This window comes from Lissotriton helveticus, chromosome 3_1 (genome assembly GCF_964261635.1).
Source record: "Lissotriton helveticus chromosome 3_1, aLisHel1.1, whole genome shotgun sequence".
Classification (NCBI taxonomy): domain Eukaryota; kingdom Metazoa; phylum Chordata; class Amphibia; order Caudata; family Salamandridae; genus Lissotriton; species Lissotriton helveticus.
This window is the reverse complement of record NC_136061.1, coordinates 583,955,990-584,028,078: the sequence shown is the minus strand read 5'-3', so window position 1 is coordinate 584,028,078 and position 72,089 is coordinate 583,955,990. Positions and strand designations below refer to the sequence as shown.

Here is a 72,089-nt window from a genome sequence, read left to right as displayed (position 1 = left end):
CTATCTGCGTCACTCGCAATTTTCTTAGGGCAGTTTCACTAGGGTGATCAGAAGGATTTACTGCCCCCTGGGCAAGACAAGTCATCCAGAGTAGGTAGCAATTCAACACCTCCATCCACCAATCTCTACTCTTCAATCCCAAATTCTAGGTCCAGGTTAAATCTATTGCAGGTCAATACCCCCACTTCATCCTCACTCTTCTATGAGGACCCATCGATTACATTTCCTCTTTCCCTTCCAATGGATCTTTTTCTCAACCTACCACCTTACCTACCCCAAACACGATAAACCCTCCAATCAGTGAGGATAGACTGTCTGACATCAAGAATGATCTCAAACTAGTTAAAGAAAGCATACAGATCTTATTGCACAACCTCTTAAAAATAGAGAATATGGGAGATCTCAACTTGACCTCAGGGACCAACCGTCAGAACCTCTCCTCTACACTCAATACTTCAGAAAGAAAATCTTAGCAAGGGATAACCTAGGGAATCTCGGCCCAATGCTGATAACCATTCCAGGCCCAATAGGGTCACCGATCACCTGACTGATACTGGCATTCCATCTCTGCTTCACTCCTACAATTCAACTCACTCTATTTCTGCTCCCTCTACCTTCAGTATACAAAGTATTACTTCCAATCCTTCTAGAGAACCCAGTGTCAACCTCAGATTTAAGAACATGGATTACCTACTTCCGGTCAAAACCTCACACCTTGAAAGCGTTGTCACTAAATCGCACATCAAATCAATGCTATCTAATTGCAGATCTGCAACAAGACACACAGCTGATATTGCAGACAGGATCCTCTCACATTATCTAGACCTCCTGATCCTAACAGAAACTTGGTTCAAGGAAACTTCTACACCAATCCTGGACATTCCAGTCCCGCCAGGCTACAACATTATTAGATTGGACAGACCAGTTAAAACTGGTGGTGGAGTTGTTTGCACACATCAATCTAGCCTCTACATGAGGCATATTTACCTGGCTCCGATGTCCTCATTCCAACACCTAGACCTGGAAATCTGGAAAAATAACAAAATAATTTGTACACTCCACTCTATCTACCACCCCCCTGGAGATATCCAAGTGTTCACCGAACAAATGATGAGGTCGATTTCTATGAAAACCGACCAATCTCACAACCATATCTTCCTTGGGGACTCCAACTTGCAATGGAACAATGAAAATGAACAATCAGTAAACACCTTCAAGACCTTCCTATTCGACTCGAATCTTACCCAATTCTGCAACAAGCCCACACATATCAAAGGTTCCACCCTAGACCTTATTGTAGCCAAAGATAACATCATTCAACTTGACGATTTAGCACCTTGCGACTGGTTAGACCACCTCCTAATGTCATTTTGCATCCTGGAAAAAATATTGATCAGACAAGGTCAGCCTCTAAAAAACAAACAATGGTCTAGAGATCTAAATAACATCAATGCAATTGATCTTACCACTATGAGCCATATTCTTCTTCAACTGCCACACAACGTGACAAACCTGGATGAGCTCATTGACCACTACACTCACTCCATGACGGATATCTTTAATGCACTTGTGCCTCTACAGCTCAAAAGAATCCCTAACAGGCATTCTCAACCTTGGTTAAACAGCTCCCTTAACAAAGAACGACGTAATCTTAGGCTCGCTGAAAGATCTTAGAACATCTTCTCTTGCTAACCTCAAACGACTAAGGAAGACTCAAAATGTGTATAACAAACAAATCAGCCGCTCCAAACCTGACCACTTTAAATCGCAAGTTGACATGGCCAAAAAAACATTTCGAAATCATCAAACAACAATCGAACAAACCCTCTTTTCAACTCTTGTCACTTACAGACTCAATCCCAAGGAGTGAGGAATTCTCAACCAACTTCACTGAAAAAACAAAAAGATCGAATTAGATCTGCAACTCTCCTTACCAAACTTACCGAATCAAGCTCTCCACTCCCCGTTCTCTGGTTCACCATGATTGAGTTCTCCTATGATCGCTCCAGCAGCCTTAAAAAAATGATGCTTTGTGGAATACCTTCAGACTTCCGGACAATCTTGAGCTGTTTAACATATTAACTACTTTAAAAGCATGAAATCACCACAACGATCCTCTGTCCCCAAACTCCTTAAAGAGCTTACCTAGGGCTTATTTATCTGAACGTAACAACTACAGACCTATTTCTACTATCATGACTCTATCCAAACTTCTTGAGAAATATGTTCATACTCAACTATGTAATCACATTGATCATTTTCAACTCCTGAACCAATTCCAATCTGGCTTCAGATCAGGGCACAGTACAGAAACCGCCTTGACTCAAATTGAAGACGATGCACTTCTAGACTTCTAGACCAGAATGAACCATGCCTTCTTATAGTATTGGATCTCTCCTCAGCATTAGATACGGTCAAACACGACAAACTAATTGACCTACTTAAAACAAGGATGGGGTTATCAGGTACCATGCTAGATTGGAGTATCTCTTTCCTTCAAGGAAGAACCCAAAGATTCAAAGTAAACAATGACCTCTCCAACAGTACTCCTGTCTCAATTTGAGTACCACAAGGTTCCTCTCTATATCCCACTCTTTTCAACCTATATTTGGAGCCCCTCACCGAAATTCTGAAAAGATCTAATATTACCATATGTATGCGGATGATGCCCAACTGTATATGAAAATTTCTTCTGTGGAAGAGATTGCTACTCTCAACAATGCTCTCTTGTAAACCCAACAATGGTTATCGCTCAATCACCTCCTACTAAATTCACTCAAAACAGAATTTCTCTTGCTCGCCCCTCACAATCATACGACGCCCATTCAGGACTGGCTCAAACAGATTACAGCTCTTAACTGCACCCCTCGTGTAGTTAGCTCTACTGGATCTCTAGGCCTAATTCTGGACAAATGCCTAAATATGCAGGATCACATCAGTGCTACAAAAAGAGGAGCCAATTACCAACTCCTCACATTTAGGAAAATCAAAACGTTCATGCCACTCTGACCTGCAACAAGCTGTCCAGACACTGGTGATCTCCCACTTAGAATACAGAATCGCAACCTTGGCTGGTCTCCCCAAATCCAACCTGGCACCTTTAAGAGCCTCTCTGAACTCCGCTGCCAGACTCATCACTGGCTCAAGAAAGTATGACCACATCACACCTGATTTATGCCAACTGAATTGCCTATCCATTGATGCAAGAATCAAATATAAGATAGCTTGTCTAACCCCCAAAGCTCTGCACCATAACACTCCCTCTTACCTAGCAGACGAACTAGAACTATCTGGTGGTTATCCGGTTTTAAGAAGTACAAACACGCTACTTCTGAAACCCCCAAAGTTCAAAAAGAAAAGAACTTACAACCGCGTTTTCTCCGATCTTGCACCGAGAATATGGAACGCTCTCCCGCCAGACATCAGAACAATCTCTTCGCCCTCCTTCAAAAAAGAAGTCAAATGCCTGCTCACGTACAGCCAACTGTGACAATAGTTCTGTAACTTCTTAAATCTTTGAAATGACCTTTCATTGTCCTCCCCTACCGCGTTGCTATCTGCTTACTGCTCATTATGCAGATTTTCCTAGCTATTTGCCTTTTATGTTTGTTTTGTTTTTGTACAGTTTTCTAGGGTTTTTTCTACTTGCTAAAGTTCAAACAGCAGACGTCGTTGTACATTGCCCTGGTACCGACCGGGTCAGTAACTTTAGGCTCGGTCATGAATAGAATTGTCTGTCAATAGCTTGTAACATCACTTACATTTTGAAATGCTGCTCACATCTTATGTGCACCTGTCCTTCATTGCAAGCTACCTTGTGCACAACACAATGATGTCGAGCTACCTATGTCTGTAATCTGCTTTTACTGTTGTTACGTTGATTTCAACTATATCTTCCTGGTCCAGCCTAACAAGCGGGCGACAATGTACAGCCCTCTGATACCCTGTCGAGTCATGTCGCGCTTTATACAACTTTTCAAATAAATACATTGCACAATGATGGACACCCACACCTGCTATAATACCAGCCCTCCTTTGGCATGAGAATTCTTAAATACTGTGACTAGTATGCATGGCATGACAGTGCCCATTCTAGCATAAGGCCAGTCGAGGCTTAATGGTGCTAATTTTCAGTATATTGTGCTCAGTTATGGTTAATGGTGTTGTGCCACAAATGTAAATAATGTTGTAATACATTAAAGTTCAAACAGACTCAGGAAGAGAGGAACCGATGTAAGTGCATGTAGGTAACGTGTACACTGCTGCACATGCTCCGTTAACCCTCTATCCAGATACTTTACTGCCAATTTCCAAGGTTTAAGGGAGGGGGTTGGGCAAGGCAAAACTTAATGCAGTTGTAAATGCTTGGTTTTTTTTTTACAGAGTTTTATATAGTGCAAACTTGACCCAAATCGAGTGTCACAGCACTTTACATTAATTACGGGGAGATTAAGAGATTTGCCCAGAATCACAGGATGTTCAGCGCCATTGCCGAGACTCGAACCCAGTTCCCCAAATTCGAGGTCGACCGCCTTAGCCGTTAGGTCAACTCCGCTCGTTATTGGCTATTCTTAAATAGAGAAGTTCCCGTGCAGCCAATGCATAAGAAGGGGAAGCAGAGTAAGGCAGATGGCTAAAAGTTGGTATATGATGTCTGTCTTGCTTTTGGTTTGCATTTCAGGCAAGTTTGCAAGCTGCACTTTTGGTAGGCTTTTTGGTCGGCCGATCACTGTCTCCTGCACTGCAGGTGTGAGTAACACAGCAGGCTGATTTATGCCTCAAGGCTGTGGAAAACCCCTTGGAGCATTTAAAGGTGACCTTTGAAGCTAAAGCAGCATCTCACTGCTCATCAAGTCAGGCACTCACATTCACGCCCTGTCACAGTGTGCTCTCCCCTTGGAGTTATGGGCCACGCATGCGCTGCTTGCATCCTCCTTTCCAGAACACCGTACTAAGACATTAGTTTGGATAAAATGGCTGTAGCGTTTTATTTATATAGTGCCATGATACAAACTTATTTCATTTAATAAGAAGAGCCACGACTAAGGTCTCAATAGGTTGCAAATATGTATCCACCATCTTAAAAGGGCAGTATAGGGTGGTGGAGTGATGGATTGCTTTCAGTCTGTGTCTGCCTGTCTCATTTGCATGTTCACAGCTCTCAACTTGACTAATCTTTCAGCTGTCAAAGAAGTGCTCACAGTAAAGCTAGATGGGTTGAAACTGGTGACTTTGGCTGCAAGGGAAGGAAGCAGATTGGCGCTGAAATCCTCCGCTCTGCTCCCTCCTGCAGACATGGCACAACCACCAAATGGTTGCTGTCCCATCCCTCGCAATCAATCAATCAATCAAAGACATTTATAGAGCGCACTACTTACCCGTAGGGTCTCAAGGCGCTTGGGGGGGGGGGGGGGGTGCCGTTACTGCTCGAACAGCCAGGTCTTGAGCTTCTTCCTGAAGGAGAGGTGGTCTTGGGTCAGGCGCAGGTCGGGAGGGAGGGAGTTCCAGGTCTTGGTGGCCAGGTAGGAGAAGGACCTTCCTCCTGTTGTCGCTCTTCGGATGCGGGGGACGGCGGCGAGGGCGTGGTTGGCTGATCGGAGGTGGCGTTTGGGAGCGTAGAAGTTGATTCGGTTGTTGAGGTAGCTCGGGCCTTGATCGTGTAGGGCTTTGTGTGCGTGGGTGAGGAGACGGAAGGTGATTCTTTTGTTGACGGGGAGCCAGTGCAGGTCTCTCAGATGTCCGGAGATGTGGCTGGTTCGTGGGATGTCGAGGAGGAGTCTGGCTGAGGCGTTCTGGATCCGCTGGAGTCTCTTCTGGAGCTTGGCGGTGGTGCCGGCGTAGAGAGCGTTGCCGTAGTCCAGTCGGCTGGTGACGAGGGCCTGGGTGACGGTTTTCCTGGTTTCGGTGGGGATCCACCAGAAGATCTTCCGTAGCATGCGAAGGATGTTGAAGCATGACGAGGAGACAGCGTTGACTTGCCTGGTCATGGAGAGGGAGGAGTCCAGGATGAAACCCAGGTTCCGTGCGTGGTCCGTTGGTTTGGGTGCGGTGCCCAGGGCGGGGGGCCACCAGGAGTTGTCCCAGGCGGAGGGCGAGGAGCCCAGGATGAGGACCTCCGTCTTGTCTGAGTTCAGTTTCAGGCGGCTGGTTGTCATCCACTCGGCTACATCCTTCATCCCTTCGTGCAGATTAGCTCTGGCGGCGGCGGGGTCGTTGGTCAGGGAGAGGATCAGCTGGGTGTCGTCGGCGTAGGAGATTATGTTGAGGTTGTGTTGGCGTGCGATGACCGCGAGGGGGCTCATGTAGACGTTGAAGAGGGTGGGGCTCAGCGAGGATCCTTGAGGGACGCCGCAGATGACTTCGGTGGCCTCTGACTTGAACGGTGGTAGGCGGACTCTCTGTGTTCTTCCGTCGAGGAAGGAGATGATCCATTCCAGTGCCTTCTCCTGGATTCCGACGTTGCTGAGGCGCTGCACTAGGGTGCGGTGGCAGACAGTGTTGAATGCCGCGGAGAGGTCTAGGAGGATGAGGGCCGCTGTATCTCCGTTGTCCATCAGGGCTCGGATGTCGTCGGTGGCGGCGATGAGGGCGGTCTCGGTGCTGTGGTTGGCTCGGAAACCAGACTGTGAGGGGTCGAGGGAACCATTCGTCTCGAGGAAGGCGGCCAGCTGTTTGTTGACGGTCTTCTCGATGACTTTGGCAGGAAACGGGAGGAGCGAGATGGGGCGGTAATTCTTGAGTTCGGTGGGGTCCGCTGTGGGTTTCTTGAGTAGAGCGCTGAGTTCGGCGTGCTTCCAGCTCTCAGGGAAGGTGGCGGTGTCGAAGGAGGTGTTGATAATGTCCCGTAGGTGGGGTGCGATGACAGCGTCGGCCTTGTTGAAGACGTGGTGAGGGTAGGGGTCGGTCGGAGATCCGGAGTGGACAGAGTTCATCATGCGGACGGTGTCTTCGGTGTTGACCGGAGTCCAGGCGCGGAGGGTGGTGGTGGGCGGCGTTGCTGTGGTCGTGGCGTGCGTCGGTTGAATGTTGAAGCTGTTGTGTATGTCCGCGATCTTGTTGTGGAAGTAGGAGGCGAGGGAGTTTCAGAGGTCTTGCGAAGGGGTGATGTCGTTGCTTCCTGCGTTGGGGTTGGAGAGCTCCTTCACGATGTTGAAGAGTTCCTTGCAGTTGTGTGCGTTGTTGTCCAGCCGGTCCTTGAATGCAGTTTTCTTGGCGGTGCGGATCAGTTGGTGGTGCTTCCGGGTGGCGAGCTTGAGGGTGGTCATGTTGTCCGGTGTAGGTACTTTTCTCCAGGCTTTCTCGAGGGCTCGGCAGTTCTTCTTGGAGCTCTTGAGTTCGTCGGTGAACCATGGGGCTTTCTTGCTGCCGGGTCTGCTGGGCGGGGTCCTCAGAGGGGCGAGTTCGTCCGCGCAGTTGCTGATCCACTTCGCGAGGTTGTCGGCGGCCTGGCTGGGGTTCGCTGAGCTGGCAGGAGGGTGCTGGCTCAGGGAGGCGGCGAGCTGGTCGGCCGTGATCTTGTTCCAGTTCCTTCGAGCAACCTGTTGCTGGTGGTGGTGGATCGTCGTTCTATCGAAGGTGAAGTGGACGCAGCTGTGGTCCGTCCAGTGGAGTTCTGTGGCGTGGCTGAAGGCGATGTCTTTGCTGGATGAGAAGACGGCGTCGAGTGTGTGTCCGGCGAGGTGGGTGGGGGTGCTCACCAGTTGCTTGAGTCCCAGGTTGGCGAAGTTGTCGAGCAGGGTGGTGGTGTTGCGGTCGTTGTTGTTCTCCAGGTGGAAGTTGAGGTCCCCCAGGAGGATGTAGTCAGCGGAGGGGAGGGCATGCGGGCTGACGAAGTCGGCGATGTCCTCGCTGAATTGTGTGCGTGGTCCCGGGGGTCGGTAGATCAGGGTGCCTCTGAGGGTGGTCTTGGGGTCGGTGTGGATCTGGAAGTGCAGGTGTTCGGCGGTGGTAAGGGTGTCGTCGGTGCTGGTCGTGATGCGGATGGTGTCCCTGTGGATGATGGCGATGCCTCCTCCCAACTGGTTGGCGGTGCGGTCCCTCCGGGTGATCTTGTAGCCCTCTGGGATGGCGATGGCGATGTCGGGAGCTGAAGAGGCGTTCATCCAGGTCTCCGTGAGGAAGGCAACGTCTGGGGCTGTGGTGTCGAGGAGGTTCCAGAGTTCGATGGCGTGTCTGTGGACGGAGCGGGTGTTGAGCAGGATGCACTTGAGGTGGTTGCTGCTGGTGTTCGACTTGGCGGGTGTTGGTGCGAGGCAGGTCCGGATGCAGGAGAACTTGCAGGCGTGGCAGCTGAAGGGTCCGTGGGTGCGTCGAGGGGTGGCTTGGTAGCATCCTGGGAATCGGCCGGTGTTGAGTGCGTTGAGGGTGGCGGCGGTGTACGTCAGGCGGGTGGGCAGGGGTCGTCGAGGGCCAGGGGTCCTGGCACTGGGCGCGGTCCAGGCGCGGACGGGCGCAGACGGGCTTACCTTTGGCGCGCCTTCGGCGCACCCGCTGCGAGTGACCGCTGCGCGTTCGCACGGTCGCCATATATGGCGAAGTGCGCGGGGGGCGGAGCAGCTGGGAGGCGGGAGCGGGGAGGGTACACAAAGAAAGGGGTGGGGCTAGCGGTGATGGCGGGAAGCGGGGAGGGATGAGACGGGGACGGCAAAGAACATCAATACAAATCGAATGACAACAACAGAGACAGGTACACAGGCCAGGAAGCTAGCACAGACCACGCCGCTCGGTGGCAGGGGGCGTGGTCACGCGGCGGAGCCGGGGCAGCGAGGCCCAAGGAGGGGAGGCACACGCAGCAGCTGGTGGCCGTGCGGCGCGGGGGTGTCCTAGAGCTAGGTCACACTCACCTGCGTCGCACGGTCGCCATATATGGCCAAGTGCGCGGGGGGGCGGAGCAGCTGGGAGGCGGGAGCGGGGAGGGTACACAAAGAAAGGGGCGGGGCTAGCGGTGATGGCGGGAAGCGGGGAGCGGGGAGGGATGAGACGGGGACAGCAAAGAACGAAGGCGAAACAGGCACAAATGGGGGGATAAAACAAATCAACAGAACAGTTTACAAGTCAATACAAATCAATACAAATCGAATGACAACAACAGAGACAGGTACATAGGCCAGGAAGCTAGCACAGACCACGCCGCTCGGTGGCAGGGGGCGTGGTCACGCGGCGGAGCCGGGGCAGCGAGGCACAAGGAGGGGAGGCACACGCAGCAGCTGGTGGCCGTGCGGCGCAGGGGTGTCCTAGAGCTAGGTCACACTCACCTGCGTCGCACGGTCGCCATATATGGCCAAGTGCGCGGGGGGGCGGAGCAGCTGGGAGGCGGGAGCGGGGAGGGTACACAAAGAAAGGGGCGGGGCTAGCGGTGATGGCGGGAAGCGGGGAGGGATGAGACGGGGACGGCAAAGAACGAAGGCGAAACAGGCACAAATGGGGGGATAAAACAAATCAACAGAACAGTTTACAAGTCAATACAAATCAATACAAATCGAATGACAACAACAGAGACAGGTACACAGGCCAGGAAGCTAGCACAGACCACGCCGCTCGGTGGCAGGGGGCGTGGTCACGCGGCGGAGCCGGGGCAGCGAGGCACAAGGAGGGGAGGCACACGCAGCAGCTGGTGGCCGTGCGGCGCGGGGGTGTCCTAGAGCACTGACATACCCACTGATACCTGGCACTCAGTTATTCATTCACTGTGCTAATGTGAAAAGGTCAGTGAAACAGAAACAGGTAGACTGCTTTAAACAAAAGGAATACAAATGTGGCAATTGAATTGTCAGTGGTCCTCCGCTTTCCAGGGCTGACTGTAAGAGCATCTCTGAGCCATTTACTGTTCGTTCGATCATAACATGTGCTGCCCAAATGGAAGAACCAGATAACCTGGGAAACTGTTACTGGTGCCAGATGCCTGTGTAACATCTCTACTGCCATGTGCTAGAAAACCCTGAATTCCTGCATCTTGAGTCAATTGGGTTATTTAACCCTCTATGGACACTTCTCACCCTGAGTGAGATATTGCCCTTGATGCAGAGCGGTACCAAATGATTTATAATATCATTTTACAATATCAAGTTCACTACTATCATGCTTACTAACTGGAAAACAGCACTTCTCGATTACATTGGTAGACTGAAACCCGCAATGTCACCACTATAAAGAATAATTTCCCAAAAATATCATCCCAAGACCAACATTTCTGTGGAAACTGTGTATGAGCCCAACTTGTCATTTGATCCTCATCAAAAACTTTCTCCTGCCCAAGTTTGTGGGTGGGTTGTCTAGACCAGAATTGAAGCAACTCTCAGGGCATTGGGGGCGAAAGCACAGGAATGAGTGTCATTATTTGTTGAGGTCAGTGTTAAGCTGTCAAGATGCCCTAACCTTGCAATTCATATCCAACAGGAATGATGGTAGCTTCCACACTTCACCGAAACTCGCAGCCACATTCATACTATTACTGTGTAGGCTACCGATAGACCCGGGCAACGGTGAATAAGACGAAACAGAAACAATGGATATTGTCACATTTCCTTACATCCTTGTTGTACATTTGAGCTTAACCTGCAGTGCAGAAGCTTGGCTTACTCAAAACAAGAAGATATACTTCTTTAGCTGTAGTGTTAATTTCTGATATTCTATATGTATTGGCGACCACTCTTTGTATTTACAACTCTCTATACTGAAAAGAAACTCACTATTTCTTCTGCCTGAAATGCAATTACAGTTGATATAGTAACCGAGAATGACATATTGAGTTTCAGTTTGCCTGTTTGCCAAAGAGAGCTACAGCCAATGTTCGGAAATTACTTTCTGTGGTTCTGCTCAAACTAAATGTAACAAGTAGATAACTATAATAATACAAGTATTAATTAATTAACTTTAACTTCTGGTAATCATACATTTTCAGTTATTGATATCTGCATTCCATACTTGTCTAATCACAATCATTCCGTGCCAACATGATTCCACGGACTCCTCATAGAAGCTCTGCAACAAATATCACTTAACCAAAGTGGGCAACTCCTTGTGGAAATAGCACAGTGCAAGGTAGAGTTTGCAGTCCCATTGGATCACTCTTTGGAAAAATGAAAAAGTCCGGCCAAGCTCATAATCCTAAGGGACGATTCCTTGCGAAAAGGAACAAGTGTGAAAGAGTTTGGAATAATAATGAATGATTCCTGGTGAAAAGGAACAAGCGTGAAAGAGTTTGGAATAATAATGAATGATTCCTGGTGAAAAGGAACAAGTGTGAAAGAGTTTGGAATAATAATGAAGGATTCCTGGTGAAAAGGATCAAGCGTGAAAGAGTTTGGAATAATAATGAATGATTCCTGGTGAAAAGGATCAAGCGTGAAAGAGTTTGGAATAATAATGAATGATTCCTGGTGAAAAGGATCAAGCGTGAAAGAGTTTGGAATAATAATGAATGATTCCTGGTGAAAAGGATCAAGCGTGAAAGAGTTTGGAATAATAATGAATGTTTCCTGGTGAAAAGGATCAAGCGTGAAAGAGTTTGGAATAATAATGAATGATTCCTGGTGAAAAGGAACAAGTGTGAAAGAGTTTGGAATAATAATGAAGGATTCCTGGTGAAAAGGATCAAGCGTGAAAGAGTTTGGAATAATAATGAATGATTCCTGGTGAAAAGGATCAAGCGTGAAAGAGTTTGGAATAATAATGAATGATTCCTGGTGAAAAGGATCAAGCGTGAAAGAGTTTGGAATAATAATGAATGATTCCTGGTGAAAAGGATCAAGCGTGAAAGAGTTTGGAATAATAATGAATGTTTCCTGGTGAAAAGGATCAAGCGTGAAAGAGTTTGGAATAATAATGAATGTTTCCTGGTGAAAAGGATCAAGCGTGAAAGAGTTTGTAAAAATAATTAATGATTCCTGGTGAAAAGGAACAAGTGTGGAAGAGTTCGTAATAGGTGTAAGTCTACATTCTTTGGAAGTGAGATGCAAGATGTTTCTCTGATTTCATCAATTTCCCAGAATTTAGGTTTCAAGGGTTATAGCATCTGTTTGTCATGATTGCCTTGTAAAGAGGCTTTGGAACAGGAACAGCTTATACTTTAAGAGGCCTATTCAAAAAGGCATTTTGAAATGCATACCCCTGTAGTATTCTGTTATGTATTCTTACGATTGTTCGTGAATCAGCCAGAAATTTCCTATTTCCTATTAGTAAAAGTGCAAAGAGGACAAAATACTTGAATATTAAAAATGTAAATATTCTGAGGCATGTAACAGTGCATAACAGAGTACAACAGGAGTAAGCTTTTACATACCCACACATGCTCTTGGGAATAGAGCTCTAGGCATTAAAATCGTCTGTAAGTATGAGGCAGACTCACAGTGTGCAGTGCAGATGCGAGGTGGGGGCGACGAGGCAGTCTTTGCTGTGAGTGGCCTGGTTGCACACTCAGTGGTTCAAGAGTTGGGAGTGGAGGGCCCAGCCAGTGCCAGGGGTTGCTCAAGTACTTAGCTGAAGCTGCAGAAGTAGTATGTGTAGTCTGATAATGAGGATAGGTTGAGTGGGGGGTCAGCACTGACGTACCTAACCCTGAGGGCGCCCATGGCGGTCTCTGTGTTTGCCGCCCGCAGCGGCCACAGTGAAGAGCGGGGGTGGGTGGGGTTGCTGTTGCTGCCCTGAGACGGCAGGTGATAGCGGGGGAGGCTGCCACCCCCAAAACTCGTGCCACCCAGGGCAGACTGCACCCCCGCCTCCACCAGCTATGCCCCTGGGGGCAGTGTACTGGAGGTGGTGATGGGGTGACAAAAAAGCTACTGATGACTGTGGAGAAGCAATGTCCAGTGCAGCCTGTGGGCACCCACTATACACCTATGTAGATGGAAGGGAGACCGGCAGGAGACCAGGCAAGAGACCAGGCAAGGGTAAGGAAAGGTAGCATCCAGGATGGTTAGTATGGTTAAGGAGCTGCAGGTAATCTCGAGTCAGGGTGCAGCCCAAAGAAAAGGACTGCAATTATGGCCTATCTGACACCAGTTACAAGAAATCGAATTGTTGACTTATTGATGCAGGTGTAGGGAATGGTGACTAGCCAAGGGACAAGTGCAATGGGTACAGGATTGACAGATGTAATAACAGGAGAAGACATTTAGTGTGACAGTCAGGAAGAAGTACTGGATTCCTGGGAGGAGACAATGGAAAAGAGATAGGTGAGGAAGCAGAGGTCATGGAGGAAGAGGAGATCAGCTAACAAGATTGTCAATAGGTCCAGGAGGGCAGATGTAGAAGGATTGAGGAGCATGACAGGTGGAGATGGTGAACGACAGAGACGGCGTGCGTAAGGTGCTGGGCAGCATCTGGGGATTCTCTAGTAGCACTGAGGAGATTGTTTTTTTGTAGCATACAAAGGAAAGTTGGAGACAGCACAGGGCTAAGAGAGAGGTTATAACTTTAAGCTTTGAAAGATGCTAATGGTGATGGAGGGAAAAGCTACCAGAAGGGAGAAACGCTTCCTTTCGACCGTGTAACAGGAGATGGTGGGGTACATGGGCAGATTCAGACAGTTGTATGGGTAAGAAACAGGTGCAATCACAGGGAGTGGAAGTTGACGGTGGAGACAGGTGGATATAATGGGGACCACAGAGTTGAAAAAGAAGCATGCATTGGCAAAATTAATAGGCCGCACCTATGCAAGAGCTATAGCTTCTCCAATATGTTTTAGCCGTGTTGTACAAAAGCGTGGCTGCTGTTCAGCATGGCTAAAAGTTAGTGGCAAGAGTGGCATGGAGTGAAGTGGAGTGCCATAAAATAGAGTGGTGTGAAGTTGAGTGGAGTGTTATGGAGTGGCATCATAGACAGTAGTAGAGTGGTGCTAAGTAAAATGGATTAGAGTCGAGTTGAGTGGAGTGAAGTGGAGTGTCATAGAGGGAAGTTGAGTGACATAGGGTGTTGTGTAGTGCATGGAGGGAGTAAATTGTCATAAAGTGGAAGAGCATAGACTGGAGTAGAGTGTCGTAGAGTTAAGTTTTGTACAATGGAGTAGAGTGTCAGTGTGGAGTAGAGTGGAGTGGCATAGTGTATCGCTGAACTGTATAGAGCTGACTGCAGTGATATAGAGTGTGTTGTGTAGAGTGGAGTAGATAGGCATACAGTAGAGTAGAGTAGATTTGCATAGAGTGGAGTAGTGTAGTACAGTGGAATGTCATAGGGGGAGTAGAGTGTTGTAGAGTTGTGTAGAGTGGAGTGGCATAGTTTGTTATAAAGTAGAGTGGCACAGAGTGACATGGAGTGGAGTGGCTTAGCGCCTTGACCATTAGCGCACCACACGCAGCGCTTCTATTCTCTGCGCGAACCTGATTGCTGCTCTCTTGAGCTTTTAAAAACCCGTTTTGGTATTTGTGTTCATTTGATTTTAAATTGTTCCCCTGTTTTTATCTTAGCTGGCCTATGCCTACTTGTAATTAGACCCTCTCACACGCACTGTAATCGGTGAACTCACCGCTCTTTGCGGGTCCCTCGCCCTCGTTTTTGCTGGCGGCCATCTTTTGTTGGGGAAGAGGTTGCTCGCGCTAGTCCTCTCTCTAGGAGGCGACTAGGGCTTAAATTCAGGCAATTTAGGTCAGTTCGCCCTTGACCATTAGCGCACCACACGCAGCGCTTCTATTCTCTGCGCGAACCTGATTGCTGCTCTCTTGAGCTTTTAAAAACCCGTTTTGGTATTTGTGTTCATTTGATTTTAAATTGTTCCCCTGTTTTTATCTTAGCTGGCCTATGCCTACTTGTAATTAGACCCTCTCACACGCACTGTAATCGGTGAACTCACCGCTCTTTGCGGGTCCCTCGCCCTCGTTTTTGCTGGCGGCCATCTTTTGTTGGGGAAGAGGTTGCTCGCGCTAGTCCTCTCTCTAGGAGGCGACTAGGGCTTAAATTTCAGCCATGTCCACGCGCAGCGGAGACGCGCAGCGGGGATGCCGGAATATCGCCGGAGTTTCGCCAGAGTCAAGCCCGTCTGTGCCCGTCCGGGCCCGGACGGGCACAGGGCATGTTACTCTGCTCAATCCATCTAGACCGCTGGCTTCCTCCTACAGGTATTCACGGGATTCCCTGCTTTCGCTTCGCGCGCCTAAACATCCTAGCTGCCGGGACTACTGGGTTGAGGGCACTACCTTCAAACACTGTGTCGGGTGTCGTCCGTCGATTAGCTGTGTGAACCCTAATGCACTCACTATGGCTCTGCTTAATTGCAGATCACTGCCTTGTCACGCTGTGGAAATACACTCCCTCCTTTTGGACCACTGTCTGGATGTGTTATTCCTGACAGAAACTTGGCTGACTGCGTGTTCTGGTCCTGACATTGTCAATGCTCTCCCGCCGGGATATCTCATTTTCCATCTTGATAGGCCGGAAGGGAGAGGGGGTGGAGTGGCCATTGTGTATAGAGACACATTTGTTTGCAAGGCTGTAGACTGCGGTATTCGTAACACTGAAAGCTGTCATTTTTCCCTCGGTATATCTTCTTCCGTCTCCATCTCTGGCCTCCTTGTGTATCGGCCTCCTGCTACGCTGGGGAATTTTGTTGACTCTCTTATTGAGGCCATTATTCCATTAGCTGCTGCCTCGAGTAATTTTGTACTTCTTGGGGATTTTAATCTTCATTTTGATGACCCCAATGATGCAGTAGCAAGAGATTTACTGAGCTCGCTTGGTGCACTTGATCTTCATCTCGCTCATTCGGGAGCTACTCATAACAGAGGTCATCAGCTTGATGCTGTTCTTGCTAATACTATCAACCTGCAAGCCCTCCAGATGTTGGCCCTTCCCTGGACGGATCACCATCTTATGCCGTTCAGCTGGTTGTTGAGGAACCAGAGATATCCCGTACCTGGACAATATACTGTGGAACGACTCTGGTCGAAGCTGCCGGTGGACAGCTGGGTGGAAGAGCTAGTTATAACTTGCCCCGATTTTGTAGATGACTCTAACATTGCTGATCAACACCTGGGAGAATGGCTCACGAACTCTCTTGACTTACTGATTCCTAAAAAAAGGAGGCTTATCAGGGAGAGAAGAATTGGCTCTGCCCCTTGGTACACCCCGGAACTTAGGAGTTGCAGAACTTCTTGCAAAAGGCTTGAACGTGCCTGGAGGAGAGAGCAGACGGAAGAAAGCCGGGCTAACTATAAAAGAGAGATGAGGAAATACAAAAGTGCATTGAAGGATGCGAAAAAGAACTTCTTTAGTGATAGGATTGAGAGGGCAAGTAATTCTCCTAGAGAATCGTTTAAAATTTTTAAAGAACTTTTGAAAGCCCCGGTCCCGCCAGTCGTGCATATTAATCCTAAAGACAAATGTGAGGAACTGGCTAGTTTCTTTCACTCTAAAATAGATAAAATACTTTCCTCTCTGCCAGCTATGCCTCAAATCTCTGAGCCGGCTGCTAGCCCAACAAGTTGTTTGACCGAACTTGTTTCTTTTGGCCCCTTCTCGGAAGAGGAGGTTACAAAGGTCTTGTTGGAGATGAAGAGTGGATCGCCGAGTGATCCAGTGCCTATGAAACATCTTAAACTTGTGGCTAACACTCTGGCAACTCCGCTGACCGACCTCATCAATCTCTCTCTCTCTCATGGCATAGTGCCACAGAGATGGAAAAGGGCAGTGGTAAAAGCCTTATTGAAAAAACCAGGCTTGGACCCCTCCAACTTGACCAACTTCAGGCCAATTTCGCTTTTGCCGGGGTTCTCGAAAATCGCCGAGAAGCTGGTTAACCGCCAGCTTTCCTACCATCTAGAGTCCAACCGCCTGTTGGGAGACTCCCAGACTGGATTCCGTCCCGGCCAGGGAACAGACACAGCCCTGCTGGCGGTAGTGGAGGAAGCAAGGAGCACTCTTGATACAGGAGGATCAGTGGCAGTGATCCTCCTGGACTTGAGTGCTGCCTTTGACACCGTGAGTCATCAGGTGCTCCTCCAACGCCTGTCAGAGGTAGGTGTCTCAGGGACGGCCCTGAAATGGTTGGGATCTTTTCTTTCTAACCGTTTCTACCAAGTCTGGGAAGGGGCAGAGCAGTCTTCCCTATTCCCTCTTCAATGTGGAGTCCCGCAGGGCTCATCGTTGAGCCCTACTTTATTTAATACATACATGACTCCACTTGAAAGAGTGGTAGCCCCTTCGGGGTTGAAGATCATCAGCTATGCTGATGATACTCAGCTGGTGGTGGGCCTCACTCAGCTGGCGGAACAACCCAATGTGCTACATGACTGTCTGGCCAACGTTTATCGTTGGATGTCCAACTCTGCTTTAAAGCTTAATGGAGGAAAGACCGAGCTGATGCTCCTGGGTAACTCCAGTCCCTCCATTATTGCTAGCTGTTGGCCCCGGTCTCTTGGCGATCCACCATCCCCCAAGAAGGAGATCAAGTCCTTGGGAGTATGGTTGGAGGAAGATCTGTCCTTTAGGACCCACGCAAGGAAGACAGCGGGGGTCTGCTTCGGTCTACTGAAGTCAGCCCGAAAGGTGCTACCACTGCTTCCGGATCCAGCTAAGAAGCTTTTGATACGTGGTTTAATCCTATCGAGGCTCGACTACGGGAATGCCCTGTTTCTCGGCGCCCCCGAAGCGACCTTTAAAACCCTCCAACAGGTGCAAAACGCAGCTGCCAGAGTCTTGATGGATATCCCCAGAAGGCAGTCCGCCACCCCGGCCCTCAAAGCGCTTCACTGGCTCCCTGTGAAGGAGCGGGTGAAATTTAAGGCGCTGTGCACGGCCCATAAAATTCTACACGGCAAAGGCCCCCCCATTCTTTTTAATATGGTCCGTCCTTATAAACCCCCACGCCTTTTGCGTTCGGACCAAAAACATCTGCTGCAATCAGCGAGAGTTAGGAGAGCTCGTACTGGGGGCAGGCGTTTCTCGGTGCAGGTGGCAAATTTGTGGAACTCTTTGCCCCTTGAGATTCGCTCAGAGCCCAAGATCCTACTTTTTAGGAAACTTCTTAAAACCTATTTGTTTCCACAGTAGTGTTTTCTTGAGTCCCCCCTTCGTTGGTCTGTCGCGCCGGGATGCCCCCGGGTAAGCTGAGCGCGTTACAAGTTTCATATTATTATTATTATTAGAGTGGAGTAGGGGAGTAGAGTAGTGTGTTGTAGAATACAGTGGAGTAAAGTGGCATATAGCTGCATAGAGGGAGTTGAGTAGAGCGTTGTACAGTGGAGTAGTGTCTTAGAGTGGCATAGAGAGAAGTAGAGTTTTGTAGAGTCGAACGGCCTACAGTGGAGTAGAGTGGAGTAGTGTTTAAAGGAGTGGAGAGTCATAAAGTGGGGTATCGTGGTGTGGAGTGTCGTAGATTGGAAAACAGTGACCTAGAGTGAAGTGGCATAAAGTAAACTGGTGCAGAGTAGATTGGCATAGAGTGCAGTGGCGTAGAGTACATTGGTTTTGAGTAAAGTAGTGCAGAGTGCATTGGCGTAGAATGTAGTGATGTAGAGTAGAGTGGTGCAGAGGCGTGTGGAGTTGCGCAGCGTAGATTGTAGTGGCTTACCCCCAGATGCATCAACAACCCATTTTGCGATTCCTTAATAGCGAAAAATATCGATTCGCTATTAAGGAATAGCAAAATGGAATGCATCAAGAAATCACTGATAAAATAGCGATTTCTTAGAATTCCTTAATTGCGACTCGCAAATTGCGACTCGCAATTAAGGAAAACCTCCCCATTCATTCCTATGGGCCTAGAGTCCCATAGGAATGAATGGGAAGACAATTTCAATTTGCGAATCGCAATGAGCGATTCGCAAATTGAGATTACGATTTCAAGGGTGCAGGGGTGTCCAAAGGACACCCTGTTACACCCCCTGAAATTGATCTGTGCATATATGTTGCGCACACACATGCCCTTAGGGCATGTGTGTGCGCAACATGAAACTTTGAAAAATGCACTTGAGTGCATTTTTCAAAGTTTTTGCAAATTACCATGAAGTTGAACTTCATGGTAATTTGCGTGCCCTATTAGCGAATTTGCTATTTTTAAAACTTTCATGCATTGCATTTAAGGAATCTCAATTTGAGATTCCTTAAATGTAAATAATCGCAATTTAGCGATTTCTCAATTTGCGAATTTTGCATTTGGGATGATGCATCCCAAATGCAAAAAAAACGGTTGCAAAGGGGCAGATTCTGAGAATCTGCCCCTTTGCGAGCGGATTTTTGTTTGATGCATCTAGCGGTTAGAGTGCAATGGCATAGAGTAGCATGGCGCAGGGTGGAGTGGCATAGAGAGTAGTAGAGTGGCATAGAGTGCAGTGGTGTAGAGTAGATTATTTCTTAGTAGAGTGAAGTGGTGCAGGGTAAAGTAGAGTGGTGGAGAATAGATTGCAGAGGTGTAGAGTAGAGTGGCATAGAGTGCAGTGGTGAGGCGTACAGTGGAATGGAGTGCAGTGGTGTAGTGTATAAATCAAATCAAATCAAAAAGACTTTATTCGGTTATATTTCATAGATAACCATAAAAGTACATCAAATCACATACAAGGAAAAAACAGTACATCATCATAACTAGGAGAACATTATACACATTATCAACATAGACCAGGAGTTTAAAATAACAAAGATTCAGATGATCATTTTCTTACGTAAATAAAAAGTACTTTTTAAAAATGCCGCAACAGAGGCCACTGAAAAGATGTCCTCCAAAAGTTGTATAGCAAGAAAAGCAGGACGACACTGTCTTGTATTCATATATTTTAAAATAGGCATGATCCATCTCTTCCTAGATTTGACGTAAAATTTACAAAAAAAGAGAATATGTATATCCGATTGCGTGGAAGTGTTATCACACGGACATTTACAAATTTCCCTGGACCAATCATTTGTAGCAGGAAAGCTCAACAGTCTATACAAGATACCAAACCTAAATCTGGTCAACAGGAACCTTTCTTGTTCTTTCATTTGAAGGTTTAAATAAGGCTGGATAATCCTTGGTTTAATTATCATTTGATGGGCAATAACAGTCTTTTTTGATAATTCAATTCTTTCTCTTTGGTTCTCAAGGAAATTTAAGCTTAGATGTTTCAATCCATTCCTGGGGATATCTAACATAGATAAGGGGTCAGTAAAAAATTCCGGGTGCTTAATATTATCACAAAACGCCTTTATATAGCACAGACATTTTATCTTTTTTCCCCCCATCTAGTTTCAGAACATCCCCCAGGATGAGACGATTTAGATGACATTTCTCATTTGTCCATACACGATGCCATAGAAGAATCGGTTGTAACTTAATTAAATTTTCCAAATAGGGGATGCCCAATTCTAAATGGCAGGTGTAACTGGATGTACTCTTTGGAAGAGCTAAAAGGTATCGCAGAAAAACATTTTCAGTGAGTTGTAAACTGCTAACATTTGAATCGCCCCATATTCCTGCCCCATATAATGCCACCGAAACACAACTAGCTCTATATATGTGTAAAAGCTCTTTAACTGGCTTTTTGCCCCTCTTCTTACTAAAAGACCTAAGGGCCATTATAGATTTAGAGAATAATAAATTCCTGGCTTGGATCGCACAACTCCATTTACCAGTTCGATCAAACAGGATCCCAAGATAAGCGAAGGTTGGTGTATGTTGTAAAGAGGTTGATCCTATGAACATCGTTTTTTTCTTATAGTTCGTATTACCGCAACAATTCATGGCAAAAGTCTTAGTGCAGTTTATTTGTAAATCAAGTTTAGCCATGAAGGAACTAAAAGAAGAAATCATGGTCTGCATGGCTATGGGGGTTCTTGCCATAAGAACGGCATCATCTGCGTAAATGAGAGCAGGTATACGGCGGGCTGAGGCAGTAGGCATATCATTGCAGTCCTGTAATAATGTGGCCTCCAAGTTATTTATGTAAATAGAAAATAAAAATGGGGCAAGGACGCACCCTTGCCTCACACCCCTTGCAACACTGAACTCTCTTGTGCACTCCCCGTTTTTACCATATCTGACCATTGCACTGGCCCCATTATACAACTCCCTCAGAAATTTAATAATATTTACATCCACTCTTAATTTGATTAAAATATTCCATAATTTCCCATGGTTTACAAAATCAAAAGCAGATGTCAAATCTAAAAAAGTTAAAAAGAGTCTTCCTCCCTTTGCCGTGGTATACTTCTCGGTTAATATTGATAGATTAAGAGCCTGCTCGATGGTACCAACTCCTTCGCGAAAACCATATTGAAGATCACTGATAATATGGTGTTCCTCTGCCCATAAGTGTAATCTGTCTAGTATGACTCTGCCAATTATTTTTATGGTGGAGTCAAGCAAAGATATGGGCCGATAGCAAGCACAATTCGCTCTGTCTCCCTTTTTAAAAATCGGGACAATGATCGACGTGTACCAAGTACTAAGCAAACCTATTGAACATGCGGCATTAAAAGTTCTAGTAAGCAGAGGTGCCCAGAGCAGAATATTTTTCTTAAAAATATCCACAGGGACACCATCGGGACCTGGTGCCTTACCCCCTAGACTAGAGTTGATACCCTTAATTACTTCCTCCAATGAAAAATTAAGATGCAGCCCATCAGTACCCTTCCCCTTACACACGGGCTCACTCGCTATGCCATTAGTAGTTGCGGCTGGGCGATAAAGTGCTTCAAAATGCTTGACCCATTCGTCCTCAGTGACGGCTATCTCCATACCGGCCTTTGTATTATCCTTAAAAAAGGGAGCATTCACTGCCCTCCAAAATGCCGTCATGTCCTTGGATTCTGAGGCGTCCATAATGGCTGTCCAGGCTTCCTTTCTCAACAACCGTTTTTGATCTTTAGTACCTTTTTGTACTCCTTGCGTGAAGACCCTATCAAGGGCTGATTTCTGTTTTTCTTATGTAAGGCCAATTTTAATTGTTTATGAGCTTTGCTGCAAACTGATGTGAACCAGCCTCTGGGTTTCCTTTGGGTCTTCTTGTCCTTGGCGTTTACCCAGAGACCTCGTTTTATACAGGAAGTGATTTCACTGAAATTACTTATGATATCAACGTCATCAGATGCCTGGTCCAAGCAAACAGAAAAATTAGTACTGCATAAATTAATTAAATTACTAAGGAACTCCTCCGGGACCACCCTAGTCCATTTTAAAGCATAACCATTTTGCCTGATGATTTTTAAATTTTCAGAGAAAACCTCAGCTCTATTATGCACTATTAAATGTGGGTTCATTAACTCAATCCTAATAGGAAAATGATCACTTAATGGAGAGTTTAAAACATTATGACTAGAAATACAGTCCCTATAACTCGAAGAAATAAGGATGAAATCAATTATAGACAGTAAACCTCTCCCATTGTAGGTTGGGGTGAATTGGGTCGCAGTATGACATAGTTCATTTGAGAACCCTAGATCGTGGTTAAACATGATCTCGTTTAAAGCATTCCCTGTTGATGTGTGTTCAAAATGTGTAGGGGTGGTGTCCCTGTCAGTTGTTAATCCACAATTTCCCATTCCTGATCTTTCACACAGGGAACAATTAAAATCGCCACCCCATATGACGATGAACTGTTTATGGGAGCTATTGTTTATGCTATGAAGTATCTTATTTAGGGTTTTAAGCACCACTGATGTATCTGCTACCGGAATGTTATTATAAAAATTAACTATTAATATGGAGGCTGAGTTGTTAAAATGTAACCCAACGATATGATAAAAACAATTATAGGAATACAGCTCAATTTTTTTACAAATAAGGCAATTAGAAATATACATGCACAGTCCCCCTTTTGCTCGCCCATGTACTGATGCTACGGCAGGAATAGATATAGTTTTAAAACCGCATATGTGATATTCTTTCTCTGCCCAAGTTTCTTGTAAACATATGACATCACATTTATCAATGAAATGTTTCCAATTAGGGTTATCTAATTCCGCCTTAAGACCAGCAATATTCCAAAACCTAATGGACCATTTTTTACAGGACCTTCTGTTCAACCATGGGTTATCACACACCGTGCTTTCTTTAGAGATTTCGAAACCCCCCCGCGTTTGCATCGCCTATAGCGATTTCATGAAAATTATTTGATGTGCCGAGCTCATTTCGTGTCCTGCCTAGATTTTCTCGACCTTGATCAATACATTTTACACCATTTCTCTCATTTGGGATCACTTCCGTTATCATTTCATCACCCAAAGGAGTTAAGTGGAATATCCCGGGTACTGAGTTATCTGCCACTACTAAAGAGAGGGATGTTAACGTATGTTTACAAATAAATCTGTCTTGGGGAATAGTTGGAATAAGTCATTCGTTTGCATCCATACCAGTAAGAGGATGAAATAAATTGTATAATGGGAAGTTCCAATATTCCCTGGGGTCTGTGGGGTGATAGTTGTTATCGATCGGGATTGGATACCTGTTAGCGTATTTGGGTGGGAAGAAAGGGAAAAAAAATGTATTATGGTAACTAGGGATGACAAAATTCGGGGTTTGTTTAGAACGATAAGGGACATCAAAACCGTGCCCGCCTGGAGGTTTGTTCAGGGGCATCATCATAGCTTCTGGGTAAAAGTAGCTCAAGTTTCGGGATGATACTCCTCCCTTGCTTCTCCCTGGAAACCAGTCACTAATATATGTGACCACTCTATGGTCCCTAAAGTTTACTATTATCAGATCACCTTCTATATCTTTTGAGCGTAGACCCACCCAATTACACCTTCTCACTGAAACTATATCTCCATTCAGATGTGATGGTAACGGTCTGTTGTTGCGCAGCCAGTGGATAACTTTGTTTTTCAAACTGATGTTAGGTTCTACGTTTCCCGCTGGCACGACTGGAACACCTGTTAAGATGATGACATAATTGGACGACTCCGGAGGCAGGTCTACTCTATTTCTAAAATTAGGTTTTTCTCTAGTCGTGTAAGTTGCCTTGGTAGGGGGATCATTACTGGTATGGGCAGTTTTTAATGCACCTGGTTGGATCTTTTCTCTACTTGCAACTTGTGTAACTGTAGTGCCTGCTGATTTGATGGAATTTGTATCAGCAGACGTGTTGTTAAATCTAGGGGTAGCTGAGTGTTGCCTAGGTGGGTTGTTAGTAGGGTGTTTAGTTATAGGGCGAGCTTCACTTCGAATAATTGGGTTGGAGTTTTCAATCAGAGTAGGCTCTGTCAGAAAACAATCTATTTTATCTCCCAGCCTTTTTCGTCTCTCAGTAAGTGGAAGTATGAGAGCTTTTAAAAGGCATTCAATTGCCTCCAAAAGCCCTTTATTGGAAGAAGATATCAAGTCTGCAGTCGATAGCCCCGTTTGATCCTCTTTCCCTACTACATTGAGAGACTTGAGTTTAGGTTCCGTTTCATGTGATGCCGTCCATAGGGTTCCAACCCCCTTTTTTACCCCGCCCTTTCTCCTTCTTTTCCTTAGTGGGGAGCGAAATGCTCCTCTATTCTCCTTACTAGGTGGATTGTCATGTACTATACTAGTTACATCAAGCGGTTGGGAATCTAGCAACATGACTGCCTCAATTTGGGTCTTTAACACAGGGGAAGGGATATTTCTAATAGAATGGGGGACTGAGTCTAAAGGTAAAGGAGTATTTAGGTCTATAAGAAAGTTGGATGTGGCTGTTGACTCGATAGTATTACAATCTAAAATTACTTCCACGTCGTCTGGTGCTGGCGGAGTATCTTGAAATATTAATGGGATGTTTTCTGTGCTAAACAATTCCGCATCTGTGTTGGTAGGCGTAGTATTGTGTAATAGTGTACTCATTGCGGCCTTCTGGGGGATAGGGAGTGACTGTTTCTTGAGAAGTTCAATAGAGAAGCGACGCTCTGCCTGTTTCTCTGCTAACGCTATCTCCCTATCAATATCTCTTGTGGCTCTAGCAAAGTATTTATCTAATGGGCCGAGTATGGATACACCTACACTACTAGGTAGGGTATTTGAGGCAGAAATAGACATCCTGGTATATACAAACAGAAAGATAAATTATAACATAAATCCTAGACAATATGGGAGTATCAGAGTATCAACCAAGTCAAATGTGCTAGCAGTCAAAGTACTTATATAGCGTGGCTTACTGTCATATAGTTCGAGGTGAGAGGACTGGGTCCGGAGTAATACAGTGGTAGTCAGGGGGATGGCCCAGCCCAGCCTCCTACTGCCCCTGACGGCCACAGACGGCCCGCCCTTGTCCCGGGCTTCTCCCGGGACGCTCCCGCGCGCTCCCGCGCAGCGGTATGCTGTATCCTACAAGTAGGGAGGGTCGTGGGCTGTAGGCGGAGCAACAGGGAGAGCGGACCAGGTGATGGTTCTAGGTCAGGCAGGGACTCCTGGGAAATGGAGTCCCTGCAAACAACGCTCGCAGCCCTGATGCGACCTTCCGACAGAAGCCCACGGTGCTCTGCTCCTTTCAGCCGTCCTAAGTTCCTCTGCCCCAATTCACGAAGCGGCACCCGCGGAGCGGGTGCGGCGAGGTCGAGAAAAGCAAAGCAGCAGCGGCAGCTGTAGTCCCAGCACTTGCAACTCCTCACGGGGCCAAGTCTTCCAATGTAGTGTATATTAGAGTGGTGTAGAGAGCGGTGGCATGTAGTGGAGTGATGCAGAGTAGAGTGGTGTAGAGTGTAGTGGTGTAGATTGCATTGACCTAAAGTACAGTAGTGGCATAGAGTTGAGTGGTGCAGAGTAGAGTGCAGTGGCATAGAGTGTAGTGGTGCAGGGTGGAGTAGCATAGAGGCCAGTGTCGGAGAGTGCAGTCTTGCAGAGTAGTGTGTCATTAAGTGAGGTGGTATAGGGTGCAGTGTTGTAGAGTGCATTGGCACTGTGTGTAGTGGCACAGAGGAGAGTGTTGCAGAGTAGAGTGCTGTAGAGATACGAAGCTGAATTGAGGTGGAGCGTGAGTTGGCGCTCTAGTTTCCAACTCACACCCACATAAAAAGAGGCCACGGAACGCGCAGCAGATACGAAGCTGAATTGAGGTGCATTATAGAGGGCACGCTGTCACCTGCCATCCTGTATGTACACCCGTGAGTGGTAACGCTGAACTGAACTCTGCCGGAGCTACTGGCTAGCTCTTGGGACTGATTACTAGTCTCATACCAGCTATCTTTTAAAATTGTATTTTGCGTATTTTGCACATGTTCTAAAACTGATTACTAGTTTTAAATTCTTGGCACATTTTTAAATAGTCACCGCCTTACCTGCTACATGAAGGGCACTCTCCCCGGTCCACCGCGAGAAGTCTCGTTTGAGTGGAGGGAGACCAGGCCCGCCGCACTTCCGGTGGAGCGTGAGTTGGCGCTCTAGTTCCCAACTCACACCCACATAAAAACAGATGCCATTCCAAGCGCGCTGCGGAAGCGCGCAATGCGCCAAAGGCAAGCCTGTCTGCGCCCGTCCGTGCCCAAACTGGCCCAGGGACCAGTACCCCTGCCCCTATAACCCACTGCCGGCATAAGTAATCAAGCACATGGCTGAAATCCCTGAACAGGCCGCCAGAGCCACACTGCGCACACTCAATATCCATCCAAAAATTATAAACTAGATGCCCACACTGTAATTTCGAGATCCCTAGCCCTTGGCCTCGCCTCCTAGCCACGAAACAACATAAAAGCTGTTCTTGCTCAACTGCAGATCTCTTCCTAAACACAGAACCAAAATCTCAATCCTTCTAAACGAAGAGTACCCCAAAGTACTCTTTCTTACGGAAACATGGCTAAACACTTGTTCATCCCCAGACATAGTCCAAGCCCTACACCCAGCCTACTCCATCCAAAGAGCGGACAGAGAGGCAGGAAAGGGGGTGGGGGGGAATTGCCATAATACATATAGATCACTTAACCTGCCGCTTGATAGACAGTCCACTATTGGACTGTGAATATACCCATTTAATGATCAACTTCACCCCCTCTCTCACACTCTCTGGTATTTTAGTCTACCGTCCGCCGGGCTCCCCAGGACAGTTCGCAAAGTCATTGCTAGAAACTGTAGGGATCCTCGCTAGCCGTTCGGCCAACTTTACCCTTCTGGGGGACTTTAACCTACACTTCAACGACCCCACAGCCTCACTCGCCATAGAACTAGCCCAGGACCTGGCAACATATCAACTTACTCAAAAGGTCTCGCTCCCCACCCATGATAAAGGCCACCTACTCGACCCTATTTTCTCCAACCTTACTAACCTGGTAGGGTATAAGCCCTTCCCCCTTCCATGGACTGACCATTTCCTTATACCTCTTCTCTGGACACTCCCCCACCAGGCTCCGGGCCTCCCCCCGCCACGCTCTGTAATCCGACCCTGGCCAAACTACCCATAGAGAAATGGACATTAGAACTTAATAGATCGCAACCCAATCCCACCACGGACCCCACGGAAAACAATGAAATCTTTCACAACTGGATTGAGAAATCCCTCAACCAGGCACTCCCTAAAGTTTCTATTCAAAGGAAAACGGGCCCACACTGTAACCCTTGGTACACCCCCAAACTGCGTACTCTAAGGCAACACTGCAAAAAAGCAGAGAGAAGCTGGAGAAGGGACTTCTCCCCCACAAAAAATAAGAATATAGATCATCCCTACGTCAGTACAAATCAGAAATTAAAACTCTACAAGCTTCCTTCTATGAGGAAAAGATCCTAGCAGCAAGCAACTCCCCCCGAGAAATTTTCCGCATCGCAACTAAGCTTATGAAGAATCCCGGCCCAACTACATCCCTAGACTCCTCAAATCACCACTGCACTGAATTGGCGAACTTCTTGCGGTCCAAAATCCAGAAAATCCTCACTCACATTCCTCAAAATGACCTGACCAATTTCACCAGCTCCACAAATGAGGGCCCACAACACAACAAACTAGAACTTAGGACCATCCCGCCGTTAACCCCGAATGCCTTCCTCTCTCTTCTATCCTCATTAAAAAGCGTCACCCCCTAGACCCCGCTGCCCCCCAATATCCTGACACTGGCTGGACCCGCCATTTCCCCTTTTGCCACCACACTTAACACCTCCCTCAAGACGGGCACAGTCCCTACCGAGTGGAAAAAAGCAATGGTCCCCGCACTACTTAAAAAGCCCAATCTAGACCCCACAAACCTGGGCAACTTCCGAACCATCTCGCTCCTGCCGTGCATCAGTAAAATAACTGAAAAACACATCAACCGCACCCTCTCAGCATTCCTCGAAAACAATGGCGCCCTCCACCCCTCTCAAACTGGGTTTCGTCCGGGCCATGGAACAGAAACCGCCATATTGTCAGTGGTGGAGGAAACAAGGAAAATCGTGGACACAGGAGGCACAGCCGCAATCATCCTCCTCGACCTCAGTGCGGCATTCGACACGGTCAACCACCCTCTCCTGGTCCACCGTCTCAATAGAGCAGGAGTGTCAGGAACAGCACTCAAATGGCTACAGTCCTTCCTTGAGGGTAGATCTTTCCAGGTCTTCAAAACAATCATACCTCACAAACCTTGCCATTAGGGTGTGGAGTCCCACAGGGCTCCTCGCTTAGCCCCACCCTTTTTAATGTTTATATGGCCCCCCTGGCAGAAATAGTGTCCCGATTCGGAATTCACCTGGTGACATATGCTGACGATACGCAACTGGTCATAGCCCTTAGCCACCCCTACCATCAAACCAAAAACCTGCTACCCTGTCTGGGGGAAGTAGTAAAATGGATGAGTCTCTCCCAGCTGAAACTTAACGGGGAGAAGACGGAAATCATGATACTGGGCGACCACTCGAGCTCCGGCCTAAACACACTCTCAATGGGACCTCAGCCCACCCCCAAAACAGAAATAAAAAGCTTAGGGATCTGGTTAGACAAGAACCTCACCTTCAAAACTCAGGCACGAAAGACAGCATCCACATGTTATGGTATGCTTAGAATTATTCGTAAGATCCTTCCCCTTCTCCCCCCGCTCGACCAAAGATTAGTCACCCAGGCCTTCATCCTGTTCAGACTGGACTATGGGAAAGCCCTTTATTTAGGAGCCCCAAAAGAAGTCATTTTCAAGTTACAGGTCATTCAGAATAGGGCCGCAAGGCTGCTCACTGACACCCCCGCCCGTTGCTCAGCAAAACCAGCCCTACACTCCCTGCACTGGCTCCCTGTCCTTCAGAGAATAAACCTCAAAGCCCTCTGCATAGCACATAAATCCTTGAACAAACACGGTCCTCTAATCAACAGGGACATGATCATCCCTTACAGAACCAGCTGGCCACTACGCTCCAACGATCTCCACCTTGGAACCATACCCAGGATAAAAAAAGGCCAGAAGCGGAGGCAGGATCTTCTCACTTAACACCTCCAAGCTATGGAGCACCCTGTGAAGTACTGCAAAAATAACAAAGGGCTTTACCTACCAACAGCCCAAATCTCATTACTAAATAATCAGTCACTTTGCAGTGAAGAAGGTTCAATCATTTATTAAGCAAAATACTCTATAGAGGAGCCTCTCTGTCCTCCCCATCCGGTGCGCAGAGAAGACTGAAGACTTACAATCAAAACAGAACAGATATACTTTCAGATCAACACATGAAGTCACTGTAAATGGAAAAACACCACTTGGCCCCTTAGCTCCAGGAAGGGACCATATATGGCACAGCTTGGATAGGAACAAAGGCATAACTATCTATTACTGGGGAGGGCAGGAAGGGTGACTCCCTTTTGTCTTGGTACCCGGGAGTGTAGGCACAGCGCCTCCAGGAATGTGCTTATTGCACCCAAAGCCAGATGCAACCTTGAGTCTCCGGAGGGCAGGAGAACAGTTTACTTTCAGCTGCTATCAATAACTCACATGAACTGGGACCTGACAGCTGCTGGAGAGTAACACGTGATCACAGCAAGATGGCGTCTGTCTAGTTCCCGGCCTACCCCATTAATGGGACAAACTGAAGAGGGATAACCCTTTTCCTACCAACTAAATCATATGTGGATTATGTTATATACAGATGAAGCACAGAGGATATAGATACATCATGCTAACACAATATACAATCCAACACTCCGGTATATATGAGAAAACCTAATTTTTATCCCTCAGAACGGCCCTTTTAGCATGATGTAGCTAACTAAAGCAGTTCAGTCTTCGAATATTCTCTCTATTAGTTTCATTGAAACTAACAAGTTGATATTCCATTGCCTGCAGAGGGGTGAGATCACCACTACCGTGCACTAAACCATTTTTCATTTAATCAATCAATCAATCAATAATAAGCTTTATTCGGGTGTATTTAAACAACCATAAAAGTACAGTATATATTCATGATACATAAAAATACAATTTAAAAAGTTAACAATCGTAATAAAATATCATTTGGATTATGAATTCATTAAAATATCAAAGGGGCCGTCAATTTCGCCTAATGACGATGATAAAATCATAATAATAATTTTTTGTGACGAAAACTCCAGGGCGCGAAGCTTCAGCAAGACAAAGTGCAAAGTGCGTAATTAAAAATGTCACTCCAACCGTAGGTTAGGTAGTTTGTAGCGTTGAAACAACATACGCAACCTGGAGTTAAACAAATCAATATAGAAATGAGAGTCCCAATTTAATTAATTTAATCAATCATTTCACTGAAAGCTAAGGAGATTTCATGAGGAAAATACAAATTGAGGCCTAAGGCCTAGGTCAACTTTTATACTCTTGGATAACATGTATGAAATAATATTGTTCTACTTGATTGTATGCAGATATCCGGATACATATTCAAATAATGACATTCCACTCATATATGTCTTTTTGATTAAACTGAATACACACGTTATTACACAAAAATACTTATTTGCTCATGGGAAACATTCTGCTAATGGAGAGACCTGGAGTACTCAGTGATGTTGAACCTTTGGAAACCCTACATTTCTTTTTCTTATCTAGCCAGGAAACATTCATGCTTCCCTCATTACATTCAGGCAAGTACTTAGATGCACGATACCTTTTGCTCCGTCCTTCTCTCAGGATCTAACTCTAATGAAATGCACTGTACTCCAGGACACCTTCATAACCTAATTTGCTAAACTTGGAATGTAATAAATATATATATACCACCATAATTAGGCCTCTCAACCTACACACATATAGCAAGAATAGGGACAAAACCAGATCATCGTTTGCTAGTCGGCATGAGAATCAATCCATGGGCCCTTCAGCTAGCATATACTATCATCCCTCCATCTGTGTCAGTTCTTGTGTGTAATCAAACCGGTCATAGATATACTCAGGTGAGATAGTGGCAATCCTTATCAATGCTCTCAGGTGAAATGAGGATACTCTTTATCAGAGTACGGACTTGATGCGGTTCTATTAAACAGAACCCTACTCTAAAACAATGCTATCAGAACAGTACGAACAGTGAAAACGGTCACACAAATTCACTTCTGGTGGACCATTTTGAATGCTAGGGGCAGAGCCACTTCCTCTTCCATGGCAATTCAGTCAAATGGGAACATATCTAACACCCACTTTATATAATTGCACTGGAATCACTTGTGCAACTATGCCCAAAGTCCATTCCACGGGGCTCAAGGGACCGCGCGCAGTCAGAGGTTACCAGCACATGACAGGTAGAAAACTGAAGCCTCAAACCAGCCCTGCCGTCAACAACAGGGATCCTTCTCTTTAGCTCTTTTGCACTGAAACTTGTTCCGTGGCAAACAGGGAACCAGCTCCTCCTTCTTCTCTGATGTCCAACGCCGTCTGATGAAGCAAGCACAATGCTTTGGAGAGGTCATTGATGACACGCTGGCGATCGCTGTCCAGCCTTGCTACTTTCTGGGTGCTGGGACTGTAGGTTCTAAACATCCGCCCTTCATCTGTAGCAGTCACTGATGGGAATTTAGGACTCATCTTAATCATTGTTCTGCAGGTTATTATAACTCTTCCTTTTTACTCTGGAAGATCCCGCAGAACCTAGTAATGTAGGAAATGTGACACAGTTGTTAGTTTCCTTCAAATTAGCACAAAAACAATTTATTGTATTTAACAATGGGACTGCTAGCAGGTGGCCTGCACTCATCAAGGGAGTGGCCCGACGCCATGGGACAACTCTGGTCTAGAATGCACTGTCACTCTCATAGGATGCAAAGGTAAAAGCAGTGCTTCTAGTCTCTTCAATTGGGTATTCTTCATTATTCTCACTAACTTCAATGTGAGAGCATTATCCTCTGCCATCTAAGGGTAGATAGCTACATGGGAATTCTATCTGAATGTAATTCCTCACACATAGTGGCATTGTTTAATGGGGTAAACATCTTTTGAATTACTACATCTGTGTGTTCCTACATTCCTTGTCTAGAACACCTCAAAAAGGGGAAATGCATGATGCAAATTCTCAGGGGCATGTAGATACCTCCCTTTAATAATGGTGCATCAGGTGCACTATGCAATACACAGGCTAATGATCAAAATGTGGAAACAAAAGACAAGAACTAGAGAGTCTTGGTATTTCCACGATTAGAACACATCTGATCCCACCGAAAACAGCAGGGACAAAAGGGTAAAAACCAAACTAAAATAGGCATTGAAAATATTTCATGTACAAAAAATTAACGTAAGGTATTTTCAATTGAGGTGGAAAACTGGTCTACTATAGTAAAAGATCTTATTGAGTCAGTTAACCAGTCCATCACTACCCTGACAGTCAGACTGGAAAACATTGAAGTCGGCCTAAAGAAAATTCTTGAAAACCAGTCTAGTCATACAAAAGGTGATTATACATAATATGGGGGTCCTTAGTACCTCACTGTAGTCTGGGAGTGTGAACTTGAACAATACACCAACAATAGTAAAAGGGCTGACTGGTGAGAGGAATACGGGAAAGGGAAATGGGACTGGGACACAGCTAAAATCCCCAATAACTAGGCCAGTTCCTTTCCCGGGGAAAATAAAACTTGTTTTCCTTTGAGGAACAAAGCCATACACGACCTAGGAAGCAGAGCAGGATTAACTATTGCAATATCATGAGAAAGGTTTAGGTCACCTTTAGCAAGAGCTGCAGATTTATAGTTCCTCCTTAGGGTCCAATCAGGGAACATTTAATCAAGGGCTGCCCATCCCTTAAGGGAAGGGACAGTAACATGACTAGCTGCAGGTGACACACTTTTAATCCTGTATATCTCTTTTGTTTCTATTATTTTTTTTCAATACCATTATAGCCAAATAGACATGCACTTATGAAGTGTTGTCTGATGTTCACACCATGAAATATCATATCTGATAAATTTAGTAACCAGAACAAGTCCAACCAACTGTTGCGTAGCGATGGGCATCGTCATGACCATCCCCTCACAACACAGGGGAGCTTGTAATAGTATCAAAAGTAAAATTTTAAAAACAACGTAAAAACAAAAACGTGCACAAAATAAAAACACACATGCCAAGCCATCAGGTACACTTGCTGTATACCAAGCACAGAAAGCATAGACAAATTACAATAGTACATGCAAATGAGCGGTGACGCATAAGACTGTGTTATGCACTTTATGCACAGTGAACCTGCAGCCCAAAAACCAATATTCTGGCCTGCTTAATTTGTCAGGCTTAAAATTAAAATTTAATTTCCTTACTTTCCTCACCCCCCTCTGACAGCAGGTCACCAAAGAGGTGACCGGCTGTCAGAACAATGTACTGTGTTGCTTCTGACACACAGGAACAACAAGAACAATTTATAGAAAAACAAAATGCACAAAAATGAAAAACACACGAACGTTTCTCTTCAAAGAAGTTATGCAAAAACACATCTGTTTCAACACACCGCTGACAGCACCCTCCTTTTTGCAATTCGCACATTGATTAGGTCCCACAGGTATACATGGAACACTCGTTCCACCACCTCGTGGTAAGGACCATCGCTGTTGCGTTTGCTGTTGACCCCTACTTTTCCACTACTTCCCTGCACCTGCTGCAACATTTTCAGTCCGTTCTAGTCTTCTCTCACCCTGATTTCCTGCCTATAGCCATTCAGGGCGCTCATTTCACCATTATCCCTTCACAACTATGACGTCTTTGTCAAACCAACTCACGTGTCCAACTGTAGTCTTGTCAGCCCTCAAACCACCCAAAACAATCCATGAATGATCTCTGGGCAGAAGCAAAAATACACAACACACAAAAGAAAGACACTTCACATAACACACAAAAATATCAACTGTAACTTTTAATCAGGAGACAAAACATAACACACATTAACAAAACACAAAATAGAAAATATAGACCTAGTAATACTTAACTGTAACCATCTTGTCATTTTGCAATGACTAAAACATGTAAGCATGTTAAGCCACCTTAATCTTGACTTTCTAAAAATAAAACTGTTTCACAGATACTCTGCGTTTCCCTTGTGCCACAATTCCTCCTGTGAAGAATAAATCTGAATTTGCTAATCGTTTTTACCTAGGCATGTAGCCCAAAAAATTCTAACAAATAGCTTCATCTTACTTTTTGTATAAGACTTATGCAATATTTTTTTTAAAATAAGGCAACTATGTGTACATTATTTTTCAAAGCAGAAATACAAAGGTATCATTTTCTTCACAGCACCCTTTTTTATTTGTCTTGAACAATATGGGAACAGACAGGGCTCCTTAAGTTTCGATTCTCAGCTGCCCTATCTTATCAGAAAAGCTAAAAATAGCACCTCAGCCCGGAACTTTCTGGGCTGTTAGCCAGCCACTGTGAGCACTCCTGACCCCCACCTCTTTCCAAGGCTCACCGGCTGCAAGCATTACATATTTTCATGTCAGGGAAGCTTTCTAAGCAGTGAGTTCACCTCCTGTTTTACTTGCTCCTATTCCTAGCCCCCACTTTACAAACTTCAAGGTCAAAATATGCCTTCAATTTCTGCATCGCGCTCTGCGCTCTTTAGCCCCCACCGTCTCCTCACTCTGAAGCTGTCAAAGACAAAAAGTCTTCCTAATTCTTTTTAATCTTCAATAATTAACACTATTTAAAAATACATTTTTTATATACTGTCTCTTTTAGGGGCCATAATTTATTTCTATTCTTAAATTAATAAAACACTTACTGTGAATAATTCACAGAACATAATAACATAACATACCAGCATAGAACAAATGTTTATTAGTACCCCACACAATGGTACTCATTTTATCAACCTCAAGTGGATGAAAGTCTCAGTAGGTCCAGCTAAAGTTAGAACCTACAACCATGATGTTAAACACAAACCTCTGCACCGGGCATGTTGGCTCACTGAGCTATAAAAAAAAAACACAACCCTACTTGGAACAACCTGCAAATTCCAAATGCACACACATTTTTTTTTTAACCTGAACTTTTGATCTGTCCATATTTACTTTTCATTAGCACTTTTGTACATCAACATTATCATCATCAAATCGCAGGGGGTGCTCTTTTTCTAGCTACACCCCTTTCAATTTCCTTTTGCGACGCATTGATGGCGATGAGGCCAAATTAAACTCACTCCTTGACACTTTTACTTCTCTCATTCTCTCTCACATTCACATCCACAATGCTTTAAACAAAAAGGGTGTAATACCATGCTTTACATACATATCATAACTCGTTTACAGGTTTTACTCTCAGCCAAGCGCGTATCATTTAGGACGACAACAACATCCAAAACAACTCCATTTGCTAATACACGGCATAGTGATAGTTGTCATGTAAAACATACTTTCAAACATGGCCATGTTCACACATTCACGACACATTCACCGTCGCTCTTATTCAAACTCACACAGAACAATAATCTATGTCCCCAAGAGTATTTCAAAATGACATGTCCACACTGAGAACAGAGCCCGTCAACTCCTGTTCATGGAGAACTACTCAATTCAGATTCCAGATCAAACAGATTCTCAAAATCAAGCAGTCCAAAGACTACCAAGAGACCATCAGACAGGTATTAACCACAGACCGGCCTACAGACCATCCCGCAATCTTCCTGGTTCACCCCCGGGACTATTCTGACTGAGCCCGCTGCCTTAGCTTTGGTTCAGATATGTCCCAAAGGCTACCCAGGTGCAACCACGGGCCTTTCCGAGAACAGTCCAGCCGGGTGTGCACCACACAGGTCACACCAAGGCGTCAGATCGATATCTGTATTATTCACAAATCCGTGGAGCATCTGCCCGTTCAGCCACAATGCTGCCCAGTCAGACCCCCAAAGTTCTCCGTGGTACGCCGACCAGCAAATCCAAAGAACAGTTTGCTTCCAAAAGCACTGCTCAACCGCGCATTCCAAACAAAAACATCAAGAACAATTCACTCACCTGGTGCACGCAGGTACAATTGAGTGTTCTCCACTGCCAATTCCTGAAGACCAACACGGTTAGCTCCTGGGTTATGCCCGTAGGTCTCCGGTGAGGGGTCACTAACAGCTGGGGCTCCCTGATCACGAGAGTGGAGTAAATCAGAATCTCTGGTCAGTCCACCCCCTCGACCAGAGCTCCCCTTTCTTTGTCCTTTTTCTACCCGGTTACGGGAGGACGACCCCAACGCGGAGTCCCTTCGTGGTCCACCAACTGAAGTACTGCAAAAATAACATAAAGGGCTTTACCTACCTACAGTCCAAATCCCATTACTAAATATCAGTCAGTTGGCAGTGAAGAAGGTTCAATCATTTATTAAGCAAAATACTCTATAGAGGAGCCTCTCTGTCCGCACCCATCCGGTGCGCAGAGAAGACTGAAGACTTACAGTCAGAACAGAACAGATATACTTTCAGATCAACACATGAAGTCACCGTAAATGGAAAAATACCACTTGGCCCCTTAGCTCCAGGAAGGGACCATATATGGCACAGCCTGGATAGGAACAAAGGCATCACTATCTATTACTGGGGAGGGCAGGAAGGGTGACTCCCTTTTGTCTCGGTACCCGGGAGTGTAGGCACGGCGCCTCCAGGAATGTGCTTATTGCACCCAAAGCCAGATGCAACCTTGAGTCTCCGGAGAGCAGGAGAACAGTTTACTTTCAGCTGCTCTCAATAACTCACATGAACTGGGACCTGACAGCTGCTGGAGAGTAACACTTGATCACAGCAAGATGGCGTCTGTCTAGTTTCCGGCCTACGCCATTAATGGGATAAACTGAAGAGGGATAACCCTTTTCCTACCAACTAAATCATATGTGGATTATGTTATATACATATGAAGCACAGAGGATATAGATACATCATGCTAACACAATATACATGTCTAACACTCCGGTATATATGAGAAAACCTATCCCTCAACAGTGGTGCACAGTAGATTAGAGTGATATAGAGTGGATTGGCATAGAGTGTAGTGGCGTAGAGGTGGTAGAGAGTGCATTCATGTAGAGTGGCGTACAGTAGAGTAGTGCCGAGTAGAGTGCAGTGGCATAGAGTTCAGTGTTACTGAGTACAGTGTTGTCGTAGAGTGCCACGCTGTAGAGTAGAGTGATGTAAAGCGCATTGGTGTAGAGTGCAGTGGGGTACAGTATAGTGGTACAGAGTAAAGTGGCATAAAGAGCAGTTGCATAGAGTACAGTGGTGTAGAGCATATTGGCATAGAGTGCAGTGACATAGAGTGGAGTAGCGTATAGTGGAATAGAGTGGCATAGACTACAGTGGTGCATAGTGGCTTAGAGTGGATTGGCATAGAGTGAAGTGGTGTAGAGTGGAGCAATGCAGAGTAGAGTGGCGTTGAGTGTAGTGGTGTACAATGAATTGGTGTAGATTGCAGTAGAGCGATGTAGAGTGTAGTGGCAGAGAGTGTAGTTGTGCTGTGGCATAGAGTGCAGTTGTGCAGAGTAGAGTTGTGTGGTGTAGAGTGGAGTGGAGTGGTTCAGGGTAGAGTGCAGGGGTGTAGTGTGGAGTGCATTGGTGTAGACTGGAGTAGAGGATAGCAGTGCAGAGTAGAGTGCAGTGGCATTGAGTAGAATGGTATGGAGTTCAGTGGCAGAGTGCAGTGTTGCAGAGTAGACTGCAGTGGTGTGTACTAGAGTGGCGTAGAGTGCATTGGTGTAGAATGCAGTGGTGTACAGTAGAGTAGAGTGGTGCAGAGTAGAACAGAGTGGTGGAGAGTGCAGTGATGTAGAGTACAATGGTGCAGAGTGCAGTAGCATAGAGTGCAGTGGTGTAGAGTGCTGCAGAATAGAGTATAGTGGCCGAAAGTGCAGTGGTGTAGAGTAGACTGGCGTAGAGTGCATTGTTTTTGAGTAAAATGGTGTAGAGTTAATTGGCATAGAGAGCCGTGATTAGAGTAGAGAGCAGTGCTGTAGAGTAGAGTGGTACAGCTTCGAGTTGAGTGGCACAAAGTGTAGTGGTGCAGTGTACAATACAGTGGCATAGAGTGGTGCATAGTGCAGTGGTGAAGAGTGCAGTGCCGCAGAGCAGATTGTTTCAGAGTAGAGGGAAGTGGCGTAGAGTGAAGTGGTGCATGGTAGACTGGAGTGGTGCAGGGTATAGTGCAGTGGAATACAGTGCCATGGCATAGAATAGAATGGTGTAGAGTGCGTGCAGTGGTGCAGAGTAGATTAGAGTGGCTTAGAGTGGATTGACATAGAGTGCACTGGCATAGAGTGGAGTGGGAGAGAGTAGAGTGCATTGACGTAGAGTGCCGTGGCATAGAGTGCAGCGTCGCAGAGTAGAGTGGCATAGAGTGGAGTGGTGCATAGTAGAGTGAAGTGGCATAGACTGGAGTGGTGTAGAGTTCTGCAGAGTAGAGTAGAGAGGCGTAGAACAAAGTGGCATAAAGTGGAGTGGTGCAGAGTAGAGTGCAATAACGCAGTGTGGAGTGGTGCAGATTAGAGTGGAGTGGGGTAAAGTGGAGTATGTATGGTGTGTTAGTGCACTGCCATTACATACAGCACACCTTCAATTGAAATGATTATTACATTTGCACACACATACAGTATTATTGATAAAAGTATCCAGCGCATAAATGATTATGTGTAGAAATTTCATCACCTTGTTATTGATTTGATTGTATTAAAATATTTATTTTCACCATACTTTAGAATTTCCAGAAAATGTGCTTCATTTGTGCTTTCTTGAGTCAAACATATTCTGAAAATCTGCACAGTCCATTGACAGACAATTAAATTTTTATGGTTTGCCAGAAATAAATATCGTACAGCCTTCCTCCAGCACACCCCCAGTAGCCGGTATGATTTTCATATAAATCCTCTCACTTTGAAGTAAAAAAAGTGAACACCAAGTTCCCTCAGAAGACGGAGCCTTACATTTGACCTCTGTTTTGAATTCACAACAAATGTGACAAGATAAAAGCAAGATGTAAAGCCTGTTTACAGTAAGAGAGCACTCTGAAGGATACTGTAAATAAAGTATGGGCCATGGAAGGGACGAACATGAGCTAGACAGCCTAAAATAAATAAAGCCAGCAAACAGAAAGGAAGAAAATGTGAATTACAAAGCCAATGGTAAGCAATGGCTGAAATGCATTCCCAGTGATGCTTTCAGAATGTCCCAAGATGTTGTTCGCAAACCAGACATCTGCGCTGTCTGGTAGGCTTCGACCTAATAAGTAACAAGCATTTGCAATGCAATAGGTCTCGCTTTTACGCGAGTTTGAGCTATTGGCATTGTAAATGACAATGCATTTTATTTATGTTTTGGTTTTTAAAACATAAATAAAAGGCATTGTCATTTACAGTGCCAATAGCTTAAACTTGCATAAATGTGAGACCTTATTCATTGCAAATGCTTGTTTAAAGATACAGACCTGGCTGTACATAGAGACTATTAAGTGTAATTATTTTTGTCTCACCATATCAGAGTTCTAAACACTATACATCCCCGGAGTACAAGTCCTGACTACAGCACACAGAATATAACCTGGATTAAAATAGTACCCAAGCCTCAGGCCACGAGTGGTGACGACAATATACCGCAAGATGCTGTCCAGTAAGGACTAACTGGGATAAGGCTTCACACTCGATGCCTGCCAAGCTGCAATGGCCTCTTTCCAAGAATGTTGTCTGTATGCTAGATCAGAACATGCTCAGCTCAGCCAGTGTGGTTTTCTGTTTTACGAAAACAAAATCACGCACAAAGTGCCTATTCCTGCCTTTCCCAGTTTAAGATGAGTGAATTGGCAGTTTGTTGCTTTTTCCCTGTGCCCAGAACCTATTTTGTTCAGAACGTTCATGCGCGCGCTTGGGCTTGATGAACTAGGATGCGGTCTGCATATGAGTGAGTGACACGAATGAGGTCTACAGGAAAGATCAAATGGCATGCGCAGGGTTAATGTGTCCTATCACCCCCAAGGTGACCAATTATCTCCTGGATGAAAAGGGTTAATCAGTCACCAACGAAGGCCTTAAGAATCTGATCTCACCCGAGCAGAGCGCCTGCAGCGGCCCCGTATGTTCCTCGCTCCTGAGATGGCTTAACTCGTGTGTGGGACATAAATACCAGCCAATGTATGAGATAACCAAACGTAACATAATCAGAAGCATTGCCCTATGGTGGGGTAGACTCGTTCTACTGTTGTTCTCCGTGGATGGGGAGCTGAAAGTCTGGAAATAAACAGCAGGAGAGATTGAGAAATGCACTTTTATTCTCAAACACATGAGAGGCGAGGAAGGCTCGGCCTGTGATAGGGCTGTTTCCGGATGTAATGCTGCAAATATCGTTGTTATACTTGTAATAGCGCACGCCCGCCAATAACTTGGTGTCGTAGCGCTTTTACCGGCAGAAGCATCACAGCGCATCAACAAGACAAACACTGCTTGCTGCCTCTCTGAAACACAATCAATCAACCAAAGTAATCAATCAATCAATCAATACATTTGTAGAGCGCAATACTCACCTGTGAGGTTCTCAAGGTGCTGTGGGGGGGGGGGTGGCTGCTACTGCTCGAAAAGCCTCCTGAGGGTTAGTAGGTCATGGGTCTGCCGTAGGAGGATGGGGAGGGTGTCCCAGGTCTTGGCGGCAAGGTGGGAGAATGATCTGCTGCTGGTGGTTGCTCTTCAGATGCGGGAGACGGTGGCGAGAGCGGCGGAGCGGAGCTGGTGGTTCGGGCTGTAGAAGGTGAGTCGTTTGTTGAGGTATGCCGGTCCGGTGTTATGGAGCGCCTTGTATGCGTGTGTGAGGAGTTTGAAGGTGATCCTTTTGTTGATGAGAAGCCAGTGCACGTCTCTCAGGTGTGGTGTGATGTGGCTGTGGCACAGGATGTCGAGGATCAGGTGTGCAGAGGCGTTCTGTATGCGTTATAGTTTCAGGAGTTTGGCCGAGGGTCCTGCGTAGAGGGCGTTTCCGTAGTCTCACCTGCTGCTGACGAGGGCCTGGGTGACCGTTCTTCTTGTTTCGGTGGGGATCCACCTGTAGATCTTGCGAAGCATGCGGAGGGTATTGAAGCAGGAGGACGAGATGGCGTTGACTTGCTTGGTCATGGAGAGTGTTGAGTCGAGGATGATCCCCAGGTTGTGTGCGTGGTCGATGGGTGTCTATGCTGCTCCCAGTGCGGACGGCCACCAGGAGTTGTCCCAGGCCGATGGGGGTGGAGCCGAGGATGAGGACTCTGTCTTGTCCGAGTTCAGCTTCAGGCGGCTGTTATTCATCCACTCGGCGACGGCTTTCATTCCTTCGTGGAGGTTGGTTTTGGTGGTGAGGGGGTCCTTGGTGAGGGAGAGGATCAGCTTGGTGTCGTCGACATAGGAGATGATGTTGAGGTCGTGTAGTCACAGAACAATAACAAACCTCCCCCTATCAATTAATTAACGTGTAGGTAATACATCCAAAAATAAGAGAAACATCATTGTCCCACAGACAGAATTCTTTTCTTTATTTATTTTATCAAAAAATTGTTTTTTTTAAGCAGTTGTATATATTCATTCAGTTATGACAAATCTAATAATTTCTATACATAAAATGACTAAAGCAGCCCCACCAAGACATAATACAAGAATGATCACACATCAATGGCCATACCACAACTCACAGGCACACCAGACATATCTAAATAAAGAAAAAAGAACAGTGCATGAAACAGACCATACATACAAAAATCACAAAATAAATATTTCAAAACATCAATATATGGTAACAAAATATGGAAAACGGGAAGCGCCAAGGCGCGTTTTGAAGTGGACTATGAGACCAACAGTTCCTTCGTCAGGGCGCAGGAGGTACAGTTCATGAGGTGGTCAGATTCCATCCGAGGTTTATTAGTTATATATATATAAAAAGTGGTGTTGGGGCTCCTTTAACACACTATATATCAATGCACATGAACATAATTAGAATGGCACGGGCTGGCAGATAGAGGCCACGAGGTTCAGTGATGCATCAGGATTAGCTTCCTATGGATCAGACGAGCCAAAAAATCATGAATATAAAGGCGATCTATCACAGAGATAAACTAATGAAAAAGGGGCAGCATGGAAATCTTCAGTCATAGGGCTGTTCTTTATCAGTTGGACGAGGATAGAAGGATAAAACTGCTATGCACGGAGGGCACGTTGCCTAAGTATGCACTGAAGTTAAGAAAGGGCAGAATCCTTTGGACTCGGTGCAACAAAGTTATGATATTCAATCAATCAGCATTTTCCATACCACCTGGTATCTATTCACTCATCCATCATATACACATTCAACAGAATTGTACCATGTAATTCCTACAAAGAGTCATTAACCCTGGAGATACCAAAAATATATAAATCGATTTATTGAGGAACATTTTTCCTTTTTAGATAAAAAAATGTTTAGAAAGAGGGGGGTAACACAGACCCTATATTTTATAAGCACAATAAACAATACATCATGTTATAGAATTAACAATAATCACAAAAAATCAATAAACAATCATATGTTAGAATACAATTAATTAAAAAACACAATAAAACAAACTTAAAAAAAATACATAGCATAGACAGATTCAATTTGTCATTTGTATACTACACATGTTTTCCACCAATAATTTAGGCATGGATCCTGGTATCAGCTACTCAATGGCCCACGCTTTTTACCGATTGTGTATTGTGATGAGCGTCAACGCGTTTCGATGGAGGTTATTATTAGACCATCATTCTCAAGACCAAGCAGTATTTACTCTCTTTGTTCTAAAATATGTTTGTCCATATTTGAATAAAATCACTTTTACCACCACCTGGGGGATAAAAGAACAGAATATCAATCATGTAGTCCCATAGGATAAAACCCTCTAGGTAAATCTATAATGAAAGCGATAAACACATCACCCATATTCATATTTAAAACAGGTCCCACATGTTTCATGTTAGGTCGTCCTACCCCGTCACACCCAAGTAACAAGTGAACAGTTTAAGAAAAAGGGGTTCTGCAGAATTTACACTATCATAATTTGGTCCCCCAAGTAGACACAGTAAATCCATTTAAAAGCAAACGAAAGATCAAACACTGTATTAGAAATTGCATGGTATCTTCTGTATCTGCATGCTCACACTCATTCAAATATATATAGGGCATTTATTATGAACAAGATTCACACACCCGCAATTACACATGTTACTACCTTAACCTTTCTCAGAAAGATGTGTTGGAGAAAATGAAATGATAATCTCACCTCCAATGGGCCGTGGTAGCCGTCTCAGTACTACTAAGAAGGTATAGAGTACTCTAGTATCTTTTCTATATGGTATATTACAAGATACTACAAATAGATCTTTGGGGCTAGAGTAATATACTCCTATTAGTACCTTCATAAAACATGCCCTGGTTAAACTAATTGACCATAAGCAAAGATACACGGGCTTACCTCAATAAAGAGTTTTTTTAGACGGACTATATTCATACCATGTACTGGTTGACAAATAATTCTAAAAACTTCTCAGGGAGTCTCGGATACACCTATAGAAATATAATATTTCCAAATCTTAGTAGACCTAAAACGCGCTACCTCAGTCTGCATTTCTATTGTTACCTAGTATCACAGGAATTACCTTATCTGTGATCTCTGCCTCAAACCGCTTTGTTTATCTATAGGTCGAGTCGGGGAACATTCTTCCTTCATGCAGGGTGAGTTGCTGTTATTAATGGGCGACTTGTTCGAATCTGTAAATAATAGCACATGTTATTTAGTGCCCGTTTCTTTGGAACTAATCATACCTCATCTGGTCATTCATTTAGACACCCTCGTATTATCCCCAGTTGAGGTGCTCCATATATTGTCCTTCAAGCAATCCTATATTGGCCACAGGAGCTCAAACTTGATAGAAATAGAGAAAAAGAAGGCTGCTGATAACTCTCTAAAGGGCCCCATAGGCATAGCCCTGCGTCTCCCGGTCGAACCCAGGGATCCATATTGCTAGTTTTCCACCACCGAAGTTAAACACAGGCCGTTTGAATTAAAGGCATCTCAAATGTATACATTGGAAGGCTGGTAAGTCCTTCTGGAGGATGCAAGTCCGGGGGTCTATCTGCTTCCCAAGGGATCTGCCAAGGTTGTGTAGTCGGGCACGTGGGAGAGCGGTGCCATGTAGACGTTGATCAATGTCGGGCTGAGGGATGATCCTTGGGGTATGCCACAAGTGATCTCAGAGGCTTTGGAACAGAAAGGGGGGAGGCGGACGCTCTGTGTTCTGCCGGAGAGGAAGGAGGTGAGCCATTCCAGAGCCTTGTCTCGGATCCCTGCGTTGTAGAGGTGTGTGCTTAGGGTGCGGTGGCAGACAGTGTTGAAGGCGGCTGATAGGTCCAGTAGTATGAGGGCCGCGCTTTCGCGGTTGTCCAGCAGGGTCCTGATGTCATTGGTGGCGGCGATGAGGGCAGTCTCGGTACAGTGATGTCATCGGTGGCGGCGATTAGGGCAGTCTCGGTACTGTGGTTGCTGCGGAACCCGGACTGGGATGGGTCCAGGATGTTGTTCTCTTCGAGATAGCGGGTCAGCTGTCTGTTGACGGTCTTCTCTATGACCTTCGCTTGTCAACAGGAGCAGGGAGATGGGCCGGATGTTCTTGAGGTCCTTAGGATCCGCCTTGGGTTTTTTCAGTAAGGCGTTGATCTCGGCGTGTTTCCAGCTCTCCGGGAAGGTCGCGGTCTCGAAGGAGATGTTGATGGTCTTGCGGAGATGGGGTGCGATGGAGGCGCTAGCTTTGTTGAAGATGTGGTGTGGGCATGGGTCTGATGTAGAGCCTGAGTGGATGGTGTTCATGATTTTGATGGTATTGTCATCATTTATGTTGGTCAAGGTGCGCGATGTAAGAAGGTGGAAAGGGAGTCACACAGGTCTTACGATAGTGGGATGTCGTTGGTGTTAGAGCTGGGGTTGGAGAGCTCCTTCAGGATGTTGAAGAGCTCTTTGCTGTTGTGCACGTTGTTGTCAAGGTAGTCCTTGAAGGAGGCCCTTTTGGCGGATCTGTTGAGATGATGGTGTCTGCGTATGGCGTTCCTGTGGGCTGCGTAGCTGTCCGGCGTCTGTTCACGGTGCCATTTCTTCTCTAGTGTACAGCAGGTTTGCTTGGAGGCCTGGAGGCCTGCAGTGAACCAGCTGGCTTTCTTGTTAGTGTGTCTGTTGGAGGGTTTCTTAATCAGGGCGAGAGTGTTGGCGCAGTTGTCAATCCAGCGTCTGAGGTCGTGGAATGCGTGTTGTCGGTGGGTGGGCTTCAGGCGAGGGTGGTGTTTAGCTGGTCTTCGTGATTTTGCACCAGCTGCGGTGGGGTATTTGTTGAGTGCGGAGGTGCGTGGTGGCTTTCCGGAAGGTGAAGTGGATGCAGCGATGGTCAGTCCAGTGGGGTTCGGCGTTGTGACTGAAGGTGACATGGGGGCTTGCGGAGAAGATGGGATCAAGCGTGTGGCCGGCGGAGTGGGTGGGTGTTGTGACGAGCTATCTGAGTTTGAGGTTGGCGAGGTTGTCAATCAGGGTGGTGGAGTTGGTGTTGTTGTTCTCGAGGTGGAAGTTCAGGTCTCCAAGGAGGATGTAGTCTGTGGAGGCAAGGGCGTGCATGCTGAGGAAATCAGCGATGGAGTCGCTGAACTGAGGCCGGGGCCCGGGGGGTCTGTAGGAAGTGGTCCAACATCAGGCATTTGTAATTTAAGTAAGCATATATTGTGAACATTATCCTAAGTGGTGCATCACATTTGTAATTGCCTAGACTCCATCAGAAATGCTCAGGTTAATTTCGGCAGAAGGTGATATATGATTTGGAATTCTGGGACGCTCAGGATGTGGGATGGGGAGACTTGTGATATGGATTTCTACTTAAAGTGGATGGTACCAATGATACTGGTGCTTTCAGCACGCATGGCTTGCGGACTATGAGCACATTAGGAGCTCTTTATTGAATATCCTACTCAGATAAGGATGGGAGTATATCAGTAGGCCATGGGCATATATAAGGAACATGTTGGGTGAATAATAATGGAATGTGAAACAGGCATTCTGCAGGTTAGACATGAATGCTCAAAATGCGATGTAGCGTCCAATTATGCTGTGCTCTGAATAGTTGGGGGAAGTGGAGTCAGCTCAACAATGGAGAGGTTAGTCAGATACAAAGGGTTATGGGTAACGACTTGCAGACCAGTTGAACTTTAGATTGTGGAATATTGTTCAGGCATCTGTTAGCACTGGGAATCTTAGAATCATGAAAGGAAAACGGTATGCACGGTTCAAGTTTTACAGGCTCAATGGAATGTCAGTAGGCAAAAAAGTTGAGGTAGACATTGCTAGACAATAACTGCAGAAAGAGCTGCAGGACTATACAGTAATGGGTCAATTTCAAGAATGGCAATTGAAGGATATTGTCATTTCACCCTGGCTGCAGGGAGTTCAGAAGACAGTAGGTTGGTGGTTAGGGACAGGGGCAAGGCGGTCCAGTGTGATCTAATCTTTTTCCTGACCAGAGGGACAGTCGGTGAATGTTTTTATCTTAGAGTAAGACAGCTTGTTGCAGTATAAAAGGGCAGACAATGTTGTGCAGAATGTGACAGATTGCAGCAAGCAATGGTTAAATGTGACATGAAGTTTGCATTTCATTCTTGCATCCCTGGATTTCCAAATGTTAGCTATGAGTATCCCCCTTCATTGGCATACACATGGTGGCAGGAACCGCGCGGCGCCTGTCACGTTGTGCATTTCAATACACAACATGCACCTTTAACATTGCGGCAGGTGCTATTTACAGCACTGCACTCCGCATTGTTAAAGGTACGAATGCACCTGCCAGTGTGGCGGGAGCATCCTAATTTGCCTCGTGGGACCGTCGCACCTCTGGCGGTCAGTCCCATTTTCCATTACGGTCCGCCCGCCATCTTAATGGTGCCCAAAGTATTTCTACTACATACAAATAAAAGGAAAATATAAGATTTAAGAATAAAATTCTAAAATGAAATAGTCACATTCTAAAATGCATCATTCCAATCTAAACAAATCTGGGGAAGGCATTGGACACTAAAGGGATGATATTTATTATTATCACTCCAATCTAAAGCAATTAAAGGAAAGTGTTGGACACTAAAGGGGTGACATTTACTATTCCAGCAACAACCTAAACCAATTTGAGTAAGGTGTTGGACACTAAAGGGGTGACATTTACTATTCCCACTACAATCTAACTATATTTGGGGAAGGTGTAGGACACTAAAGGTGTGCCATTTACTATTCCTACTATAATCTAAACCAATTTCAGGAAGGATTTGGACTCTAAAGAGTTGACATTACTCTTCGCACTCTAATGTACCCCAATTTGGGGAAGATTTTGTACGATAAAGGAATGACATTTACTATTCCCACTTCAAAATATAATGATTTTCAAAATGTAATACACATTAAACATTTTGGCCCTCATTACGATGTCAGTCAGAGTTGCCTCCAACCGACACCGTTGCAAATTGGAAACTGGCCGACCTCGGGTCTGCAGTTCCGACCGCATTGTTTGGATGCGACCGAACATGGTGCGGTTCGAAACATCCATTTTTCAATCAAACCATGTGCGTCAGGCTGAAACCGCCCACAGCACAAGTGCCCATTGAAAAATTGAGGTTTCTAAACATCCCTGCACCATGTGACAGGCACCGTGACTTGCCACATGGTGCAGAGCTGTTTAGGGGGGCACTATGGTGCACCGTGGGATCAAATGCAGAGGGCCAAGGGGGCCCTGCTGGGGGACCCCAAAGTTAGTTCCGACAGCCAATCCATGTCGGAAAGGCTGACATGGATTGGGTGTCGGGGTACGACATCATAATCCCGACGGCAGAAATGCCATCCTTAAAGGATTATGAGCGCTTTCTGATTGGACCCTTGAGTCTATCGGAACCACGTCGGATTCCTGGACGGTTAAAACTCAGACTGCTGTCATCATAATACGGCAGTAGGACTTTCTCACCTACAATATCGGTGAGAAAGCCTCTGACCAGCGGTCAGAGGTTTTGCAACCAACACTGTAATTTTTATATGCACAATCAATACTCCATACTCACACACAATATTTTACTTTAACATTTTTAAAACGTATCTAAAAACACAGACCAAAATTATAAACCTATATATACATATTTAAATAGTAAGATGTAAAAGATATCTTAATTACTATTAATAATAATTAATATATTTTTCAAAGTATTTACTACCATTCCTAAACTTTAAACCATAAAATGACGAATAAAATCATATCAGAAAATTAGCAATTATAAAATAAAAAAATAAAGACATTTCATAATCTTAAAAAGATTATAAAATCTTTTTTTAATTAAATAAACATTTTCAACTAAAAATATTTCAAATATTTCTACAATTTTACATTTTTTACAAAATGTTTAAAATCTGAATATTTTACATAGAAATATTTCAAAATATTTAACTTTATTACAAAGTGGGTTATATATTTATACATATTATACTATTCATTTGTTATTTTAAAAATGTAGTTAGTAATGTATATCTGCATTGCTATGAAATTAAAATGTATGAAACATATTAATATAAGAACATACATTAAACAATCCAAAATTATTAATTTGCATATGTTTAAAATGATTAACTTAAAATGTTATTGAAAAATGTTGCCACCCTTATCCCCTAAAACCCAATATCCTGATACTATTTTTTTTAACTATTATTTGTATACATTAATACAACTAAATAATGCACATTACAATAATTTCATAAGACATTATATTACTAAAAACACTAATAAATAAAAATAATAAACATAACAATCAAACACACTACAATAAATTACATACTAATGAACACAAACTATATTACATACAATGATATTTTCTACATAAATATTTTTTTGAAACTACATTAAAAGCACTACAACAGACATTTTTACCTTCGATATTTCTGTTGACTATATTTTGGAAATCCCAATATTCTTCACCCAAGATTTTTGCATCACAATATTTTTTTGATGATATTGTGTCCAAATACCGGCAGCAGTGGGAAGGCTGCGAGGAAGTGGTCAGATTTGAGAGAAGGTACGCAAGTACATTTCTTGGGAAATGAGAGAACTGGGAGGAATTGAGCTGGAAAATAGGAACCAGGGAAGATTGGAGGGAAGCAGGCAGACTAAGAATAAAGGGGACAGACTTTGGGAAGAATGGGCATTCTCTGAGTATAGCAGGTAGACTTGGAGTTGGAAAAGCAAGAGGGCTGAGAGCAAAGCGATTCAGCCTGGGGAAGAACTGACAAATTTGGGGGAAAGCTTGCAGACATCCAGGGGAAAAAAGGCAGCCTGAGGGAAAAATGGGAAAACTCTCTGAAAACAGGCAGACTAGAGAGGAGCAGAGACATACAGGTAAAACTGTCTGGCTGAGGAGAAATCATGATAATTCAGCCTGAAAACAAGTAGACTGGGGTGAAAGTGAGTCAATTAAGGGGAGAACAGGTAGCCTGTGAGAAAGCAAATAAGCTAAGAGGAATTGGGCAGACTTGAGAGGACAACAAGTAAAATGGTAGAAAAGCGGATACAGAGGAGAGAAAGCAGGTATATTGACAAGAAATTTGATAGACTCAGGGGAGGCTGGGTAGACTTAGAGGTAGCAGGCAGGCTGAGGGCAAATTGAGGCAGACTGGGAAGAAAACCGACGTTTAGTGGCGGCTTCTCCGCTATGGCGGAGGAGCGTTGCCTCACTGCTTTCAAGCAGTGCTAGAAACAAAAGCATATAATGATAATAACTTTCAGTTATTATGATTTTATGTTTCCTTTGTGGGCGGGCAGGTGGACGTGGCTGCTCTGCTCTCGGAGCAGGGCAGGGAGGAGTGGTTTGCCCACTCCTAAGTGCACAATGACTGTTTGGTCGGCCCTCTCAGGAGAACATGCCCACCCCTCCTGCCCCTGGCTGAGCGCTGGGTCACAGTGCTCAGACAAATCACAACCCTGTATTGCAGTATTATGATTGGCTTAGGGGAGGGAGCCTGGCTGCCTGCTTATTGTTCCTGAAGTCAGAAGCAGGAGAGCAGGAGCAGAGACACGGGACACGGCGGCGGCAAGGTAAGTAAAATTTGTTTGATACTCCTTCCATCGTGACCCTTTCGCGTGACCCCCCCCAGTGACCCCTCGCATCCAACTTCAGACGTGGGGGAAGAAAGTGCAGACTGAGGGTAAGCAAGCTGTTTGAGGGACAACCAACTCACCAAGGAGAACAATCAAACTTGGGTTAAATGGAGCAGACTGGGGAAAGCAGTAAGAATGACTGGGGAAAACCAAGCAGGCTCCGGATAAAAAGGAAGTAACCAGAATTGGGGAGGAAAATGTGCAGACTGCGGGAAAGTGGGAAGGCAGAAGGGAAAGCAGGCAGATTTGGGGGAGAATTGACTGGTCGAGAGGAAAGTGGGTAGGTTGTGTGGAAAGTGAAAAAACTTAAGGGTGAATAGTGAAGCTTCTTTGTTGATTCATTGGTCATTGGACAGATCATGCACCATATTTGCTATTTTTCAATGGCTAGGTAAATAGTGATGTTTCTTTGCTTTTGCAAAGCCACCAACCAAATAATGAATAATCTCTGCTTTTTATCCAGGGGCCAATAAATAGCTAGGTTTCTTTGCCATTTAGCACGCTGTTCGATAAATTGTGCATAATCACAACTATTTAACCAGCAGCAAATAGTGAAGTTTCTTTTGAATTTGCATGGCAACTGGCCAAACCATGCATCTGTGTGCTTTTTACCCAGTGGCTGAGTAGGTCATAAAGTTTCATTGCTTTGTTCACGGCCACCACACATATAATGTATGCCATTTAGGCGGCAGTCAGTTAAATTGCAACGTTCTTTGGTGTTTGTGTGATTTTTGGCCAAACAGTGTATAATCTCTACTATTTAGCCAGTTGACAGTTAAATAGTAAAGTTTAAATACCAAAGGGCTTGTAGTCACAAGAAAAGGTGCACTGCCATAACAATTAACACACTGGATAAATAATAGGTTCGTATCAGGTGGTGCAAAGGGTGAGTGGAGAGCCCTTGGAACCACTCAAGGTGAGTAGTAAAAACTACCAACTGCAGAAATAACGGGGTTACCCAATGCACTCAGACAATAACACAATTGTTAAGTAACAAATAACGAATCTGTACAATAAGAGCAAAGCAACAGAAGATGTCTAGGAATCTCCAGAGGGGGAGTTGTCCATTGGAGTCCTTTATTGTTTCAAACAGCCAGCCGACACGTGTTTCATCGCTATCGCGAATCCTCAGGGCTCATAGGGCTGTAAAAAAAACAGTAGGTCGCTTAGCTGGTGATACTTCCGACCCAGCCGGGCCCGTGACCATCAAATAGGATAAATTCAGAAAATGGTCTCCACACACGATGTGATGCGCGTGAGTGGAAACTTCCAATATCTTTAAGAATACATGCAGTCCGAGTGGTTCAAAGAAGAGGCTCTGGAACGAGCAGTGTATGGTCCAACACTCGAGAGTCTTGAGTCGGGTACGACTAATTCTCAGTACTGAGGACGCCAAACTCTATTCAATACCTAGTGCGGTGCAAAGCGTGTCCTCTCTCCGGGCCGGAGAGAGGGCATGCTTTTTCTGAATTTATCCTATTTGATGGTCACGGGCCCGGCTGGGTCGTAAGTATCACCAGCTAAGCAACCTACTGTTTTTTTACAGCCCTATGAGCCCTGAGTATTCGCAATAGCGATGAAACACGTGTCGGCTGGCTGTTCGAACCAATAAAGGACTCCAATGGACAACTCCCCCTCTGGAGATTCCTAGACATCTTCTGTTGCTTTGCTCTTATTGTACAGATTCATTATTTGTTACTTAACAATCGTGTTATTGTCTGAGTGCAATGGGTAACCTCATTAAATAGTAAAGTTTATTTGCTTTCTGCACAGCTGCCAGCCAAATAGGTAAAAATGTCTCATATTTGTCGGGTGGCAGATAAATACCAGAGAAAATGCACTATTTACTCAGCAGCCAGCTAAATAGTTGCCATAAAAATAAAAATAGACAAGCAATGGCATAGCCAATAGGTCTCAGCTTTGGGACATTATACGTTTTAGTGACAGAGGCAAGATATCATTTTAGATGCATTTTTGCAAAAAATATAGCTAGAAAGTCATGTTTAACCATTTTGGCCATTTGCATAATAGGTAACTGAGCAATAATGATTTAATGCAATGTAAGGATTTGCACGAGGGCATACAATAATAAGAAACGGAGTAAGAAAACTTTAAGATAGGAGTAAAATGGGGCTCTGTTTAAGGCTATATGAGTTTTCTGTTTTATTCAATATTTTAAATAAATGGCTCATGCTTTCTTTATTAAACACTCTTTCCCACATATGAAGTTCTTTTTATGTTGAATGACTGTTTGCCTTGGGTTTTTGCCTGGTGCTGTGCTAGAGCCTGGAGCTTAATATACCTGCTCAGCTCTGCACATTCGCTCCGTTTTAACCCGTACAATTTCTGATGAATAAGGGCTTATGAGTTAAAAGTGAGATTATGGTGTACCAAAAGTAAGTGTGTACCAAAAAAGACGCCCGAGATTGGCAAAGAGCCACCAGTCACAGTGCGTCCAAGTTTCTCTCTTTCATGTGTGTTTGCATGTTGGCATTCTGGTACTTGTAGTTCTGTTTATCAATTAGAAAGTCAAGACTGCAAGTACCAGGACACAATATAAAAATACGGACCGATGTGCAATACTCGTACATTGAATCGGAGTCAAATGGGCATTACGTGACGTCTACCAGTGCTTAAATAGTTAGGTTGCGGCACACTAGCGCCACCTGGTGGCCATTTTCTGCCATGACTGTCTGTTAGAACCTGCAACCTTTCTCCAACCTTTCTCCATAAATCCAGTCCGTTCCGGCTGGTGGTTTCTTTACTCAGGCTTAACTAAAGCTCTCTTCGTGCTGAATTCAGCTGGAATAATTTAACAAGCACAAGCGCGGCAGGCTGCTGGCAGCAGGGGGAGGCGCATGGGTGCCTCGCGTGGCAGCAGGGGGGGGGGGGGGGGGGTGCGCAATTCCCTTGCGAGAGCGATAATTGCTACCATATGGCGGCGATCGCTCCCGCGAGTGAATCGCCAGACGTGCACGCTTTGCTGCCATTGAAGGCAATGTAACGTGTGCACGTTTTTGGCTGAAGCCAAAGCGATAGCTAAAGGTCTTTTTGTCTATTCAGCGCATGGGCGCTGCGTAGGCGAGACCTAATAAAACATTAATGGAGACTTTGAACAGCTATTTTACACAGAAAACGTTACTCTTTTCGGATATTTTCCTAAAACGACATGAGAGAGATCATTCTTTGTATGAATTAAATTCTGTAGTGGTATAATATCCGACTTCAAGCCTCTAACCTACCTAAAAACTTTTACCCTTAGGGAAAAATGTACTGGCACTTTCAATTCTAATTAGCCCTAGTCTGGAGTACCAAGAACAAGTAACTCTCTAAAGAAAGAAATCAACTGAAAGAAATAATCTCCAATTCATTCATTTTTACCTACTGCCGCCTTGTAAGGACGCAGGATTCAACCTTCCATCTTGGCACTGAAATTTGATCCTGATGGCTTGTCTATCAGTCTACATCTAAACTAGCAAAACACACAAGATGATGGACGGAATGTTGCACAATGGCAAAATATTCACCCCCACTCACAGATCTGGGTTTAATCCATCGTTATTTTGCTCACCAAGCCACCCCAGTTCAGACATGGCCATATGCAAATCAGTCTTGAACCTGTGCCTCAAGGAAACAGTCCGGCCCGAACTGCCGAACCATGTCTTCCCTGGACTGGAATCAAGCATCCTAGGACCGGTTTCTGGCTATCAGCCGTCTTCTGCCAGGATACCTTGACTCCAGTGGCTTAGTGAGCACGGGACCCACGTCTGGGCATACCCTTCCCACAAAGGGTGAACAGCAAAACACACAAGTTGATGGACGGAATGTTGCACAATGGCAAAACATTCACCCCCCAGTCACTGATCTGGGTTTAATCCATCGTTATTTTGCTCACCAAGCCACCGCAGTTCAGACATGGCCATATGCAAATCTGTCTTGAGCCTGTGCCTCATGGGAACAGTCCAGCCCGAACTGCCAAGCCATGTCTTCCCTGGACCGGAATCAAGCATTCTGTGTGTTTTGCTGTACATCTAAGCTAGAGCACCGGTGCTTAATAAGTAAAATAATGAGGGCCTGTGTCCCAAAACCGCTGCTCAGAAGCATGGCCAGTGCTATTAAATGTCAGTGTGCTGAATGCCAAGGCTGCTAGTCCTGAATCCACCACATCCTCTTCAATCCACTTCCGGACACTGCCTGCCCCTTGAACTAACTCTGGTTGTTTCCTGCTTTCTCCATTGGTAAAGGGTTTCCGTCGTTCTCTTCTCCTTTCCCGTGTGTTATGCGCTTTCTTGTTCTCGAGGAAATGTCTGATGAGGAAAATTGAGTGCCAGTGGCCCCCACCGATAACCACTGGCTCAAATTAAGTACTGAGTACCAGACTTGAAGAAATTAGGCTCGACTGAATCGGGTTAATAATTCTGGGGCTGCTCCCATAATAAGTGTAAGAGACGCAGGTGAAGTTTTTTTTTTTTAATTACTATCGCCTGGGAGTTGAATCTAAATAGAGTTTTCAGGACCTGAATCTGCCTTCAGTCTGTCAGCAACATCCTCATGCAAAGCTCACATCTGAACCTTTAACCGCCTAAACGCCCAGTCCCAGCCCCACATTGATGGAGGTCTGTCAGATAGCCACACTTCCTGGCTGACCGACCCATTGAGCAGGGATCAGAATAGCTTGTCGCAGACCAGAGGTCATATGCATTAGAGGTTGAGGTCACAGCGTGCAGACAACCACTTGCCAGGCCGAGTCGTCCACAGCAACATGGTTCCCCTAGAGCTACACTGGTAGCATGACTATCTTTCAAAATGGCACCCCGAGAGTTGGCAGAGTTCAGAGCGAGCCTAACTTATAAAACTTCACCCAAAAAAATAGAATAGGGGCCTTAAATTCTTCAGGCCATAGGGTCTGAGAAGAACACAACAGGGACCTCCCCCTTCTGAGTTCATAAAATACCGTTCATAAACTGGCACATGGTTGTATTCACTCCTTGTTTCTTGGGAGAGGCCACACTGTAAAGAATCCTACCAGGCCACAGACCTCCTTTAAAATGGCAGGAAAATATGGATATTCTGGGGCCTCTGACCTGGTATTTGGAATGTGTCAACTCTTTTAAAGTTTATCATGGCACTGAACATCTAGATCACTCACATGCTAACTCCGCCTGTGTGTTAAAGTGAATAAGCATGCCACAGTTCTTCCCAGTAGAAAACTGTGGGGTGTTAACATCACAGAGGCTGGCAAAGGATGCTTGGGGTGAAAAAGTTAGGGCCGGCCTCCTCTGCTTCACTCTTCTCTCTGTAGCTTACAAAGTTCTGTAGTGGCGCACTAGTTGTTGCACGTCACGTAAGGACGTGACGCCCGCGCATCGCTCTCCAAGATGGCCGCCGCACATCTCATTAGGAGGCGCGAACGGAGACGCACAGAGCAGCGCCGGCTCGGCGCTCTTCAGGAAAGTAGATATATTGAAATAAAGAAAGTGTGCAACCACATACTGGGTCAGCGATTCATTGCACGAGCATTTCTACAGTGGCGACGAGGTCGGGAAGCGACCAGAACCATCAAAAAAAAACAACAAAAAAAAACAGACCCAACTCGAGGGAAACCCGGGAGAGCCGGCAGGGCCCCAGCCAATCCGGACCCTGTTGCAGTAGGGATCCGAGAGACCATTTGACCCTGGCAGCGCCAACAGGACAGAGCTTGGACCTATACTACAGATAAGTTCCCATAAAAAAAAAAAAAACCTGAAGAGCGTGGCAGAGCCCATAACTGCCCTGACAGGGAAGGCAGCAGGAAGGTGGCACAGAGACCTCGTGCAGCCAAGACAAGCGCGCCAAATCCAAACCGCCCAATTACACGAGAGGTAGCGAGCTGGCCGCCACAAAGCAGGGAGAGGGGGCTGACACCGAGAGTCCCCAGGCACAACCCTGCAAAGAAGAAGCGGGCAGCACCCCAGGCAGCCCCACCAGCAAAGGAGATAGGGCAACCACAGTCAAGGAAGAGAAGATGAATACACCAGCGGGATATGCCATAGCGCCGGTCCAGTTCCTACCGAAACCAGGGGAACCACTGATGAAGTGGGAGGACTGGCGAGAATATATAGACAACTTGATAGGGGTCCTGGAGGACGAGAATGAAGAGAACTTCAACCCCAAAAGGAAGAAACGCATACTACTACTCAATCTGGGCCCAAAAGGACTCAGAATCTACAAGAGTCTGGTGCCCAAACAGAGAGACAGCACGGACGATGATGTGTATGCCCACGCCATCGACGACCTGAACGAACACTATCGACCCACTGTATGCGTATCAGTCGACAGATTCAATTTCCAGCAGAGGAAACAACGGGCTGGAGAGTCGATTGAGGAATACATAGCGGCCCTGAAGAAACTAGCGGCCACGTGCAGGTACGGAGTTTATCAAAGACCAGATAGTGATGCACACCTCCAGCACGAACGTTCAGGACAAGCTGTGGGCGAGTGGAGACACCACACTCAAAGATGTGATGGTCATCGTCAAGAGGGCAGAACTCGCACGCAGGTGCGCCGACGCTACCAAGAAAGACACGGCAACCAGTGCCATGGTAAACAAGGTATACGAAGAGGAGCCCCGCAGGGACCAGAGGTACAAGGGCCCCGCACAAAAAGGACCCTACAAATGGACACAGGACTGCAAGGAAAACAAACAGGCAACGACACCAAGAAAACGTGCTACAGGTGCGGTAGTTGGTCCCATGAGGCACATGATAGAAGATGTCCCGCATTCAGGGCCAAGTGCTTGCACTGTGGCATCATCGGCCATTACGAGAAAGTGTGCCGGAAGAAAATGTCAAAAAACGTGGTGAAGTACATCGACCAAGGGGAGGAAAACCAGGACGAGACCACAGAAGAAGACGTAGTCACTGTCTTATGCATATATGACCAGGTATTAAGCGTGAATGGAACAAGGACAACCAAACCAGTATTAGAGATGAAGATGGGCGGAATAAACATTAGTGTAGTGGCGGATACTGGCTCCCCCTACACAATAGTTCAGAGAGCGGTGTGGGACGACACCTTCAGACCTAAGCTAGGACCAGAGTTGGAGAAACTGGACATCCGACCAGTCACATATAATGGCGATCGCATCCCAATGGTGGGCTTCCGGCTCCTGAAGTTCGAGTTCAGAGGCCGGTCAGCGCTCTGCAAGCTATACGTCTCAGAGAGGGGACCGTCTGTACTGGGATGGCTGGACCAGGGCGACCTGGGAATAAAATTGGACCTAGGAGGAAAAGAACAGATCCTGCTCACGGAACCGGAAACGTGGCCCAATTTGACTAAGTGGAAAGAAGACTACCCAAGGGTGTTCGGAGGTACAGTAGGGAAACTGGAGAGATTCTAACACAAGATCGTACTTAAGGAGGACGCCATTCCAGTCGCCCACAAAGTAAGAAATTTACCCATAGCGGTAAGAGAGACGGTTCAAACAGAGCTTCAAGACTTGGAGAAGAAAGGGATAATTGAACCCATTTCCTGTGCAGAATGGCTCGCACCGTTGGTGGTAGTCATGAAGCCCAACGGAAAGGTCAGGCTCTGCGTTGACCTGAGAGAACTAAATAAGAACATTGTCGTGGAGAAATTCCCCCTCCCGAGGATTGAGGAAATGTTGGCGAGAACCAGGGGGGTCAAATGGTACTCCACCATTGATTTGACCTCCGCTTACCACCAAATAGAATTGCACCCGGACAGCAGAAAACTCACATCATTCATCACCCCATTTGGTTGCGATCATTTCCGCCGCATGCCGTTTGGACTGGCCTCGGCAGCTGCCGTGTTCCAGAAACTAATGCACCAACTGTTTAGGGACATGACAGGCATCCAATATTTCCAGGATGACATTCTGGTAATGGGGCGAGACAAAATGGATCATGATCAGAAGCTCGGAAAAGTGCTGAAAACCCTGGAAATCAAAGGCCTCACGGCAGAGTGGACTAAATGCCGATTGGGCCTGGAGTCGGTGACCTATCTAGGCCATGAAATAGGGGTACAAGGCATCACACCAAAAGCAGAAAATGTAAAGGCAATCGCTGAAGCTCTGCCCCCCACCAACAAGGAGGAGGTTAGATCATTTTTGGGTATGGCGGAGTACTACAGTAAATTTGTGGTACACTTTGCTTCAAAGACACACCATATGAGGATGCTGACCAGGGAGAGCACCAGTTTCCAATGGACACCAGAGGCACAAAATGAATTCGAAACAATCAAGAAGGACGTCACGGGAGCAGTGCCGCTAAAAGGATATGACCCACAGGGCGCCACTGTGCTCACAACTGACGCCAGCGACAAGGGCCTGGGCGCAGTGCTCATGCAAGATCGCGGACAAGGACAGATGGAGACGATCAGTTTTGCATCCCGGGCATTGACGGCCACTGAAAGCAAATACAGTGTAATCGAGAAGGAGATGTTGGCCGTAGTGTGGGCCATGACGAGATTTCGGCAATTTCTATGGGGAACCCGATTCCTGCTAAAGACAGACCATAAGCCGTTGGTGAAGGTGCTAACATCGAGTGGACACGCCAACGCCACTCCCAGAATATCTAAAATGACTCTGAAACTACTTGAATTCAGGTATGATGTGGAGTATATTCCAGGAAATCGAAACCGAGTAGCAGACTACCTGAGCAGGGCTGCAGCCATGGAGCCAGGAGAAGAAGACCCCACAGACCAAAGAGAATTGGTAGCTCTCGTGGAGGATCAGGAGAAATGCATCAGCTACCAGGAGTGGACAGAGGAATATGAGGAGGACAGCGTCATGAAAGAAGTGAAGATGCACATTGTCAAGGGCTGGCCAGACAAAAGACATGCGAGTGAACACATCAAGCCATACTATGAAGTAAGGGAAGAACTGTCGGTAGGAGACAAAGGAGTGTTCACATATAGAGGAGACAAAGTGATCCCCCCAAGGAACCTCATATCCAAGTTACTAAGCATGTTACACGAGGGCCACCTTGGCATAGGAAAATTGAAGTTAAGGGCCAAACAAAACTACTGGTGGCCAGGCATGGACATAAGAGCGGAGAGGCACGTCAGAGAGTGTCCACAGTGCCAAGGAGCTGACAAGACGCTCAAACCCCTGCGTCCTGCGCTAGGACAGTTCGAGACCCCGCAGAACCCGTGGGATGAACTATCAATAGACATATTAGGACCCATCCTTGATAATCAGGGCACTCAGAAGTATGTATGTGTCCTCATGGATCGATACTCCAAATGGCCGGAGGTGAAGGTGGATGAGACTATGGACACTGAGAACATTCTGAAATTTTTGTCCGACACTTTTGTGAGAGAGGGCGTCCCCAAGTCCATCCTGAGTGACAATGGCCCCGAATTCACGTCAGAAAAGTGGAACAAATTTATGCAGAGGAACGGCATCACAATCAAACACACGGCGATCTACCATCCAGCTGGAAATGGCTTGGTGGAACGATTTAACAGGGTTGTAATGGGCGCCGTACAAGCTGCGATTTCCTGCAACAAGGACTGGGAGAAAGCCATAGAGAACATGGTATGGGCCTACAGGATCACTCCCACTGGAACTGGATACAGCCCATTCCAGATTTTGAGAGGGCGTGAACCCTTCACGCATGACAACCGGATTTGGAAAGAGAAGGTTATCACCAGCGAATGGTCCCCCGCGGTGGTACGTGCCAACCTGGAAAAGGCACAGTCCATCTATACCAACCACTACAACAAACGGAAGAATGTAAAAGGGGCAAGCTTGGAAAAAGGCGAGTGGGTAAGAGTAAAGCTGGCAACGCTACAGAAGAAAGGAGACAGTAAATACAGCAGACCCATGCAAGTCAAGGAAGTGTACGACCGAGCGGCCCTGCTGAGTGACGGGAATGTGTGGTCCCAAGACCGCATGGCCAGGTGTAACAAGATCTTGCAATGGGAGCAAAATGGAACTGAAGGGGAGGACATGGAAGACCCGCAGGTAGAAAAAGAACAATGTGCAAGTGAGCAGCAAGAAGGGGGAAGTGCCAGAGATGAACGACTGGAGGAAGGAAGTGAGAACAGTAACCAAGGAGCCGATATGGACATACGAAGGAGGAGTATGGACATGGGTGCTGCTGCACTGAGAGAAGAAGGATGCATCGAGATACAGAGGCAAGGGGCTCCGGCGGACCCAGTTCGGGTGACCCGGAGCGGAAGGTCTGTGGTGAGACCCTCCAGGTTTCGAGATTACAACATGGACAGCGAACTGTAAGTGACTCATTCAATGTGTAGAAAAAGGGGAGATATGTAGTGGCGCACTAGTTGTTGCACGTCACGTAAGGACGTGACGTGCGGTGGCCATCTTGGAGAGCGATGCGCGCGCATCTCATTAGGAGGCGCGAACGGAGACGCACAGAGCAGCGCCGGCTCGGTGCTCTTCAGGAAAGTAGATATATTGAAATAAAGAAAGTGTGCAACCACATACTGGGTCAGCGATTCATTGCACGAGCATTTCTACAAGTTCATGTTTGCTTCTTTGAAGGGAAATTAAAGACAAAGTGGCAAAGTCATTTAAAAGCAGATTCAAGGCTTAACATTCCATTAGCTGGCCTGAGGGACTTGGCCACACTGCCTCCGTGGAGGGACAGAGGAGAAGAAAAAGGGAAGTGGGGGAGCTTTGCCACAAATAACCTTTTCAATCAGAAGAGAAACCATCTGTAAAAATTCCATTAGAAATTTTAATTATTGCTGCCTTCGGAAGGGATAGTGTGCGCTAGAAATCCCTGACTGCTTGATTCCGCGCGGGGTCACGGATGGGTGCAGATGTTCTGTTCAATCCATTAGCCTCCTCGGTGCCACCTGGTTGCCGCTCGAGTTCCCTGTTCATGAGACTCGCCGTCCCGCAGGCCTCGTGAGGGAGCGGGAAGTAAAATGGAGTCTGAGCGTGACGAGGTTCCGTCTCCAGGGGAGGCAGAGTCGTCTCCAAGAGTGCACGTGCAAAATGAGCCCGTGCTCAGAAATGTTGGCATGTTATGTTATAATATGTTAGCTGTACTCATTTTGTTTGCAATATGCCATTAGTAAGGCCTCTCAGCACTGTAGGCCTCCTGCGACTGCTCGTCCAATTCGAGGATTCCGATATAGACTGGTGGGTTATGAACTCTAACATCAGCAGTGTATTTGTGGTGTGTTGATGTTTACAAGAGATGTGTTTCCATTATTGATAGATTGCTGAGATGTGAATTTTAAAGAGAGTGGGAGAAACATGAGACCATTGTTAGAAAACTGTGAATTAGAACCATGCGTCGAAATACTTATCTCCATTGCAGAATACCACAAAGGTTCAGTTGTAAACATGACCCAATTTTTTCGATAAGTAGTTTATATGTTGGAAGGCAGAACACCCCTAACAGTTGCAGTATCTGCCCAGCTCAGCCGGCCTTTCGATAGAGTTTCTAATTCACCCACTGTGACCGAGGAATGTTTCCTGCTTCCTGACATACTTCTTCAGTGCTCCTGCTCTCTAGTATCACAGATTTCTTTTATTTTCCCCACAATAATATATTTTTCTGCATCTTTGAATACAAGAGAGGCCAGTGAGTGGCTGCGGCAGGAAGCAGAGTTGAACTGGACAAAAATAGCCCCGTGGACCAAAGAAAAAGTGACCCATATTTACACATACACATTTTACATTAACATTTTACAATTTACAATTACAATATGCACATTACTGGGTAGTACTTAAATGGTACATATTTGTAACATTTAGTGCAGGTGGAGCATTTTAAGCACTTTGATAAAGTATCAAAGCTAATTATTGTGCAAAATGTAAAGACACTTTTACAAAGAAGCTTTATGATGTCTCGTCCAAGGTCTTTCTATGGGCAATTTGTGGCACGTGATCAATGTTTTTAAATACATCTAACTGATAGTGCAGTGCCAATGAGGACGGCAATGTTAGTGCCTTCAAAGAAGTAACTGTCACAGCAGGAATGAAGCTCTCACTCAGCTTGGTGCCCTGGGGTTACTTAGGGTAGGCAGTTTTTACTGCAGTTTTGGTTTGTCTACTCAGCCCGTGGAGGGATTTATGGTGGGGCAGAAAGGCGGGGCGGGGCAGGGTCAGGGTGGAGGGTTCTAAAAACCGGAATATGGATAATTGGAGGTAAGTAAACAATAAAAAAATAAAACGATTGTTTACTTACCTCCAATTATCCATATTCCGTTTTTAGCACCCCCCACCCCGCCCCCGCCCGCCTTTCTGCCCCACCGGAACTCCCTCCACGGGCCGTGGCTGGTCTACTGATTTAGAGCGGCGTTTCTCCAGGTAGTATCGATATTCTCTTTCATTGATCTGTACAATAGATGTCTGTGTGAGTGTTGGTGGGCAGAAGGTTGTGACAGGAGCATAAAGTGACGCACGTGAGTGGTGCTGAGGGGAAGAGAATTTGGCCTATATTTACAAGCCCCTATTGCCAGCACAACGTCGCTTTTAGTGGCGTTGTGTTGGCGATAAGGGCTACGCCTTATTTACAATGCAGCGTTAAGCCAATTAAGGTGGCTTAACGCTGCCTTGTAAATAGGGCACCCTTTCATGCTATACTTAGCGTGAAAGGAGAGGGCAATGGGTGTTGAGGTGGGCGTACCGCCGCAACACTCATTAATTTTGATGCTGCCCCCTATTTGCAATGGTGGCGTAAATAGGAGGAAGTGCCAAAATTAAGACCAGGGAAAACCTGGTCTGAAACAGGCAAAACGAGGAGTAAGGCTTTATTTCTCCTCGTTTTTGTTGTTTCCATGTGTACTGCCTTGTGCAGCACACATAGAAACAGTAAATTGCCTATGATTGTTTATGTGCAGGAAGGTCCTCCTTCCTGCACGTAAACAATTAAAAAAAAAGATGACGTTTTGCAACTTGTAAGTGTGCTGCATTAAGCAACACACATAGAAGTTTCAAAATGCCATGAATGACAGAGACCTTCCTGCACATAAACAATCCTTTCCCCCAATGCAGACACCCTTGCACTTTGGTGCAAGGGTGCCTGCATTGGTGCTAGACAGCTGAACTCAACACCAGCGCTAGGGGAAACGCAGGAGTGCGCCACATTCTTGTGAATATGGCACATCCCTGCTTTTTCAGTATGGAGAAGCGTGGCATTAGCAATCTTGTAAATATGCCCGAGTTCGATGAGAGTTGAAGGCTGGGGAGAGAGTAGTCAGGCATGAAGCAGAGAATGGGCCAACCTTTATACATGTAACTCAGATAGAAGCTTATGCACAGACAGCCTGTTGGTAAACTTATTATTTAAGAGCGAGCCAAGGTCTTCCTAAGGGTTATCTTATCCTGAGAAAGGTTCCTGGTTCCTGAACCTAAATAGGTTTCATTTAGCCAACTTTTCTTCCTCAGTAGGATTGATCTGAATATAAACCTAACCTGGAGATCACAGGCATTTCAGGTGAACTGCAGTGAATAGTGTAACTGCACTCCTTATTTTTTCAACGTCTCCTAACTTATGAGTGATAGTACTAAACTTTTTGAAAACGTGTGTGCACCTACCTTATTAAGAGATTGGACCCCCCACTCTTTAAGTAACAAAATACACACAATGGCTGTAGGGACACCACAGCCTAGATAGAGCACAGCTTTTGGACAATCAATGTCTCATTGTATTTCCCACAATGTGTATCATAATAAATAAACAAAAAATAATATCACAAATTATACCTGTGCGTATTGTTTTTATATTTCAAAACAATTTCATTACAATTTCATCAACATATCAATGTCGGTAACAATGAAATCTACTCTGATTTCAAAATTCACTTCCAACATCAAAATTATACATGTGATAGAGTTCTATCATAATCCAAGTGCAATACATGTAAATTTACAAACTGAAACAATCCCAATGCATTTCGGGTTCTAGGCTGAACCCTTAGTCAGGGGATGAGTATAGAGTCCTTGCGATAAGGATTAGAACAAAATTGCAGTCTTCCACAGCGATCTACAACACAATTATATTTGGTTAAATATAAATACAGTTGGAATGCGCACTCTTAAAAGAAGTAGAAAACTGAAGCTTGAGAAATGTGCTTACTATTAAGAGGAGTATAAGATCCTAAAAAGCAAAAAGGGGGAACCCAATATGTCGTGTGGAAGTCCAAACGTGAAAATGTGATGTGAAAAGATGCTACTATTAAAACAAGCATGGATTTCGAAAAGGGAAGAAAGACCCAGCGTCTCAGTGCAAAAGACAGAAGTGTTATAAACAACGATATATGAATGAGCCATGTGAGCCTTAATACATGCAGCCAAGTAATCACAAAAGGTCAATTAGTGTTGCGGTGTCTTAATACAATCCTTATATCCCAATCATTGAACTGAAAAGTGTACTGGCCACTGATGCTGAAACGCTTACCCAAGCGCGATCTGATTGTTTGAAACAAAAGACGGAAATAGTCAATCAATTCATGTCAAGTCAGGAAACTCCTAAGGGTTGAACAGTATATTAACTAACATATAAATAAATTGTGGTGTGTTAAAGGATACCATAACTTAAACACGACGTGATCGACTTACAGAAAAAAGATGTAGTCACTTCACCGGATATTTTAACTGGAGCTGTCGCCGAACCTTTTCTTACATCAGAGTTCTCTAAAATAATATCAGAGAAATAAGGTGCTCTTTTTAATTTACCTTGCTTCTATATATGTGTAGTTACTAACAGGTATGTGTAAAATATAGACCGTGTTCTCACCTTGACAAACGAACAAACCGTCAACGCCGGCCTCAAACGCTCACCTGCAATAGTAGTGCGCATGTACCCAAGGTCCTGGGTCCATTTAAAGAGACCGTATTATTTTGACTCGTGTCACGTGATGACACCATGGCAAACACGGAAGAAGAAATTTCAATAAACTTTATGGACATAACATGATTGCCCTCTCGATGGAACAAAAGTTTCCTGATCGTATCAATGATGTCTCACCTGACAACTACTGCAAACAATAATGGCGAAAATGACGCCCTTGTGATTATCTGGTTTAAAAGTGTTAAAAATAACAAAAAATGTGAAAGTAAAATAAAAATAAAAATGAGTGTCTAGTGCGCGCGCTGTACGTGAAACCTATCCTTTATGTGGGGATTAAGAATGGCAGATTATAATATCCACAGTAAAATAATTTAGTGTGAAAGAAATATGAGAGTGATAGCTGAAAAAGGTTTTAAGAGAACAGTGCGAATTCCTTACAATGGAAAAACAACTAAATGCAAAATTCATAGTTGTTCATTAATTATATTACAAAAAACATGCCATTTCATAATGGTCACTATGCCCCCCTGGAATGAACGTTCCCAGTTTTTTAATCCAGTATGTTTCTCTTCTGGATAAGGATACATTTATATCTGTCCCTGAACCTATTCTGATTTGCTCTAGAACAGTGAAGCGTAATTGAGGTATTGTGTGGTGAGTCTGTTCCCAATGTACAGCTAATGATGAAGAAGTATTGTGGTTACGAATCCTACGTTTATGCTCAATTATCCTTGTTTTTATTTTTCTGCTGGTTCTCCCGACGTATACTAGCCCACAGGGACATTTTACTGCGTATATAACTCTTTCAGAGTTACAATTGGATGTATGTTGCAATTTTATCGGTTAACCTGTATGTGGATGCATAAATGTATCTCCCACCATAATATTGCCACATTGGCCACAATTGTAGCACTTGCTCATGCCTTTACAAGCTTTTGTAGTTTCTACAAATTTGGGTTTAAGCAATTCTCGTAAGTTTCTAGGTCTATTGTGGGCGAATAGAGGTTGATCCCTGAAAATATTAGTGAAATCTGGTTCCTGATCGATGATCTCCCAGCGTTTTCTTATGATTCTCTTTATTTGCGAGGCTTGAGTGGAGTATTTCAATACAAATAATTCTCTTTTTTGTTTTTTTAACACTGGGTTGTAGTAACTGACCTCTGTTTTTTGTAGCAACGATCTCCTCCGCTTTCTTTAGAGTTTGTAAGGGATAACCTCTGTCCTTGAACTGCATCAACTGTTTATCAATTTCTTGGGTACAAGTGCGTTCATCAGAAGTTATTCAGTTTTAGTATGGATTCTTCCAACAACAGTTTTGAGCCTTTCCAGATCACCAATATGTTGTCTATATATCGAAAGAATGCCACCATATTGGCTTGCCATACTGGATGTTCCAGAATACGGACTTGTTCAAAATGGGACATAAAGGTATTTGCATAGGAGGGGGCTCTAGGAAACCACGGTCTCAGCATAGTATCCTACGCTGACAACACCCAGCTCATCCTCTCCCTCACCAAGGACCCCATCACCACCAGACTCAACTTCCAGGAAGGAGTGAAGGACATAGCATAATGGATGAGCAGCAGCTGCCTGAAGCTCAACTCGGAGAAGACTGAGGTCCTCGTCTTCGAACCCTCCCTACTCTTCTGCATGGGACAATATATGGTGGCCCTCCACAGCCCTCCCACCCCTATGGACCACACCAGAAACCTCAGCATCATACTCAACTTCTCCCTCTCCATGACCCGACAGGTCAACGCCGTCACCTCCAGCTGCTTCAAGACCTTCCGCATCCTCCGAAAGACATTCAAATGGACCCCCCCTGAATCAAGGAAGACCATCTCCCATGCACTCATAACCACCAGACTGGACTACGGCACCCCCCTCTACGCTGGGATCAAGAAGTCTCTGCTCCTCAAACTCCAGACCACACAGAACACCGCAGTCAGTCTCGTCCTCTGCATCTCTAGACACAAACACATCACCCAACACCTGCGGAACCTCCACTGGCTCCCCATTGAGAAGAGAGTAACTTTCAAGATACTCACCCACGCCTACAAATGCCTCCACAACACTAGACCCCAATACCTCAACAAGTGAATCTCCTTATACGTACCCAAGAGAAACCTCCAATCTGCCGACCTCACACTCGTTGAAACCCAGCGCATTTGCAGAGCCAGAACAGGGAGAAGAGCCTTACCTTACATCCCGGCCAAGACCTGGAACAAGCTCCTGATCGACATCAGATGCGCCCCTCTCCCTGAACATCTTCAGGAAGACACTCAATACCTGGCTCTTCGACTAAATGGAACTGCTTATCCCCCAGCGCCTTGAGACCCTCAAGGGTGAGTAGCATGCTCACTACTCCCCTGATTGATTGATTGCTTGATCATTTCTTGTCCTAGAGGTTGTGAGCCATAGATCTGGACTGTCTGTCACATGGGAGGTGATGTGAAGGTGGGATGTTGAAAAAGGGTTGAACATGGATAGGTTCCTTGACTCACAGTATTCATTAATGTGGGATTTAATCTGCTTTGCACTCCTCTCCCTTTAGCAATTGAGGGAGTACAGTGTTGAGGTGCAAAAAAGAGGTCATATTTGTCAGGAAGCCAAATATCCATCCAGCATGTGTGAGGTAGTAGAAAGCAATCTAACAATAGTTAATCTTAAAGCCCAGACGCCAAGTCCTCTGGGAGGTAGTGTCAAATAGTACCTGGAACCGCCGCATAATATGTAACCAAAATCGCCCAGAAGCTTGAGGCCGCACAGCACTGCAGGTGAGTAACAACTCTATTTAAACCAAGCAGGCAGCTTAACATCCCTTTGAAGTCCATGGCCTGACGCGTTTTGATGCGGCTGTTTGCATCTCCTCAGAGGCCGTGTAAGCGGAGGTGATTTCTGGCTACCAAATCTCCACAGCGTGTTTCCGTAATAGGGGGCTTCAGTGCTCCTCCTTTGGTGGCAGTTCATTTTTAAAGGCACGCTGGGATTTGAGGTCTCATTTTGCCAATTAACGCCCTCTAGTGGGTTATCTCCGCTGCAGCTAATTATGGACAATTTTTTTCGGCCCTCCATTGAGCCTTGGATGAGACTCTGCTGGCTTCATTAAAGGTGCCCTGCAGCTTCGGAAAGAGGAAACTTCCTCTCTCCTAATGCCCATTAGTTTTGGGCAGTGCGATCCCTCTGCGGCCTGGAACCACCGCATGATATGTAACCAATTTGCCCAGAATCTTGAGGCCGCACAGCACTGCAGGTGAGTAACAACTCTATTTAAACCAAGCAGGCAGCTTAACATCCCTTTGAAGTCCATGGTCTGACGCATTTCGATGCCGCTGTTTGCATCTCCTCAGAGGCCGTGTCAGCGGAGGTGATTTGTGGCTACCGCATCTCCCCTGCGTGTTTCCGTAATAGGGGGCTTCAGTGCTCCTCCTTTGGTGGCAGTTCATTTATATACTCACTGAGAAAAACATTGGGTTTACAGACGTTATAGTTAGGAGTTAGCATTTAAAAAACCTTAGAAATTCACTGAACAAAACGTAGGTTTCAAGGATGTTATAGTTAGTTGGACATTTGACTCATATAAAACCAGAGAAATTCACCAGTTATAGTTAGTTGAGCAAACTATAACTCGCGCGAACGCAATGCAGTGCTAATGATGTCACATATTACATCACTCATGACATGGTCAGTGACATCACTGATGACATCTCAAATGACATCACTAATGACATCACTGATGACATTATCCAGTGACTGTGTGTTTCTGTAAAATTTAAATATTTCATATATATCTATGCCTAGGTGTATTGAAGAATGACTGGATTTACAAGTACCTGAATGGATTATTTAGTAGGTGCGTGACTGACTGTATAAGTGAGTGATTGAATGTGTCTTACTGAATACATGGCTTAGAGACTAAACTGAGTGAAACTCTGTATTAGTCTCTCAGTTGGTGTGTAAGCGGCTGCATGGGTTGGTGAGTAGCTACATGACTGTCTATATGGGTTATTGATTTGTTGTCTGAGTATCTGTATGGGTGCCTGAGTGTCTGTGTGGGTCGGTGGGGGGGGGGTGACTCTGTGCACAGATGTCTGAGTGGGTGATTTACTGCTTGTATGGATTCAAAAGTGCATCTGGGAAGGGAAGGGCTGTATGGGTGAGTTAGTGTGTGTATGGGTGTGTTGGTGAGTGAATCAATGTCTCAGTGGTATATATGTGAGTAACTACATATGTTTTAAGAGAGTATATGTGAGTGTTGGAGTATATAAATGACTAAACATGAGAGTCAGTAATTTGAAGAGTGGGTGTATAAATGAGTGTCTGATTGTATCAGTGATTGTATAAGACAGTAAGTATGTGTTAGTATCTGCATAAATAAGTGATGTGGTGTGTGTATATATAACTCAGTTGGTGTGTATAACTGTCTACATGAGTAGATGAGTATGTAATTCATTCTTTGCATGACTGACTAGGTGTGTGAGTAACTCTATGGATGAGTGGTAGAGTATGATTGTATGTATAGGTGTATGAGTACATATTATAGTACTGTATTGATGAGTAACTGTATGTATAAGTCACTGGATGTGTGTATAGACCTAGAAAATAGTTGGTGGTATGTAGTATCTGGCATTGTTGTGTGTATGGTTTCATAAATAGTAGTCTGTATTTTAAAGTGGGTGTATCAAAGTTTATATTAGAGCATCAGTATGTGCATCAGATTATCACGTGGGTGATGTCATCAGTCATGTCATTTGAGATGTCATCAGTGATGTCACTGCCCATGTCATGAGTGATGTCATATGTGACGTCATCAGCAGTGCATTGCGGGCGCGCAAGTTATAGTTAGCTCAACTAACTATAACTGGCGAATTTCTTTGGTTTTATATGAGTCAAATGTCCAACTAACTATAACGTCCCTGAAACCTATGGTTTATTTCAGTGAATATCTAAGGTTTTTTTAAATGCTAATTCCTAACTATAACGTCTGTAAAACCTATGGTTTTTTCTGTGAATTTCAAAGGTTTTTTAAATGTTAATTTCATATTTTAATATTTATAAAACCTATATTTTCTCTAATTATTTTTTAATATTTTGCAACTCTATTATCCTTTTGTTAACTTTAAAAATTATGTAATATTTTATATCTTCCCCCAAAAATATGTATATCATGTTTTATTTTTTTTTAGAAAACTACAGTTCCGTACCGGTACCAAGCTCAATCAGCACACGAATCCTATCCACCACATTTAAATTGTGCGCATTTCTTACTGACGGGTTTGTGGCACTGCGTCCTGCGTAACAACATATACATATGAGGTCGCGCCAGCTGCTACTTTGGTATGCGATGGGTACGCACTACCAAGCCGCGTGTTACAACATGTACGGATGGGGTCGTGCCATCTGCACGTTGCCTATGTGACTAATGCACGCTGCCACGCCTTGTGTTACATCATAGAGGTACGGTGTCGCGCCGCGTACACCATTCCCTCATTTTTTTGTCTCAAAACTATATCTAAATAACTTTAAAGTGTATATGAGAACAAGCGATAATCAAAAATATTTTTTAAATGATATATTTCTAACTGTAATAAACTTATATTATAGTAAATATATTTTCTCAAAGTCAGGTCAGGTGCGGTCTCACTGCGCGCTGGGTGCGCGATTGCCATGTGACCATAAAAAAAGCATTTCATTAGTTCATAACATTTCCCATTGTAACAGCTGGAAAACGCCACCCTTTTTAGTCAATCTCTGTACTACATTTGATGAGACACACCTCTACTGCTTAGAGAGCTTTTTTCTAAACTTTTTGCTATGTACACATATCTTACACTACACACAACATGCAACCATTATCTTCATCAATATTCATACTTTGTAAAGTAGCCTTCCACCTGTGATAGCCATACACCTAAAAGTTACATAATCAAAGTTTTCTCCATTACCAGAGGTGACATGGTTGCATACGCTGTCCACAGCACAATGTAATGTGGTACGGCCCAGGGCCAGTATCACGCATAGATAATGAACACAATGACACAGATAGATAGTGGAAGTGGGTACCGGCACGTGCGCTCAACACCTTTTTATTACCAGGGTAACATATCCAGTAACGTCTGTGCTGGATGCGTGTGGGGTGAGTGTAAAGCAGCCCTCAGGGAATGGTTGCTGCTAGCATCAACCACAACAGTAATCATTGGATCACACACAGAGATTCAATATTAAAAGAATCGATAATTTGTGCTACAGTAAGGTAGGGACAGTAGATGTGAAATAATACAGAAAAAATTCTATTGTGAAAGAACCACAATTTGTGGTATACTGAGACACAATCAATAGATCTGAAATAATACGCAAAAAGATTATATCATAAATGCTCCATCAGTTCTAGTGCACTCACATAGCCACATCAAAAGCATTCAGCATGTGCACAGCCAGCGATGATGCGTGCTGCGGGCGGGCCATACAAGGAGCAATATCTGTTGCCATCAACACTGTATCATCTGCAATAGCGACTTGATCTGAATTGTGAACTCTGCTGTCTGCAGTGTAGACCAGACAGAGCAGTCAGCAAAGGCCCATAGCCACGTGGCATTGAATTGAGCTCCACAGTTTGCAATACGCTGAGCAACAAAAAAGCATGTGCGGAGCCTGCAATGATGCATATGAATGGTGCAGACAGAGCGCACTGGAGCAATGTCTTTTCCTACAGAACTGCGTCATCTACAATACTGACTCAATCTCAAATGTGAACACTGCTGTCTGCAGTGTAGGCCAGAGAGAGCATTCAGCAAGGGCCCACAGCCATGTGGCATTGACTTGAGCTGCCCAGTTTGTCATACGCGAAGCAAAAAAAAAAACGGTCCACAGACATAATATCGACTCCACAATATCGAATGGACAAAATATCGAGTAAAAAATATCGAACATAATAAAATATCG

The 72,089-nt window shown here is 45.1% G+C and overlaps 1 long non-coding RNA gene across 2 annotated transcripts; it reads right to left on the bottom strand.

Moving 5' to 3' along the window:
* Positions 1 to 36,417: 36,417 nt before the first annotated feature.
* Positions 36,418 to 64,976, bottom strand: LOC144824670 (uncharacterized). Of its 2 annotated transcripts, none has more exons than XR_013609048.1 (4): positions 64,916 to 64,976; positions 43,819 to 43,930; positions 43,635 to 43,726; positions 36,418 to 36,442 (listed from the first exon to the last, which is right to left on the bottom strand). It is a non-coding gene; the product is annotated as an uncharacterized LOC144824670 (long non-coding RNA). The 2 variants fall into 2 exon arrangements; XR_013609049.1 differs by lacking the exon at positions 36,418 to 36,442 and adding an exon at positions 42,700 to 43,007.
* Between the last annotated feature and the right edge of the window lie 7,113 nt (positions 64,977 to 72,089).